This window comes from Somniosus microcephalus, chromosome 15 (assembly GCF_052327205.1).
Source record: "Somniosus microcephalus isolate GS21.2 chromosome 15, FLI_Smic_1.0, whole genome shotgun sequence".
Classification (NCBI taxonomy): Eukaryota; Metazoa; Chordata; class Chondrichthyes; order Squaliformes; family Somniosidae; genus Somniosus; species Somniosus microcephalus.
In genome coordinates this window covers 108973383-109030811 of record NC_141001.1, presented here as the reverse complement: position 1 = coordinate 109030811, position 57429 = coordinate 108973383, and the positions used below count along the sequence as shown (strand labels likewise).

The following is a 57429-nucleotide window of genomic DNA, read 5'->3' as shown; positions in this document are numbered from 1 at the left end:
CCCCACTCCCTCCAAACCTCCTCAATCCCCGCCCCCTCCAAACACTCCCTCAATCCCCGCCCCCTCCAAACACTCGCTCAATCCCCGCCCCCTCCAAACACTCGCTCAATCCCCGCCCCCTCCAAACACTCGCTCAATCCCCGCCCCCTCCAAACACTCGCTCAATCCCCGCCCCCTCCAAACACTCCCTCAATCCCCGCTCCCTCCAAACACTCCCTCAATCCCCGCCCCCTCCAAACACTCCCTCAATCCCCGCTCCCTCCAAACCCTCGTTCAAACCCTCTCCCGGCGCTGATCCAGCCCCTCCCTCTCTCTCTGTGTTGGGCTGGGCTGGGCATCGCGCTGATTTTAAAGCTCCGCCAGCCCCGGGTTGGCTGCTTCCCAAGAGAACCGCAGCCGGAGCCGCTCCTCCGCCAATGGGTTGTCGGACTGGAGCACTCCAACCAGCCGCTGCTGTCGCTGAAAGAAAGGCTCCGTCTGTCAGCCCCGGGGCTCAGTGGCCAGGTGAGTGCAGAGGCGGTGGTACTGGTGGATTGTGTGGGGTGGGGGAGTATGTGTGTGGATTCGGTACTGGCCCTTCCCCCGGGGGGCTGCTGCAGCCTGAGAGCCGGGAGGAGAATGTCCAAGTGTCGCATTTACTGGTTCCTGATTCGAGGTGAAAGCCCTGAGCGAGCAGCGGGAGATTGCTCTCTCCTGCCCCGCCATCTCCTTTGTTCAATCACAGGTCGGTTTATTTTTGGTGTCACGGTGTTGGCGAGAAGTGGCGCAAAAATTTCGAGCGGTTGGAAAACCATCTGCGTGAACAATCGCAGAGTGGAAATGGCGCACAGCTAAACTGCAGTGTGCCTGGTTTCCTTAACAACGCCGTGGAATTGAAAGGTGCCACTTTTCTAAAGTGCTGGCAGCCTGAGTGAGGAATTATTTAGCATTAGCGAACCGTTCTGGCAAAGTCGGGATGGGTGGGAATTTCAGAGAGCATTTGCAGTCAAGAACTTGGCATCCGTGTGAAGTGCTTTTCCATTCACATTGACGTTAAACTTGCAGTGTGCATCCGGTATTCAAAGCAGTGACTTGCCAACAAAGTGGAATGAGACTTTGTTGCAGATGCAAATGTGGGGGGGTACGGTGCCAATAGTGGGTTTGTTTCTGGACTAACGTTCAAATCCCACCACTGCAAGCTGGGGGAGGATTTAAATTCAATTAATTAAATCTGGAATGAAAAGCTAGTAGTAATCAGTAATGGTGACCATGAAACTATCTGAACCCATCTGGTTCACAAATGTCCTTTGGGGAAGGAAATCTGCTGTCCTTACCTGGTCTGGCCTATAAGTGACTCCACACCCACAGCAATGTGGTTGACTGCCCCTCTGAAATGGCGGCTCAACACTGCCTTCTCAAGGGCAACAAATGCCAGCGACCGCCCACATCGATGCTGCAAATGTGAAATTGAAAGAGAAAATGCTGGAAGTACTCAGGAGAGAAACAGAGTTAACGTTTCAGGTCGATGACCTTTCATCAGAACTGGAAAAAGTTAGAGATTTTAAGCAAGGGGGGGGGGGGGAGGGGAGGCAAGAACAAAAGGGAAGGCCTGTGATAGGATGGAAGGCAGGAGAGCAAGGTGAAAGTGGGGTGGTAATGGGACAAATGAAGAAACAAATGATGGGTCTAGAGGAGGTGTAAATGGGAATAGCAGTATCATCAACAGCTGCCGTCCGAAAAAATGGGGGCCGAGGTTGAACTCGATGTTGAGTCCAGAAGGCTGTGAAGTGCCTCATCGAAAGAGGAGGTGCTGTTCCTCGAGCTTCCGTTGAGCTTCACTGGAACAGCATAAGAGGTCGGAGTGGGAGTGGGATGGAGAATTAAAATGAAATACGACCGGAAGCTCGGGGTCACGCTTGCAGACTGAACAGAGGTGTTCTGCAAAGCATTTACCCAATCTGCGTTTGGTCTCCCCAATGTAGAGGAGACCACATCGTGAGCAGCGAATACAGTATACTAAGTTGCAAAAAGTACAAGTAAATCGCGGTTTCACCTGGAAGGAGTGTTTGGGGCCCTGGACGGTGGGAAGGGAGGAGGTAAAAGGGCAGGTGTTTAGTCTCCTGTGCTTGCATGGGATGGGGAGGGGGTGTTGGGGTGATTGAGAAGTGGACCAGGGTGTTGTGGAGAGAATGGTCCCTTCGGAATACTGAAAGGGATGGGGAGGGGAAGACGTGTTTGCTTTTGTATTATCCCCAGCAGTTTCTCCTGGAGATTCCCCATGGGCTGGAATTTTTCTTTTTAATGATCTATAAAATGGCATCAAATACCTTCTCAACCTTCTCTCTCTTTCCCTACCACCGCCCCCCCCCCCCCAAAAAAAAAAGTGGATGGGCTGAGACGGGCGATGTTACAGAGGTGGAAGTAGGCGGTCTTTGTTATGCTGCGGATATGTGGTCAGAAGCTCATTTCAGGTTCAAATACGACACCAAGGTTGCAAACAGTGTGGTTCAGCCTCAGACAGATGTTAGGGAGAGGGATGGAGTCAGTGGCCAGGGAACGGAGTTTGTGGCGGGGACTGAAAACAATGGCTTCGGTTTTCCCAATATTTAATTGGAGAACATTTTTGCTCATCCAGAACTGTATGTTGGACAAGCAGTCTGACAACTTAGACACTGTGGAAGGGTCGAGAGAAGAGGTAATGAGGTAGAGCTGGGTGTTGTCAGCGTACATGTGGAAACTGACACTGTTTTCGGATGATGTCGCCAAGGGGCAACATGTAGATGAGAAATAGGAGGGGCCAAGGATAGATCCTTGGGGGACACCAGAGGTAATGATGCGGGGGTGGGAAGAGAAGCTGTTGCAGGTGATTCTCTGGTTATGATTAGATAAATAAGAATGGAACCAGGAGAGTGCAGTCCCACCCAGCTGGACGATGGTGGCGAGGTGTTGAAGGATGGAGTGGTCAACCGTGTCAAAACCTGCAGACCAGTCAAGAAGGACGAGGAGGGATAGTTTACCTTTGTCACAGTCACAAAGGATGTCATTTGTGACTTTGATGAGAGCCGTTTCGGTACTGTGGCAAGGGCGGAATCCTGATTGGAGGGATTCAAACATGGAATTGCGGGAAAGATGGGCACAGATTTGGGAGGCAACAACATGTTCAAGGACTTTAGAAAGGAAAGGGAGGTTGGAGATGGGGTGGTAGTTTGCAAGGACAGAGGGATCGAGGTTTGGTTTTTTGAGGAGAGGGGTGATGATGGCAGATTTGAGGGAGAGGGGGACAGTACCTGAGTAGAGAGAACTGTTAACAATATCAGCTAACATGGGAGCCAGAAAAGGAAGTTGGGTGGTCAACAGTTTGGTGGGAATAGGGTCGAGGGAGCAGGAGGTGGGTCTCATAGACAAGATGAGCGCGGAGAGGTCATGAGGGGAGATCAGAGAGAAACTGGAGAAAGATTTAAGTTCAGGGCTAGGGCAGGGGGGAACCTTGGAGGAAGTTTGGCCCAGTGGGCTAGGGGAAGGAAGGGAAGTGACAGAGGCAGCTGAACGGATGGTCTCAATCTTAGAGACAAAGAAGTCCATGAGCTCCTCACATTTGTTATCGGAGGTGAGGGTGGAGGAGACAGGGGAGAGGGGTTTAAGAAGATGGTTAGCAGTAGAGAATGAGAGCCGGGGTTTACCTTTGCATTCCAGAATGATTCTGGAATAATGAGCAATTTTGGCAGGTGAGAGCAGGGCTCGATGATGCTTTATGTGGTCCAGCCAGATCTGGATATCCGCGATATCTATGCTGCTCTAATTCTGGCCTCTTGCGTATCCCTGTTTTTTTAATCGCTCTGCCATTGGTGGCCGTACCTCCAGCTGCCGAGCTGGAGTTCCCTTCCTAAACCTCTCCGTGCCTCACTACCTCTCTTTCATCCTTTAAAACGCTCCTTAAAACCTACCTCTTTGGCCAAGCTTTTGGTCGCCTGGGTCCTAATCTCTCCTCATGTGGCTCGGTGTCAAATTTTTGTTTGATAATCGCTCCTGTGAAGCACTTTGGGATGTTTTTACTAATTAAAGCCGCTAGATAAATGTAATTTGTTGTTGTTTCTTAAATCTGCTTCCATGCCAGCCAAAGGTAAATAAAATAAAGGGGGGAATTGGAAACTTAACTCCTCCACTCTCACCTGCACGCACAATAAAATGCTATCTACAGGTCATTGCACTGTAGGTTAAAGAAAGAGAACAGGCATTTATACAGCACTTTTCATAACCTCATGACGTCCCAACGAGCTTTACAGCTAACGCAGTACTTTTTGAAATGTTAGTCGATGTTGTAATCAATGTTCTCGCTAATTTTTTTTTGGGGGGGGGGGGTTATCGCGCACGTGCAGTTTTGTTTTCCATTTTAAAAGCCAGCGAGCGGCTTGCGCAGGACCTTCAGACGGCTCCGCAGCTTAACGGGGAAAAATTGGTTGTAATGTAGGGAAACCTGGCACCCCCGGTGTGTGCACACACAGCAAGCTCCCGCAAGCAGCAGTGAAAATAAATGGCCGGGACATCTGTTTTTAGGTGTTGGTTGAGGGATAAATATTAGCCCCAGGACACCGAGGCAAACACCCCTGTGCACAGAGTCGAGTAGCTAACATCTGGATGTGTTGAAGTACTGGAACTGCAACAGGGAGTTGCAAAAACCAAAGTAAATAGCTCAAAGTGCATGATGAATTGGTATCTCGTCCGAAGAATGGCATCACTGTGTTCTGGTGTGCCTCCCGAGAGGGTCAGTGTCAGGAGCAGCCTGTTGTAAAAGCTCTGCTGTGAGCTTGCATGGTTGGATATCCCTGTATAGTTCACGCTGCGCAAAATCCATCTACTTTATCACAAGATTTTAACACATTTGTCACCGTTTTAAAATTAAAACTACGAATGGGTTTTTAAAAAAAAACTCATGTATGTAAGGGAATTGGATATACACTTAAAGGAGAAAAAAATTGCAGGGCTATGGAGAGAGAGCAGGGGAGTGCGACTAATAGGTACAAGCACAATGAAAGAAAGAAAGGTTTGCATTTCTATAGCACCTTTCACAACCACCGGACATCTCAAAGCGCTTTACAGCAGTGTAGTCACTGTTGTAATGTGGGAAACGTGGCAGCCAAATTGCACACAGCAAAGTCCCACACAGCAATGTGATAATGACCAGAGAATCTGTTTTTTTGTTATGTTGGTTGAGGGATAAATATTGGCCCAGGACACTGGGGAGAACTCCCCATCTCTTCTTCGAAATAGTGGCCATGGGCCGAATGGCCGCCTCCTGTGCTGTATGATATAATGCCTTTAATTTACTAAAACGTCCCATGGAACGGTCGTTGAGCAGCAGAAGAGATGGGGAGGTGTCAGCTGGCATTGTCAGTAGGGTATGTCGTGAGAGGGCTTGTGAAGGTGAGAGGGTTAGTGAGACGGAGGGGTGGTAGGGAGCAAGTTCCAGATGCATTTCGTACATTGGTGATCAGAGAGCGGGTGCAAGGTGTATAAATCTGCTGAACTGTCTGGCAAGCACACTCCCCATAAAGTCACTGTCACAAAAGGATGTTAAAAGAATTTTTGCTCTAACACTAAAATGTGAACTTTCCATATTTAAGAAAAATGTTCTGTACACACTTCTAGTTCTGCTTCCCAATATTTTGCCTTTAAAAATTAACAAAAATATTTTTAGTAGAAACTTTCACTCTGTATGCACCTACAATCCCATCCATGACAGTCTGTTTCTGTTTAATTGGTGAGTTCCCCTGACATCGCTCATGGCCGATCTGTACCGCAACTCCATTTACCCTGCCTTGACTCCATATGCCTTGATACCATTGTTCCCTTAAATTTTTTTTTTGAAGGGGTGGGGTGTGTGGCCCATTCAAAATATCGTGCATGTGCATTTTCTCCTATTTAAAAGCCGGTGACCTAGCTACGCGGGAGCGGCAGAGTGCTGCGCGATCGTGCAGCTTAAAAGGAACATTTTCTTGGTACCCTTACCTTTATTAAAAAATAAAAAAATAAAAAATCTGTCGCTCTCGTACGAATTAGGAGCCGGCGTAGGCCACTCGGCACCTCGAGCCTGCTCCGCCATTCAATAAGATCATGGCTGATCTGATTACTCCACATTCCCGCCTACCCCTGATAACCTTTCACCCCCTTAGAAACATAGAAAAATAGGAGCAGGAGTGGGCCATTCAGCCCTTCGAGCCTGCTCCGCCATTCAGTATGATCATGGCTGATCCTCAACTCAATACCATATTCCCGCTCTCTCCCCATACCCCTTGATGCCTTTTGTGTCTAGAAATCTATCTCCTTCTTAAATATATTCAGTGACTTGGCCTCCACAGCCTTCTGTGGTAGAGAATTCCACAAGTTCACCACCCTCTGAGTGAAGAAATTTCTCCTCATCTCAGTCCTAAATGTCCTACCCCGTATCCTGAGACTGTGACCCCTCGTTCTAGACCCCCCAGCCAGGGGAAACATCCTCCCTGTATCCAGTCTGTCTAGCCCTGTCAGAATTTTATATGTTTCAATGAGATCACCTCTCATTCTTCTAAACTCTCGTGAATACAGGCCTAGTCGACCCATTCTCTCCTCATACGACAGTCCTGCCATCCCAGGAATCAGTCTGGTGAACCTTCGCTGCACTCCCTCTATGGCAAGTATATCCTTTCTTGGGTAAGGAGACCAAAACTGCACACAGTACTCCAGGTGTGGTCTCACCAAGGCCCTGTATAACTGTAGTAAGACATCCTTGCTCCTGTACTCAAATCCTCTTGCAATGAAGGCCAACATATCATTTGCTTTCCTAACTGCTTGCTGCACCTGCATGTTTGCTTTCAGTGACTAGTGTACAAGGACACCCAGGTCCCTTTGTACATCAACATTTCCCAATCTATCACCATTTAAATAATACTCTGCCTTTCTGTTTTTCCTACCGAAGTGGACAACTTCACATTTATCCACGTTATACTGCAACTGCCATGTATTTGCCCACTCACTCAACTTGTCTAAATTGCCTTGAAGCCTCTTTGCATCTTCCTCACAACTCACAATCCCACCTAGTTTTGTGTCGTCAGCAAACTTGGAAATATTACATTTGGTTCCCTCATCCAAATCATTGATATATATTGTGAATAGCTGGGGCCCAAGCACTGATCCCTGCGGTACCCCACTAGTCACCGCCTGCCACCCCGAAAAAGACCCATTTATTCCTACTCTCTGTTTCCTGTCTGTTAACCAATTTTCAATCCATGCCAGTACCCCCAATCCCATGTGCTTTAATTTTGCACATTAACCTCTTATGTGGGACTTTATCAAAGGCCTTCTGAAAATCCAAATACTGTATACCACATCCACTGGTTCTCTTTATCTGTTCTACCAGTTACATCCTCAAAAAATTCCAGTAGGTTTGTCAAACACGATTTCCCTTTCATAAATCCATGTTGACTTTGTCTAATCCCATTGATATTTTCTAAGTGTCCTGTTATCACATCCTTTATAATAGACTCTAGCATTTTCCCTACTACTGATGTTAGGCTAACCGGTCTGTAGTTCCCTGTTTTCTCTCTCCTTTTATAAATAGTGGGGTTACATTTGCCACCCTCCAATCTGCAGGAACTGTTCCATAATCTATAGAATTTTGGAAGATGACAACCAATGCATCCATTATTTCCATGGCTACCTCTTTTAGTACTCTGGGATGCAGATTATCAGGCCCTGGGGATTTATTAGCTTTCAGTCCCTTGCTTATCAAGAATCTATCTACCTCTGCCTTAAAAATATTCAAGGACTCTGCTTCCACCGCCCTCTGAGGAAGAGAGTTCCAAAAACTCACGACCCTCTGAGAAAAAAATTCTCCTCATCTCTGTCTTAAATGGGCGACCCCTTATTTTTAAGCAGTGACCCCTAGTTCTAGGTCCTCTCCCGATCCGCCCTGTCCAGACCCCTCAGGATCTTATATGTTTCAATCAAGTCACCTCTTACTCTTCTAAACTCCAGCGGATACAAGCCTAGCCTGTCCAACCTTTCCTCATAAGACAACCCGCCCATTCCAGGTATTAGTCTAGTAAACCTTCTCTGAACTGCTTCCAACGCATTTTACATCCTTCCTTAAATAAGTAGACCAATACTGTCCACAGTAGTCCAGATGTGGTCTCACCAATGCCCTGTATAACTGAAGCATAACCTCCCTACTTTTGTATTCAATTCCCCTCGCAATAAACGATAACATTCTACTCGCTTTCCTAATTACTTGCTGTACCTTTTGCGATTCATGCATTAGGACACCCAGATCCCTCTGCATCTCAGAGCTCTGCAATCTCTCCCCATTTAGTCTTGAAAGTATCAATTGTCCCAGCATCCACAGCCTTTGAGGTGGGGGGGGGGGGGAAGAGAATTCCAGATTTCCTGGAAAAAATGCTTCCTGATTTCACTCCTAAATGGTCTAGCTCTGATTTTAAGGTTGTGTTGTCTCGTCGTCAGAGGAAATAGTTTCTCTATCTACCCTGTTGAATCCATGATCAGACGCTAACTGAATGATGCAGCAGGGTGGGGGAGGGGGGCTGAATGGCCTACTCCTGTTCTGAAGGTGTGTTTTAAAAAAAAATTATGTAGCTATATCTTCCGAACAATGAGAAAATGATATTGGAATGTAGTTGTTAAAAAAAAAAAAAAGTTTAATATTTGTCAATTTAATTTAAACGTAATATTTTGGTGTTAATGCAGTTCTCTCTGTTAGCAGGAGTACAGTCATGTTCCACCTGCTAATGCTCATCAGTCAGTTGCCTATTCTTGTTAATGGACTATCCGGATGTGCTGACATGTCAGAAGCACAAACCAGTCGTACTCCAAAACCACAAAGAAAAGGTAAATTTTTATTACTAATTGTAATGACCATTCTCCCACTTCCAGTACTGTAGTTGAACTGGTGTAGACTCTTGTCCAATGTAAAAATGTTAAACACCTATAATCCATCCACGACTATCTGTTCCTGTTTAATTGGTGAATTCCCATGACATTGCTCATGGCTGATCTGTGCCTCAGCTCCATTTACCTGCCTTGACTCCACCAACTCCTGTTTATTCAGCAGTAGGTCATGGAACTGTTACCTTAAAATTACCTTAATGTTCTTGTCCTGGTGTTGAAGTCAATTTTGATCAAGCCCGAAAAAGTTAACCGGTCTTTTCACTTTTCGCATCCTGACGGATCTGCTGTGTACTTCCGGCATTTTCTCATTTCAAGTCCCACTCCAGAAACTTGAGCACAATATCTAGACTGACGCTCCCAGTGCAGTGCCTGTCGGAGGGTGCCGTCTTTCGGAGGAGACGTTAAACCGAGGCCACGTCTGCCCTCTCAGGTGGATGTAAAAGATCCCACGGCCACTATTTCGAAGAGGAACAGAGGAGTTCTGCCCGCTGTCTTGGCCAATATTAATCCTTCAGCCAACATCGCTAAAAACAAATTGATTATCCGGTCGTTGTCTCATCACTGTCTGTGGGACCTTGCTGTGTGCAAATTGGCTGCCACGATTCCTACATTACAGCAGTGACTATACTTCCAAAAAAAAATTACTTCATTGGCTGTAAAACGCTTTGGAACGTCCTGAGGTCGTGAAAGGCACGACATATGATAGTGTTTCTTTAATTTTGTTTTAGCTTTGCGGTTTTGATTTCAATCAAAATTGCTGCTGATGGGCTGAACACAGTTCTCTACCCGAGGCAGTGCTTCTTGCCTCGAGTCCCGGCATTGACTATTCCAGTAGGTGGTGTAGTGCTGTATTTTGTAAAATGGCAGATAAATATTAAGCAGTCAAGTGTCTGCTCTTGACACACATATTTTCGTCGGCACACCAGAATTCCATAGAGGTGAGTGGGAGGAAGTGGCTTTGCAAAGCACAGCAAACATTTTGACATTTCCTGCCAAAAGGTTAAGGGATCTGAGTTTAAGTTTAAAATACGATTGCTTTCGGGACCCTGTTTGGGTCAATTATGTGAAAATACTTTTCATTTAAAAAAAGAAGTATGTATGCAGTATCAGACCTAAGTTAAGTGAGCGGCCTTTCTGTGGGATACTGGCAGTGCTGCTTCAGGCGGGAAGCCAATGTAAAATGAATCAAATTCCACTGATAGTGTGTGGGCACCGCTTTACTGTGAACTCTGCCCCCTCCTTTCATCGAGCACCAGATGCAGCTTCGAAACTGGGGGTGGGTGTGTGCCAGGGAAGGAATGCACAGTGCTCTCATTGATTTGAGCCAAGTTACAAATGCGTTTGTGATACAAATCCAACGTGATCCATTTAAGGTGCAAATGTGGTAACATAGAAGATAGGAGCAGGAGTAGGCCATTCAGCCCCTTGAGCCTGCTCTGCCATTTAATGAGATCATGGCTGATCATCTAAATTCAGTACCCTGTCCCTGCTTTCTCCCCATATCCCTTGATCCCTTTAGCCTTAAGAAATATATCTGACTCCTTCTTGAATATATTTAATGAATTGGCCTCCACTGCCTTCTGTGGTAGAGAATTCCACAGGTTCACCACTCTCTGGGTGAAGAAATTACTCCTCATCTCTGTCCTAAATGGCTTACCTCTTTCTTATCTTTAGACTGTTACCCCTGGTTCTGGACTCCCCGGCCATCGGGAACATCTTTCCTGCATCTAGTCTGTCTAGTCCTGTTAGAATTTTATAAGTTTCAATGAGATCCCCTCTCATTCTTCTAAACTCCAGCGAATATAAGCCCAATCGACACAATCTCTCCTCGTACGTCATTCCTGCCATCCCAGGTATCAGTCTGGTGAATCTTCGCTGCACTCCCTCCATGGCAAGAACATCCTTCCTCAGATAAGGCGACCAAAACTGCACACAATACTCAAGGTGTGGTCTCACCAAGGCCCTGTACGACTGCAGCAAGACATCCTTGTTCCTGTACTCGAATCCTCTTGCTATGAAGGCCAACATACCATTTGCCTTCTTAACCGCCTGCTGCACCTGCATGCTTACCTTCAGCAACTGGTGCACAAGGACACCCAGGTCTCATTACACTTCCCCTTCTCCCAATCTATTGCCATTCAGATAATCTGCCTTCCTGTTTTTGCCACCAAAGTGGATAACCTTGCATTTATCCACATTATACTGCATCTGCCACGCATCTGCCCAATCACCCAACCTGTCCAAATCATACTGGAGTTTCTCGGCATCCTCCTCACAGCACACACGCCCACCCAGCTTTGTGTCGTCTGCAAACTTGGAGATATTACATCTAGTTCCCTCGTCTAGATCATTAATATATATTGTGAATAACTGGGGTCCTAGCACCGATCCCTGCGGTACCCCACTAGTCACTGCCTGCCACTCGGAGAAAGACCTGTTTATTCCAACTCTTTGCTTCCTGTCTGCCAACCAGTTCTCTATCCAAGTCAGTACCTTACCCCCAATCCCGTGTGCTTTAACTTTACATGCTAATCTCTTATGCGGGACCTTATCGAAAGCCTTCTGAAAGTCCAAATACACCACATCCACTGGTTCTCTCTTATCTATTCTACCAGTTACATCCTCAAAAAATTCCAGTAGATAAGTCGAGCACGATTTACCTTTTGTAAATCCATGTTGACTTTGTCCGATCCTGTCACTGTTTTCCAAGTGCTCTGCTATTACATCTTTTATAATGAACTCTAGCATTTTCCCCACTACCAATGTCAGACTTACCGGTCTATAATCCCCCGTTTTCTCTCTACCACCTTTTTTAAATAGTGGGATTACATTAGCTACCCTCCAGTCCATGGGTACTGTTCCAGAGTCTATAGAATTTTGGAAGATGACCAGCAATAAACTGTTGTAGTTTGCTCGTAAAGGTTGGCGTTAAAACGGCAGCTGTTTTTATCACTTTTATTACATTGCAGTAGGGCACTAGTAATTCCAAGGGAACTTTTCAACTGCAATACACATTTTTATGACTGTTGCATCACAAGTTGGTTATGAAAGTACTGAAGAGCGTCAGTAACTGGTATGCCAGGCCCGTGTGCTGTTTTCGTCATTTCCTGTGTAAATAATGTTTATAACTTTAAAGATAAATGATTTAAGATCTCTGGCCCACTATTTCCTGGGCGAGGTTTTGGGAAGCCATTCTGTTCCTATGCCTCTAAAAGAAAAAAGACTCAGATTTATACAGCGCCTTTCACTGCTTCAGGATGTCCCAAAGTGTTTTACAGCCAATGAAGTATTTTTGAAGTGTTGTCACTGTTGTAATCTAGGGGTAACATGGCAGCCATTATGCGCACAGCAAGGTCCCAATGAGGTAACAACCAGGTAATTTTTTTTTGTGATGTGGATTAAGGGATAAATTTAGGCCAGGACACTGGGGGAATTCCCCTACTCCTCTTCGAAATAGTGCCGTGGGATCCTTTACGTCCACCTAAGAGGGCAGACGGGGCCTCAGTTTAATGTCTCCTCCAAAAGACGGCACCTCTGACAGTGCAGCGCTCCCTCAGTACTGCACTGGAGTGTCAGCCTAGATTGAACTTCAATGTCTCTGCAAAGTGGGCACTGAAGTTGTAGTCCAAGTACTTGGAGAATTGGTGAAAGGCAACTCGAGCGAATGGCCTCACCATTTTGTTTTGATGTAGTGTGGAGTTTAACTCCAGTGTGGTGTCAAACCAGGTGTGAAAAGTACCACCAGCTACTCTTCCAAACATCTTTGAATCCAGAGGCATGGAAACAGGAGGTCCCTTAAACTTTTAAGACCTACCTACAGTTAGACAATGACAAAACCCCCAGTTATTTAACACAAAAGCAAAATACTGCAGATGCTGGAAATCTGAAATAAAAACAGAAAATGCTGGAAATACTCAACCAGTCAAGCAGCATCTGTGTTAACGTTTCAGGTCGATGACCCTTCGTCAGAATTGGAAAAAGCTGGAGATGTAACAGATTTTAAGCACGTGTAGGGGTGGGGAAAGGGAGGAGGGAAGGAAAGAATAAAAGGGAAGGTCTGTGATAGGATGGAAGGCAGGAGAGATTGAGAGATTAAGGCCCCGATTTTCTGCCAGTCATCGGGCGGGTTTTCACGCAGGCGGGGGCCGAAAATCGCCGAAATAGGGGGTCGCGACCCCCCCCCCCCCCCCCCCGCCTGATTCCTCGCCCCGTCCGACTTTCGGACTGCCGTTTCACCGCGACCCAAATCAGTCCCGCCCGCCGCTGGCGGGACTGGCCGTCGGGACCCTGATCGCCAATTATTGGCGTGTTTAATGCCATTTTAGGGTGCCCTTGTGATTTTCAGGGGTTCCCCACGCTAAACACGCCTGCGGGGAACCCCGCTGATGAAACCTGGCGTGAAGCTTGCCGGCTTGCTTGCTCTCAGCTGCAGGTCATTCGGGAAAGCTGCGATTTAAAGGGACAGCATTTGTATGTTGAAGGACCTTGTTGTTGCAGGCTTGGGGCTACTTCTTCAAGGCTTAGGCACAGCTGTGGAAGGTTGGAGCCTCTCACACTTTCCAATGTGATCTCCTGGGAAGCACCGCTCGGCACCCTCACTCAGCGGAGGCATCTACCAGAAGCATGGGACGCCTTTTTTCCCTTCCCTTCTTGCCATTAGAGGATCTCCAGCAGCAGAACCAGGAACAGCAGGATGAGCACATGGCTGCTGCTCACTCACCTGAAGCTGCACAGGCCAGAAGGGGCCAGCGCTTGGAAGTGGCTTGAGAGCACCTTGCGCTTTAGGGGGCCATGGGGACCCGTATCTGCACTGGTAGTCCTACTCAGAAGGACTTCCATGAAGGTCTGGTTTCTCTGTTCAATAGATGGCCAACGCTCCTCAAGAATGTCATTCTCTTATGAGCACTCACCATGTTTTCCGTACCCTGGCGAGTTATCTCCTCCATGGAGGTTGCCAACCTTTCCATGGTAATGCGTTCCTGCGCCAATGACTTCACAAAGGCTCTGCTCATGGTCGCTATGGACTCCTCCATTCGCTCCACACTCGCAGTGACCCTGGAGACAAAACCTGCCAGAGACTCCTGCATCTGTGCGTGGAGATCCATCACCTTTTCTCTTGCGGATGGAGGCAGAGGGTCGACATGCAGCGCAGCTGAGCTGAGCTGGCAGAGTCTTGCGCCCTCCGACGAGGACTCTCCACTGCTGTCCCTGTCTCCAGAATCTGCTGAGGCTCACTTGTGAGCTGTGAAACACCAGGTGACAATACTCTTATGTCCCGAAGGTCCCCCCGAGGTGTGAGTGTCGGTGCTGGGTGCGCTTACTTCTGCTGACGCTGCGCCCTCAGAGGTTGGAGCTTCCTCTGAGGAGTCTGGCTGCACAGCCTCTTCCTCCTCCACAGTGGGGACGGGGGTGCTGGATGGTCCTGTGTGGGAGTAGAGGAAGGAGTTAGAGATGTGATGCCAAGGTTACATGCACATTCCAGTTGACATCTGCTGACACCTGCATCCATGCAGCCTTGGTCTCAGTGGGAGGTCTCTTCCTGCCTGACCTAGGGAAGAGGACCTCCCTGTGGGCCCTAACCCCATCCAATAATGCCTGCAGTGAAGTTTCGTCGAATTTGGATGCAGCTCGGGGTCTGGCACTGGCCACAGCTGCTGCAGGCTCCTCTGCCATCCTGTATGGTTCATTTGGAAGCCAACAGAGGAAGCAATGCTTGCTGTGGACCTTGAAAGCACCACGAATGATGACATCATACTGTGGGGCTTCCTGACTGGAAATGGACAATTAGCAAGGCTGCCCACACGCTGGAAATTAATTAGCCACTTGAGGGAAAATTGCGTGCAGCTGGCTGACCCATTTTTTTTGTGTGTCAGAACCCCACATTCGGGGGAATCCGACCATTTCCCACACAATCCACAAAATCGGGCCCTAAGAGATGGTGCAAGGCAAAAGGAGATGGTAATGGGACAAGTTAAGAAACAGAAAATGGCTCTGGAGAAGTGTAAATGGCAATTGTGGTGTATGTACCTTTTAAGAGGAACTATGTTTTTTTGAAGCCCTTGTGTACTGTAGTACTGGTAGTGACCACTCGGGTATATAAGCCTGTATAGCGTCTTGTATAGTTTAGTTCACCTCCAGACTTTGTTCAGTAAACACTTGTTAAATCAACTCCTGCATTCCGTGTCTCCATTAACACACGGATACAACAGTGGCGACGAGTTAGAAACGGACTTACCTGCAATTCGGCAGCACCTCAAGGAGATCGATTCCTCAGACGAAGGTCGAAGAAAAAAAAAAAAACTCTGGTTTCACCAGCTAAACGGGCTGGTGGCAGGTAGTGCACTGATCCTTCCTGGGCGGCGGGCTGGGGCTCGATCGGGTGGCTCTGCAGCGGGGCCGGGCAGCGAGTCGGAAGGCAGAAGCAAACAGAGACAGAGGGTGGAGCACTCGAGACGGCCGGCGCTACAAAGCAGGTCAGCGTTCGGACCAAGCAGAGGGAGGGGAAAGTCCCAGAGAGTCCGACGGGAATGATTCTCCAAGTGACGGAGAAACTGTTCAAAATATATGTGTAAATAAAAACCGCGGAGAACAGCGTTGGCAACGGCGGGAAAGCGCGGGAGGCGCCATTTTGACTCGGCAGGGAAGAAGGGAAAGCACGGGAGGTGCCATTTTTGATTTTCAGGATGCCTAAGACTGGCAATATTACTGCTTTCGATAGTGATATAGAGGATTGGACCACATGTGGAAAGAGTGGAGGTATATTGCAAGGCGAATGAAGTAGCGGATGATAAAAAGGCATCGGTACTTCTAAATCTGATGGGCGCAAGGCCATACGGGCTGTTACGAAACTTGATCACTCCAGCCAAACCGATGGACAAGAATTTTAAGGAGATTGTTGATACCCTACAGGAGCACTTAAACCCAACACTGCTGCTGATAGCGGAACGATTCAAATTCTTCAGGAGGAATCAGCACAAGAATGAAAGTAACGCTGATTAACTCACCGAATTTCGAAAGCTGTCAAAGCACTGCCAATTCGGGGCAGGGCTGGCAGATTCTCTACGAGACAAATTCGTCTGCGGTCTCCTAAGCGAAGGAACACAGAAAAGGCTACTTTCTGAGAAAGATTTGATACTGGACAAGGCTTTCAGTGTGGCTGTATCATACGAAGCAGCAGCAAGAGGAGCTGCAGAGATACAGCAAAAGCCACAGGACTTCGGCACCCATGAAATGACACGGGGTTTCGAGAGATGTTATCGCTGCGGCAGATCCACCCATGACCAGAGGGACTGCTGGTTCAAGGACAAAGCATGCAGGCAATGCGGAAAGATGGGACACATTGCACGTGTATGCCGATCTGGAAAAAAATCCACTGACAGTGAAAAGGTCAATAAGGAAAAGTACAGAAAGGTACAAATGATGACGGACAGTAGCTCCGAAGACCAGAAGAGCGATAGCGACTCCGGAAACAAGAGACTAAGCTTTCTCAAATTACATAATGTAATTGCCAAAGAAGATTACCAGACCATTTGGGTTACCCTCATGATAGCGGGGTCCCCAGTCAAAATGGAGCTAGATACAGGATCAGCTCTGACCGTCATAAGTTGACGGGATTACGAGCGGCTATTTCCGCATATACCTTTTGAAAGACACATCCATTATCTTGAAGACATATACGGGGCAGAAAGTATACCCCAGAGGGAAAATAAGGGTGCCTGTTGTATACAACGGCAAGGAAATACAGAAGTTGTATTTATACGTTCTGCAAGATGGTGGTCCACCGTTGTTGGGACGTGAATGGATCAGAAAGATACGTTTAGACTGGCACTCCATTCAGGCACTGACGGTGACCAGTAAGAAAAAAAATGATGATGACGTCATACCTGGACGATTAAAAGACATCTTGGCTAACGCCAAAGAAGTGTTTCAACAGGAACTAGGAACCCTGAAAGGCGCCACCGCCTCAATAAAAGTGGAAGATGCGGCAATTCCCAAGTTTTTTAAGGCAAGGCCGGTGCCATACACAATTCGTCCAGCAGTCGAGGCAGAGCTGGAGAATTTGGAAAAAGCAGGCGTGTTATCCAAGGTAGATTGGAGCGAGTGGGCAACACCCATCGTCCCGGTCATGAAGAAAATGTTGAATAATGATAAATCTGAAGAGCAGAGAAAAATTCGCATCTGTGGGGACTTCAAGGTGACTGTAAACCCGGTTCTTCACACGGTACAGTATCCTCTTCCGAGGATAGAAGATATTTTCGCCTCACTATCCAGAGGGAAACGCTTCACCAAAATTGACTTGGCACAGGCATATCTACAGATGGAGGTTGAGGAGGCCTCTAAAAAGTATCTCACGATAAACACACACAAAGGCCTGTACCAGTACAATCAACTGGTTTTCGGAGTAGCATCAGCTCCAGCTATCTGGCAAAGAGCTATGGAGCAAGTCCTGCAAGGGATTCCGGGGACTCAATGCTACCTAGACGACATCCTTGTAACAGGAGAAAACGACAACGAGCACCTTGCCAACTTGGAGCAGGTGCTCACGAGGCTGAGAGAACGGGGCCTACGAGCAAATCGCCCCAAGTGCGAATTTTTCCAGAAACAAATATCATATTGTGGCCATGTCATTAACGAAGAAGGGTTGCATAAGTCACCTGAAAAAATTGAAGCGGTCGTAAAAGCTCCAGCGCCTGAAAATGTCTCTCAATTAAGGTTGTTCTTGGGATTAATAAATTACTATCATAAATTTTTAACGAACTTGTCAACGGTTCTGCACCCTCTTAACGCACTGCTACAAACGGGATTAATTTGGAAATTGAGCGAAGACTAAACGTGCCTTCCATAAATGCAAAGGCTTGATCACGTCCAAGGAAGTGTTGGCTCATTACAACCCATCACTGCCAATCAGACTGGCGTGCGATGCATCCCCTTACGGCGTGGGAGCAGTATTATCGCATAGATTCCCTGATGGCTCGGAGTGGCCGATAGTTTTTGCGTCACGCTCATTGAACTCAGCTGAGCATAACTATGCCCAAATCGACAGGGAGGCACTCAGCCTGGTGTGGGGAGTGAAGAAATTCAACCATTACCTACATGGACAAAAATTTACCTTGTTGACTGACCATCAACCCCTCGCCTCCATATTCAACCCTAAAAAGGGCGTTCCCATTGTGACAGCGCAAAGGCTACAGAGGTGGTCCCTTTCCCTAGGGGCACACCAATATGACATAGAATACAAAGGAACAAAACAGCATGGGAATGCTGACGGTTTATCGCGCCTACCGTTGCCAACGGTAGAAGAGGCACCTACAGTGGACCCAGTGGAGATGTTCCACTTGACCATAGTGGAATTTCTACCATTGAAAAGGAAACGAGAAATGACCCGACTCTCTCACGAGTCTACGATTTAACGGTGAAGGGATGGCCAGCACATGGCGAACCACTGTTGCCAGCATTCTCGCAAAGAAGAGAACAGCTGTCAGTGTGCCGAGGAACCTTGATGTGTGGATCCAGAGTGGTGATTCCACCCAAACTCCAGGATAAAGTGCTAAAGGAGCTTCACGAGGGGCATCTGGGTGGAGTGAAAATGAAGAACTTAGCCAGAGCGTTTGTGTGGTGGCCAGGTATCGATGGAGACATCGAAGAAATGACCAAGAGCTGTCTAGGATGCCAGAAGGTCCAAAACGCCCCACCACAAGCCCCTCTACATCCATGGGAGTGGCCCTCATCTCCATGGCAAAGGGTACATATCGACTTTGCTGGTCCATTTATGGACTCGATGTTCTTAATCGCGGTTGATGCACACTCCAAGTGGCCGGAGGTAATAAAGATGTCCTCCACCACCACGGAAAAAACCATCACAGTATTAAGGACCATATTTGCCAGGAATGGGCTGCCTGAACAGATCTGTTCTGATAATGGACCGCAATTTGTATCCGAAGAATTCAGGAAGTTCTTAAAAAAACAATGGGGTTAAGCACTACACGTCCGCCCCATACCATCCCGCCACCAATGGATTAGCTGAAAGGTTTGTCCAGACCTTCAAGAAGGCCATAAAGGCCATGGGTAATGAAGACATAAATCTACAACATAAGGTAGATAACTTCTTGTTTGCGTACAGGAATGCAACACGTTACAAACCAAACCCCCGCCATGATGTTTTTCAATAGAAGACTAAGATGCCGGCTGGATTTGATCAAGCCAAACATCAGAAGGGACGTAGAGAACCGGCAATTTCAAGGCATGAATGAAAGGCCAACTAGAACCTTCCAGATAGGTCAACAAGTTTTGGCCCGGGACTACCGTACCGAGAAATGGCAGCCTGGAACTATTTGCACACGACTAGGACCGCTGATGTATACCGTGGACATTGGAGAAAGCATAATAAGGCGCCATGCTGACCAGATCATAGTCATCCGAAAAGGGACAACCTACACCACAACTCTCTACGCCTAATGATGAAGCAGAGATACCCATAGTATCTACCTCCGATCCGGTGATACTGGAACCAGATGAACCCGACACTGGCATTCAAGCCGAATCGACCTTGCCAAAAGAACCTACTACACCACCGAAACCTACTACACCACCGAGGCGTTATCCGGACCGAGTCAGGAAGCCTCCAGAGAGACTGAATTTGTAATTGATTAACTTCAGCAAACGTGTAGCTTATTGTTCTCGTAAACATGTTAATTAATGATTACTTAAAATGTTATGTACTATTTATCTAAAAGGGGAGGAGTTGTGGTGTATGTACCTTTTAAGAGGAACTATGTTTTTTTGAAGCCCTTGTGTACTGTAGTACCGGTAGTGACCACTCGGGTATATAAGCCTGTATAGCGTCTTGTATAGTTTAGTTCACCTCCAGACTTTGTTCAGTAAACACTTGTTAAATCAACTCCTGCATTCCGTGTCTCCATTAACACACGGATACAACAGCAATGGCAGAATGAGAGACCGCTGCCATGTGGGAGAGAGAGAGAAAATGGAAAAAACAAGGATAAGGGCCGAGGTTATGATCTGAAATTGTTGAACTCGATGTTGAGTCCAGAAGGCTGTAAAGTGCCTAATCGAAAGATGAGGTGCTGTTCCTCGAGCTTACGCTGAGCTTCCATGGAACAATGCAAGAGGCCGAGGACGGAGAGGTCTGAGTGGAAATGGAGCGGCGAATTAAAGTGACAGGCGACCGGAAGCTCGGGGTCACCCTTATGGACTGAACGGAGGTGTTCGGCAAAGCGGTCACCCAATCTGCGTTTGGTCTCCCCAGTGTAGAGGAGACCGCATCGTGAGCAGCGAATACAGTATACTAAATTGCAAGAAGTACAAGTAAATCGCTGTTTCACCTGGAAGGAGTGTTTGGGGCCCTGGACAGTGGGAAGGGTGGAGGTAAAAGGGCATATGTTGCACCCAATTATTTAACTATGGGTGGGAACAGTGCAGGGGGGGCGGGGGGCGTTCCAGCATAAACCAGTTGCTGGCCGGCTGGAACCAGCTCTGCAGCTACTGTCCCGAGGCCTGCACTTGCAGGAGATGCAACGTCAAAGAGACCCACCCCCTTGCTCCATCCCATTTCCCCTCGCCTTTCCTGCCACCCCCTCTCCAGTCCCTCCCTCCACCCGCACCCTGTGTGTGACTCTCTCCTTCCTTCCTCTTGCCTACCGCCCCTCCCTTCCTGCCCACCTCTCCTCTCCGCTCCTACCCTACACCTCTGCTCCTTCACCTCCACCTCACCTCTCCTCCCCTGCAGCCCTCCACTTCTTCTGTTGGTATTGATTAATACCTTCAGCCTTGCGCACGCTCACATGTTCCTCAAGACAACAGCTGAAATTTGGAATTCAACGTGTGGGGATTTGGAGGTGTGCACCACAGTCCAGCAGTGCACTGCATAATCAGTTGCTCCATTTTTTGTAAGTAAAAAGAAATCTAGTGGAGACTTTGGATCCAGCTGCAGAAGTATTGTCACGACACATTTTTAGGAACAGAAATAAGCCATTAGTACATCAGTCCCACTTACCTGGCTCTCGCTATGTTTCAGTCCCTCCTCTCTTTAGAATTGTCTCTCTAACGCTTCAATAGCCTATTACCCTTTTTGGGTGAAAAGGTTCTGCGCGTCCTTCTGACTCCTAGCGTCCTAATTTTAACTTGTGGTGTCCACTATTTGAACTCCTAACCAGACTGAGCAACGTGCTTGGATCAACTTTCTCAGCTTCCCTCCAGAATCTTGAAAACTTTAATTGGGTCATTTCAACGTCCCTTTTCCCAGTAAAATGAGCACAAAAATGTTGGGATGAATAGGGGAAAAGACTATTTCCTCCGTTTGGGGAGTCTGCGACCAGGGGGGGTCATCCGTTTAAGATCACGGCTGAGGGGTTAGGAGAAATGTCTTTACATAGAGGGTTGTTGGGAGTATGGAATGCTGTCGGGCAGGGGCTGGCTGAGGCAGAGACTACTGCATCTTGTAAGGGAAAAATTAGATAAATATTTGATGCAGAGGAAGATGCAGTGCCACCAGGGAGGAGAGAGCAGGGCAGTGGGATTCGTTTTCGATTGCTCCAACAAAAAGCCGGCACAGATACGATGGGCCAAATGGCCGCCTCCTGTGCTATAAGCTTCTATAGTTGCTGTGTTTGTATTAGTTGAAGCGCAATATAGTGTCTCTCTTGATGCTGATGGTTTTGCTTTGTTACTTTGGTAGCCTTTATTCGGGGAAATGACGCTCTAAGCTTTCTGGGACGCCGCCTCCTGTACAATCGATGGGATTTTGAAATATTTACTCAAGGAAATCTCGAACGAGAGTGTTACGAAGAAATATGTAGCTTTGAAGAGGCACGAGAAGTTTTTGAAGATGATAGGAAGACAGTTGAGTATTTCATCCTTGTACTTGTATCAGCGGTATAAATTATTTACCATCATACAGAAGGAATAGCACTTAATAATTGATGATCTTTTCAAAATTTGGTTAAAAAAATTATTAATTCAATGCAATCCATCAATATTTTAAAAGTATCTCCCCGCCCACCTCCTGAAGATTACCTGCGCCAGGATACAGCGCTTAAGTTGCTGGCTGTTCTCCGCTGCTCTGCCTAAGTGTTCGCAAGAGAGTCTGGACAGCAGTGTCGGAAGGCCATTTAACCACGCGAGTATCACAGCCAAATCCAATCGCGTCGTCGTCCAACATCCACATTTTTTGCAATTCCCATCAAGGGGCAAAGAATATCGTTTGGAAACTCCAGTATTGACCTGATTTGAGGTCATCCAAACTCAAACGCAGAGCAGGGATCACACCTGGACCTTTCTTGGTCTGTACAGTCGAGTAAAGTAATGCATTTTACTGAATTGTTTTTAATTGTGATTTTAATTGCATTTCCTGTTACAGGAAAACCTATTGCTCTTTTCTTGCTAAAATATAATTTTTTTTTCTCTTAGAATATCTTTTGGAAAGGTTACACAACAAACGGCCCTTATGCCAAACCAGGTAAGACTTTTTTTTAACGAAAGTGATTTATTACAGTATGGGGTTACAAGTAGCTCTTATTGAAACGGAGCTCTGCGGTTTCTCACAAGCCGGTGAAGTCCCAAGTTTGTCGCTATCGGAAACACAATTTTGATGAGCTGATATGAAGCTATTTTGGTGTTGAAATTAAAATCTTGACCTAATTGGATCATGGTGAAGTACACTGTAAATCTGCCCTGTTTAAAGTTAACCATAAGATACATAGGATTACATAGAATGTACAGCACAGAAACAAGCCATTCGGCCCAACTGGTCCATGCCGGCTCCACACGAGCCTCCTCCCACTCTACTTCATCTCACCCTATCAGCATATCCTTCTGTTCCTTTCTCCCTCGTGTTAATCTAGCTTCCCCTTAACTTCCCCTAAAATAATGGGACTCAAGGCGGATAAATCACCTGGACCTGATGGCTTACATCCCAGGGTTTTGAGGGAAGTGGCGGTAGGGATTGTGGATGCATTGGTAATAATCTTCCAAAACTCCCTGGACTCAGCAAAGGTCCCGGCAGACTGGAAAACTGCTAATGTAACACCCTTATTTAAAAAGGGCAGTAGACAGAAGGCTGGAAACTATAGACCGGTTAGCCTAACATCTGTGGTAGGTAAAATTTTGGAGTCCATTATTAAGGAGACAGTAACAGGACATTTGGATAATCATAATTTAATAGGACAAAGTCAGCATGGTTTTATGAAGGGGAAGTCATGTTTGACAAATTTGCTGGAGTTCTTTGAGGAAGTAACATATAGGGTGGATAAAGGTGAACCAGTGGACGTAGTGTATTTAGACTTCCAAAAGGCATTTGACAAGGTGCCACACAAAAGATTATTGCTTAAGATAAAAAATCACGGGATTGGGGGTAATATTCTGGCATGGATAGAGGATTGGCTATCTAACAGAAGGCAGAGAGTTGGGATAAATGGTTCATATTCAGACTGGCAATCAGTAACCAGTGGTGTTCCGCAGGGGTCAGTGCTGGGTCCCCAACTCTTTACAATCTATATTAACGATTTGGAGGAGGGGACCGAGTGTAACACGTCAAAGTTTGCAGATGATACTAAGATGGGAGGGAAAGTAGTGAGTGAGGAGGACATAAAAAACCTGCAAGGGGACATAGACAGGCTAAGTAAGTGGGCAGAGATTTGGCAGATGGAATACAATACTGGAAAGTGTGAGGTTATGCACTTTGGCAGGAAAAATCGTAGAGCAAGTTATTATCTTAATGGCAAGAAACTGGAAAGTACTGAAGTACAAAGGGATCTGGTGGTCCTGGTGCACGAAACTCAAAAGGTTAGTATGCAGGTGCAGCAAGTGATTAAGAAGGCCAATGGAATGTTGGCTTTCATTGCTAGGGGGATAGAATATAAAAATAGGGAGGTATTGCTTCAGTTGTACAAGGTATTGGTGAGACCGCACCTGGAATACTGCATACAGTTTTGGTGTCCATACTTAAGAAAGGACATACTTGCTCTCGAGTCAGTACAAAGAAGGTTCACTCGATTAATCCCGGGGATGAGGGGATGGACATATGAGGAGAGGTTGAGTAGATTGGGACTCTACTCATTGGAGTTCAGAAGAATGAGAGGCGATCTTATTGAAACATATAAGATTATGAAGGGGTTGGATCGGGTGGATGCAGGGAGGATGTTCCAGATGATGGGTGAAACTAGAACTAGGGGGCATAGTCTTAGAATAAGGGGCTGCTCTTTCAAAACTGAGATGAGGAGGAACTACTTCACTCAGAGGGTGGTATGTCCATGGAATATGCTGCCCCAAAAAGCTGTCGAAGCTACATCATTACATAAATTTAAAACAGAAATAGACAGTTTCCTAGTAGAAAAGGGAATTAAGGGTTACGGGGAGCGGGCAGGAATTTGGACATGAGTCTAGGTTCGGATAGGTCATGGCCCTGTGGGTAGCGGAGCGGGCCCAGGGGCCGTGTAGCCTGATCCTGCTTCTGTTTTCGTGTGTCTAATGCTGTTCGATTCAGGAGATAGTCCTGTCATAGTGGATTGGCGGTTAGGATCAGATCAGCCATGATCTTATTGAATGGCGGAGCAGGCTCGAGGGGCCAATTGGCCTACTCCTGCTCCTATTTCTTATGTTCTTATGTTCTAACTGCATCTGTGCTATTCACCTCAACTACTCTCTGTGGTAGCGAGTTCCACATTCTAACCACTCTCTGGGTAAAGAAGTTTCTTCTGAACTCCCTATTGGATTTATTAGTGACTACTGTATCTTGTATTGATGGTTCCTAGTTTTGGTCTCGTGCCTGTGTCCAGCATAACCCAAACGGACGTAATTGTAGAAAAGTGCATTTACACCACTAGATTTGGATGAAGATTTGAGGGTTGCTTGCACGCAAAACAGGAATACTAGAGAGGCTTCGCATCACATGAATGTTAATACACTTAAGTGTTTGAAAAGGAATCAAAGCTTCTCTCTTCATATGTAAAAGTTGTAATTCAGACACTTCAGTGTATAGATTAGGGATGTGGAATTTAGAAGAATGAGAGGTGATCTCATTGAAACATATAAGATTCTGAGGGGGCTTGACAGGGTAGATGCAGGATGGATGTTTCCCCTCGTGGGGGAATCTAGAACTAGGGGGCACAGTTTCAGGATAAGGGGTCGCCCATTTCAATCGGAGATGAGGAGGAATTTCTTCTGAGGGTCATGAATCTTTGGAATTCTCTACCCCAGAGAGCTGTGGAGGCAGAGTCATTTAATATATTCAAGGCGGAGATGGACATGTATTTGAGCTACAGGGAAGTCGAAGGTTATGGGGAGCGGGCGGGAAAGTGGAGTTGAGGCCAAGATCAGATCAGCCATGATCTTATTGAATGGTGGAGCAGGCTCAAGGGGCCGAATGGCCTGCTCCTGCTCCTATTTCTTATGTTCTTATGTTCTACTGTTTTATCATTTCAGTGAATACCAAAACATTTTAACTTTGAAGCTGTATTTCAACCTCTACCCTTTCTCGTGGCTCACTGACTGAGGTCTTGTATCTCATTTTCCCAACTTCCGTTACAGAAGTCACACTGCAGACATCACACTTTATTTTGCCTCTGCAACAATCTTAAATTGGTCTTTGCATTTTCACCTGGAGCCTGAAATTAACATGCACGTTGCAATTTTGAAAAAAAGACAGACAGACAGACAAACTTGCATGTATAAGAACATAAAAACATAAGAAATAGGAGCAGGAGTAGGCCACACGGCCCCTCAAACCTGCTCCGCCATTCAATAAGATCATGGCTGATCTTTGACCTCAACTCCACTTTCCTGCACTATCCCCATATCCCTTGATTCCCCTAGAGTCCAAAAATCTATCGCTCTCAGTCTTGAATATACTCAAATGATTCAGTATCCACAGCCCTTTGGGCAGAGAATTCCAGAGATTCACAACCCTCTGAGTGAAGAAATTCCTCCTCATCAGTCTTAAATGTCCTACCCCTTATCCTGAGACTATGCCCCCTAGTTCTAGACTTTCCAGCCAGGGGAAACAACCTCCCAGCGTCTACCCTGTCAATCCCCCTCAGAATCTTATATGTTTCAATAAGATCACCTCTCATTCTTCTAAACTCCAACAAGTATAGGCCGAATCTACTCAATCTCTCCTCATAGGACAACCCTCTCATCCCAGAAATCAGTCTAGTGAACCTTCGTTGCAGTAAGGAGGGATGATATATTAGCAGGGTCCTCTAATGAGGCCATATGGGTGGAGCTTAAAAACAAAAAGGGGGCAAGCACTTTGCTGGGAGTGTACTATAGGCCTCCAAACAGTCAGGGGGAGATAGAGGAACAGATATGTAGGCAAATCTCAGAGAAATGTGCAAATAATAGGGTAATAATAATGGGGGATTTCAACTTCCCCAATATTAACTGGGATAGTCAGAGTGTGAAAGGCTCAGAGGGTGTAGAATTCTTAAAGTGCATCCAGGAGAGCTTTTTGAGCCAGCATGTAGAAAGTCCTACAAGAGAGGGGGCGGTACTGGACCTAATTCTAGGGAATGTGGCCGGCCAAGTGGAAAAAGTGCTAGTAGGTGAGCACTTTGGTGATAGTGACCATAATATGGTAAGATTTAAGGTGGTCATGGAAAAAGACAGGGATGGGCCGGAAATAAAGGTTCTAAATTGGGGGAAGGCCGATTTTAATAGGATAAGGCAGGATCTGGCCAAAATGGACTGGGATCAGCTACTTGTAGGAAAATCCGCATCGGAGCAATGGGAGGCTTTCAGAAGGGAGATTGAGATCATACAATGGCAACATGTTCCCGTAAAGGTCAAGGGTGGTTCCAAAAACCACAGGGAACCTTGGATGTCAGGGGATATACGAGAATGGATTAGGAAAAAAAGGAGGGCTTTTGGTAGATACAAAAGGCTAAAGACGGAGGAAGCCCTAGAGGAGTACAAAAAGTGCAGGGGGATACTTAAAAAAGAAATTAGGAGATCAAGGAGGGGCCATGAAATAACACTGGCGAGCAAAATAAAGGAAAATCTGAAGATGTTTTATAAGTATATTAAGGGTAAGAGGATAACTAGGGAAAAAATAGGGCCCATTAGGGACAAAAGTGGCAATCTGTGTGTGGAGCCGGAAGATGTAGGAGGGGTTCTAAATGAATTTTTTGCATCTGTTTTCACTATGGAGAAGGACGATGTAGACATAGAAATAGGGCGGGGGGACTGTGATATGATCGAACATATTAACATCGAGAGGGAGGAGGTATTGGCGGTTTTAGCTGGCCTAAAAATGGATAAATCCCCAGGCCCGGATGAAATGTATCCCAGGCTGCTGTGTGAGGCAAAGGAAGAGATTGCGGGGGCTCTAACACATATATTCAGGACCTCTCTGGCCACAGGGGATGTGCCAGAGGACTGGAGAACCGCTAATGTAGTACCATTATTCAAGAAGGGTAGTAGGGAAAAACCGGGGAACTACAGGCCAGTGAGCCTAACATCAGTGGTAGGAAAATTATTGGAAAAAATTCTGAGGGACAAAATTTGTCTCCACTTGGAGAGGCAAGGATTAATCAGGGATAGTCAACATGGCTTTGTCAAGGGAAGATCATGTCTGACTAATTTGATTGAATTTTTTGAGGGGGTGACTAGGTGTGTGGATGAGGGTAATGCAGTGGATGTGGTATACATGGATTTCAGTAAGGCCTTCGATAAAGTCCCGCACAGGAGACTGGTCAAGAAGGTAAGAGCCCATGGAATCCAGGGTGCCTTGGCACATTGGATACAAAACTGGCTTAGTGGCAGAAGGCAGAGGGTGATGGTCGAAGGTTGTTTTTGTGACTGGAAGCCTGTGGCCAGTGGGGTACCACAGGGATCGGTGCTGGGTCCCTTGCTGTTTGTGGTCTACATTAATGACTTGGATATGAATGTAAAAGGTATGATCAGTAAGTTCGCGGATGATACAAAAATTGGTAGGGTGGTAAATAGCGAGGAGGGTAGCCTCAGTCTGCAAGACGATATAGATGGGTTGGTCAGATGGGCGGAACAGTGGCAAATGGAATTTAACCCGGAAAAGTGCGAGGTGATGCACTTTGCGGGGACTAACAAGGCAAGGGAATACACAATGAATGGAAAGACCCTAGGCAAGATGGAGGGTCAGAGGGATCTGGGTGTGCAAGTACACAGATCCCTGAAGGCAGCGGAACAGGTGGATAAGGTGGTAAAAAAGGCATATGGGATACTTGCCTTCATTAGCCGAGGCATTGAATATAAGAGCAAGGAGGTTATGATGGAGCTGTATAAAACACTGGTTAGGCCACAGCTGGAATACTGTGTGCAGTTCTGGTCGCCACACTACAGGAAGGATGTGATCGCGTTAGAGAGGGTGCAGAGGAGGTTCACCAGGATGTTACCAGGGCTGGAGCGCTTCAGCTATGAAGAGAGACTGGGCAGATTGGGTTTGTTTTCCTTGGAGCAGAGGAGGCTGAGGGGGGACATGATTGAGGTGTACAAAATTATGAGGGGCATAGATAGGATGGATGCTGAGGAGCTTTTTCCCTTAGTAGAGGGGTCAATAACTAGGGGGCATAGATTCAAGGTAAAGGGCGGGAGGTTTAGAGGGGATTTGAGAGAGAACTTTTTCACCCAGAGGGTGGTTGGAATCTGGAACTCACTGCCTGAAAGGGTTGTGGAGGCAGAAACCCTCACAACATTTAAGAAGCATTTGGATGAGCACTTGAAATGCCATAGCATACAAGGCTACGGGCCAAATGCTGGAATATGGGATTAGATTAGACAGGGCTTGATGGCCGGCGCGGACACGATGGGCTGAAGGGCCTCTATCCGTGCTGTATTACTCTATGACTCTAAGGAAAGTATATCCTTCCCAGGGTACGGAGACCAAGACTGTACACCGTACTCCAGGTGTGGTCTCACCAAAGCCCTGTACAATTGCAGCAAGACTTCCTTTTGTACTCCTATCCCCTTGCAATAAAGGCCAACATGCCATTTGCCTTCCTAATTGCTTACTGTACCTGTATGCTAACTCTGTGTTTCTTGTACGAGGACACCTAAATCTCTCTGAACATCAACATTTAATAGTTTCTCACCATTTAAAAAATATTGTTTTTCTATTCTTCCTACCAAAGTGAATAACCTCACATTTCCCCACATTATACTCCATCTGCCACCTTATTAACCTGTCTATATTCCTTTGCAGGCTCTGTGTCCTCCTCACAGCTTACTTTCCCACCTAGCTTTGTATTGTCAGCAAACTTGGATCCCTTCATCTAGGTCATTAATATAGATTGTGAATAACTGAGTCCCCAGCACTGATCCTTGCGCCACCCCACTAGTTGCAGCCTGCCAACCTGAAAATGACCCGTTTATCCCTACTCTCAGTTTTTTGTCCGTTAACCAATCCTCTATGCATTACCCCCAACCCCACGAGTTCTTATCTTGCGTAACCACCTTTTATGTGGCACCTTATCGAATGCCTTTTGGAAATCTAAATCTACTACATGCACTGGTTCCCCTTTATCTGCCCTGCTAGTTACAGCCTCAAAAAACCCTAATAAATTTGTCAGGCACGATTTCCCTTTCATAAAACCATGTTGACTCTGCCTAATCATATTATGATTTTCTGAGTGTCCTGATACCACTTCCTTAATAATGGATTCCAGCATTTTCCCGACGACTGATGTCAGGCTAACTGGCCTGGAGTTCCCTGTTTTCTCTCTCCCTCCTTTTTATAGTGGCTTTCACAAACTCGGGACGTCCCAAAGCGCTTTACAACCAAAGAAGTACTTTTAGAAGTGCAGTCGCTGTTGTAATGTAGGAAACGCAGCAGACATTTTTACGCACAGCAAGATCCCACAAACAGCAATGAGATAATGACCAGATTATCTGTTTCAGTATTGGTCAGGACACTGGGGATAACTTCCCTGCTCCTCTTCGAATAGTGGCCATGGGATCTTTTATGTCCACCTGAGAGAGCAGACAGGGCCTCATTTTAACGTCTCATCCGAAAGACGGCACCTCCGACAGTGCAGCACCTACTGAGAAATTGCAGCAGCGTTGATGGCAGCGAGAGATGCCCAAATTCGAGCCCTGTGAGGTTTGATGGGCAGAAAGACCCGGCTCCTTTAACTGTTGACTATATAGTAATGGTTGCAGGTTGAAATATGTGTGGAATGTTAGTCCACCCCCACTATCATAGAATCATAGAATAGTACATGCTGTGCCGGCCGGCTCTTTCGAAGAGCAATCCAGTCAGTCCCACTCCCCCTGCTCTTTCCCCAGATCCCTGCAATTTTTTCCTCTTCAAGTATTTATCCAATGCCCCTTTTGAAGTCTACTGTTGACTCTGAATCCACCGCCCTATCAGGCAGTGCATTCCAAATCCTGACCACTTGTTGCGTAAGAAGGTTTTTCCTCATGCCGCCTCTGGTTCTTTTGCCTGTCACCTTCAATCTGTGCCCTCTGGTTACCGACCCTCCAGCCATTGGAAACAGTTTCTCTTTATTTACTCTCATCTAAATCCTTCCTGATTTTGAACACCTATCAAATTGAGCCCACAATCTAACTATTCTACAGCTTGGTTGAAACTTTGTCGATGTGCTGGACTATATATATTGAGATTGTGTAAGTAATGAAAATACTTACAGAATCAAATGGCTTGCCCCTTAATTCCTGTACCTACATGAAAGAGGCTTGTTATGGAATCATACAGCACAGAAAAAGGCCATTTGGCCCATCATGTCTGTGCCAACTCTTTGAGGAGCTGGTCCCACCCCCTTGCTCTTACCCCGAGCCCAGCAAATTTCTCCTTTTTCAATTCCCTTTTGAAAGTTACTATTGAATCTGCTTCCACCGCCCTTTCAGGTAGTACATTCCAGATCACAACTCGCTGCTTTAAAAAAAAAATCTCATCTCTCCGCTGACTCTTTTGACAATTAATCTTAAATCTGACCTTTGGTCACCGACTCTTCTGCCAGCGGGAACAGTTTCTCCCTATTTGCATCTGTCTTCACTAGAGATCATCGCCCGTCTCCGCCCTTACCTCAGCTCATCCATGCCTTTGTTACCTCTAGACTTGACTATTCCAACGCACTCCTGGCCGACCTCCCACATTCTACCCTACGTAAACTTGAGGTCATCCAAAACTCGGCTGCCCGTGTCCTAACTCGCACCAAGTCCCGTTCGCCCAGCACCCCTGTGCTCGCTGACCTATATTGGCTCCCTGTTTAAGCAACGCCTCGATTTCAAAATTCTCATCCTTGTTTTCAAATCCCTCCATGGTCTCGCCCCTTCCTATCTCTGTAATCACCTCCAGCCCCACAACCCCCCGAGATATCTGCGCTCCTCTAATTCTGCCCTCTTGAGCATCCCTGATTATAATCGCTCAACCATTGGTGGCCGTGCCTTCTGTTGCCTGGGCCCTAAGCTCTGTAATTCTCTGCCTAAACCTCTCCGCCTCGCTACCTCTCTTTCCTCCTTTAAGATGCTCCTTAAAACCTACCTCTTTGACCAAGCTTTTGGTCACCTGACCTAATTTCTCTTGATGTGGCTCGGTGTCAAATTTTTTGTCTTATAATACTTTCTGTGAAGCACCTTGGGACGTTTTACTACGTTAAAGGTGCTATATAAATACAAGTTGTTGTTGTTGTGGAGAAGATGATGCTGCCAATGTAACAGTAAAGGAGGAGGCAGTAGCGATATTGGATAGGATAAAAATAGATAAAGAGGAGGTACTTAAAAGGTTGGCAGTCCTCAAAATTGAAAAGTCATCTGGTCCAGAAGGGATGCATCCTAGGTTACTGAAGGTAGTAAGGGTGGAAATTGCAGAGGCTCTGGCCACAATCTTCCAATCCTCCTTGGATAGGGGGGTGGTGCCAGAGGACTGGAGGATTGCAAATGTTACACCCCCATTTAAAAAGGGGGAGAGGAGTAAACCTGGCAACTACAGACCAGTCAGCTCAACGTGGTGGTGGGGAAACTTTGAGACAATAATGCAGGACAAAATTTGGAAAAGTATAAGCTAATCAATGAAAGTCAGCACTGATTTCATTGAAACTTATAAAATTCTAACAGGAGTAGACAGACTAGATGCAGGAAGGATGTTCCCGATGGCGGGGGGAGTCCAGAACCAGGGCTCACAGTCTAAGGATAAGGGGTAAGCCATTTAGGACTGAGATGAGGAGGAATTTCTTCACCCAGAGAGTGGTGAACCTGTGGAATTCTCTACCACACAAGGCAGTTGAGGCAAATTCATTAAATATATTCAAAAAGGAGTTAGATATATTTCTTACGGCTCGAGCCTGCTCCACCATTCAATGCGATCATGGCTGATCATCCAAATTCAGTACCCGGTCCCTGCTTTCTCCCCCTACCCCTTGATCCCTTTAGCCTTAAGAAATATATCCAACTCCTTCTTGAATATATTTAATGAATTGGCCTCTACTGCCTTCTGTGGTAGAGAATTCCACAGGTTCGCCACTCTCTGGGTGAAGAAATTCCTCCTCATTTCTGTCCTAAATGGCCTACCCCTTATCCTTAGATAGTGACCCCTGGTTCTGGACTCCCCGACCATCGGGAACATCCTTCCTGCATCTAGTCTGTCCAGTCTTGTCAGAATTTTATAAGTTTCAATGAGATCCCCTCTCATTCTTCTAAACTCCAGCAAGTACAAGCCCAATCGTCCCAATCTCTCCTCATACGTCATTCCTGCCATCTCAGGTATCAGTCTGGTGAATCTTCGCTGAACTCCTTCCATGGCAAGAACATCCTTCCTCCGATAAGGTGACCAAAACTGCACACAATACTCAAGGTGTGGTCTCACCAAGGCCCTGTACAACTGGAGCAAGACATCCTTGTTCCTGTACTCAAACCCTCTCGCTACGAAGGCCAACATACCATTTGCCTTCTTAACCACCTGCTGCACCTGCATGCTTACCTTCAGCGACTGGTGCACAAGGACACCCAGGTCTCGTTGCACTTCCCCTTCTCCCAATCTATTGCCATTCAGATGATAATCTGCCTTCCTGTTTTTGCCACCAAAGTGGATAACCTCACATTTATCCACGTTATATTGCATCTGTCATGTTTGTGCCCAATCACCCAACCTGTCCAAATCATCCTAGAGTTTCTCAGCATCCTCCTCACAGCACACACGCCCACCCAGCTTTGTGTCGTCTGCAAATTTGGAGATATTACATCTAGTTCCCTTGTCTAGATCATTAATATATATTGTGAATAGCTGGGGTCCAAGGACCGATCCCTGCGGTACCCCATTAGTCACTGCCTGCCACTTGGAAAAAGACCCGTTTATTCCAACTCTTTGCTTTCTGTCTGCCAACCAGTTCTCTATCCAAGTCAATACCTTGCCTCCAATCCCATGTGCCTTAACTTTACACGCTAATCTCTTACAGTTCCACAGCCACCCTCCCGGTGGCCGGTATTCATGTACGAACCTGGTCAGTGATTGAAAAAGGTCATCAACGCCAAGCCTGACCTTGGTCTTGCCTGACGCTGACTCGTGCTCACTTCCAGCAGGGGCCAGTGGATAGCATATGGATTTCTCTAGAAAAGAGAAGACTGAGCGGTGACCTGATCGAGGTCTTCAAGATTATGAAAGGGTTCGATAGGGGTAGACGCAGAGAAGATGTTTCCACTTGCGGGTGAGGCCAGAACTAGGGGCCATAAATATAAGATAGTCACTAATAAATCCAATAGGGAATTCAGGAGAAACCCAGAGTGTGGTTGGATTGTGGAACTCGCTACCACAGGGAGTGGTTGAGGCGATTAGCATAGATGCATTTAAGGGGAAGCCAGATAAACACATGAGGGAGAAAGGAATAGAAGGATATGTTGATGGGGTTAGAGGAAGAAGGGTAGGGAGGAGGCCCGGGTGGAGCATAAACACCGGCATAGACCAGTCGAGCTGAATGGCCTGTTTCTGTGCTTTTAATACTTTGTAAGATGCTGTCTTGTACATAATATATAAAATATCTGCAAAGTGGAACAGAAATACACAAATTAGAGCTAAACTTTACAGATTTGATATGAATCAAATGTCTTGCCATAAAGTACGAAATTCAATTAAAAGTGCCTCTCAATTAATATTGTGCGTGGGCTATTCATTCAAAATACCTGTTAAATCTCTGTCAAATTCCCCGCCCCCCACCATGGGTGTTGAACTCGCTTGTAGGGCGCTTACTGCTAACCCGACAGATCAGATAACTCGGCGTAGTCCGCAGTTAATCCCTGGTCAGCTGCTGCTTGCTGGGTAAACATGCTGAGCCATCAGGAGGACCCTATCGGTTGATAGCTTTGTGTTCTGAATCTACTGATTCTGCCATTTGCTGATGCATTTGATTTTATAAACGACTGATCATTTGCAGGCCTTTTCTTTTATTTGATCTAATAATTTGAATTAAGCAACATTGCAAATTGGGAATTTAGTGCTTTTGGGCGGGGGGGGGGGAATGAAGTAATTTAAATTTAAATAACTTTTGAGTTTCTAGAAGTAGACAATGTAAGACGGCACCTTCCCAAACCCGCGACCCCCACCATCTGGAAGGACAAGGGCAGCAGGTGCATGGGAACAACACAGCCTCCAAGTCGTACACCATCCCTCTTTGGACATATGTTGGTCGTTCCTTCGTCGTCGCTGGAACTCTACCCAACAGCACTGTGGGAGCACCTTCACCACGCGGACTGCAGCGGTTCAACAAGGCGGCGGCTCACCACCTCCTTCTCCAGGGCAACTAGGGATGGGCGATAAATAGCGGCTTTGCCAGCGAGGCCCGCATCCCGTGAATTTTTTTTTTTTTTAAGTGGCAAAAGTTCTCTACAAAGGGAATGCTTTCAGTACTGCATTGGTCTAATGGGCCAAGACATTGACATCTGATGCCTGTTTTTTGTAAGAATAAAAGAATCACAGCTTGGTACCAACCGCTGGGACACACAACGGGAAGAGCTCAAAACATTCATGATGGAGCTCTGGTACAGTGACTTCGAAAAATAGCGAGCAAAGATGAAACCAGACTTCCTATTGCTAATATTGCCCATCTCTCTCTTTTTTCCAGGCATTACGACTGATATAACTACAATTCTGACAGCCTTCTTTGGCACCGTGATATTTTTGATTGTATTGGGGTTCTTTATCTGGTATTACTGCAAGCGGAGATACAAAGACCGAGGTAGCACGAGGCAAGTTTCCCCACATTGGATTATTCTTTGTGTATGCATGCGGTGACTTTTCGAAAAACAGTAGGAGTAAAGTTTTCAAAATTTACGACAGTCTTGGTGCGGTTGTAATCTATATATAAGTGTTTCAGAATTGTACGAGCATCAGCGGGTTGAAATGTTTCGATGGGCGAATCCATGCACAAGTTTGTACGAAATCTGAAATGTTAGTGCTGAGCGATAAAGGAATGATGGCCAAGCCTTTGCCTTTAATCCTCAATTGCCCAGCTTGTCCTTACTTGGAAGATGCAGCTTCCTTCTCAAATAAGATGTTTGTACATGGAAAACATGGGGGCGCACAATCTAAGCCAACACAAACAGACCTGCCTACGCAGAGTGATCACGCTAAAGTGTTTTCTGCCTGCTTTTCTGTTAACAACATCTTGCATTTGTTTGGCGCCTTTAACGTAATAAAACATCCCAAGGCGGTTTCACAGGAGTGTAAATCAGACAAAAATCGACACCGAGCCAAAGAAGGAGACATTAGGACAGGCGACCCAAACGTTTGGTCAAAGCAGCTTCTTAAAGGAGGAGAGGTTAGAGAGGTGGAGAGGTTTAGGGAGGGAATTCCAGAGCTTGGGGCCCAGGCAGTGGAAGGCACGGCCGCCAATGGCGGAGCGATTAAAATTGGGGATGGACAAGAGGCCAGAGTTGGAGGAGCGCAGAGATCTCGGAGGGTTGTAGGGCTTGAGGAGGTTACAGAGACGGGGAGGGTGGTGGGGGTGAGACCATGGAGGGATTTGAGCACAAAGATGAGAATGTTTAAGTTGGCGTAGTGAAAAGAGTCGCAATATCACAATTACAGGACCTTCCAGCGATCAGATGGGCGAGGCTGAGTTTCAGATTGGTGTGTTTCTCCGAGCAGTAGAATGCTCTACCTGAGCAGCATGCAAGGTTGCTGGTGCCTGAAATACTTAACTACACCTCCTGCTGATCACTGTCAGCTACTTGAAAGTCCGTGGCATGCACAGCCTGAATGAAGGAGGCTGCTTTTCCTGGGCAACTGTGTGCGAGGATATATTTTATTTAACGTCTTTTGTATATGTGTGTGTGTTTATGTGTAGAACTGTCATTGAACTGAAATTCAATTTTAGTAGACGGTGTTGGTAATTGTAAAATTCCTTTTGCCAAGAAGCAAAGATGTAGGATTTTTTTTTTTAATTAATTCCTAAGATATAGACGTCACGAGCATTTATTGCCCACCCCGTGTTGTCCTTTTAGAGAAGGTGGTGGTGGGCCGCTGCAGTCTGTGTGGTGTGTGACTTGAAGGGAATTTGGAGGGGGTGGTGTTCCCATGCACCTGGTGTCCTTGTCCTTCTAGGTGGTAGAAGTTTGGGAGGTGCTGCCGAAGAAGCCTTGGCGAGTTGCTACAGTGCGTCTTGTAGATGGTGTACACTGCATCTTGTAGATGGTATATTCTAAACCAAGGGGCAATTGTCCCTCAACCAACATTACTAAAACTGTAATAACAACAGAGTGTTGGAAACGCTCAGCAGGTCAGGCAGCATCGAGGGGAGAGAGACAGAGTTAAGGTTTCTGGTCGCGGACCCTTCGTCAGAACTGGAAAAGGTTAGGGAGGAGAGATTTTTAAGCAGGGGCAGGAAAGAACAAAGGGAAGGTCTGTGATAGGATGGAAGGCAGGAGAAATTGACTGATAAAAGGGATGATGATGCAAGGCAAAAGGAGATGGTAATGGGACAAGTTAAAAAACAAAAGATGGCTCTAGATGATGTGTGAATGATGATGGCAGCAACATTAACAGCTACCATGTGAGGAAACAAGAGGGAAAAAAATGTATAAAGAAATACAGGGGCCAATTTATAGTCTGAAATTGTTGAACTCGATGTTAAGTCCAGAAGGCTGTAAAGTGCCTAATCGAAAGACGAGGTGCTGTTCCTCGAGCTTACGCTGAGCTTCATTGGAACAGTGTAAGAGACCGAGGACGGAGAGGTCCGAGTGGGAGCGGAGCGGAGAATTAAAGTGACAGGCGACCGGAAGCTCGGGGTCACCCTTACGGACTGAACAGAATCTGCGTTTGGTCTCACCAGTGTAGGAGGAGACCGCATCGTGAGCAGCGAATACAGTATACTAAATTGCAAGAAGTACAAGTAAATCGCTGTTTCACCTGGAAGGAGTGTTTGTGGCCCTGGATCGTGGGAAGGGAGAAGGTAATCGGGCAGGTGTTGCATCTCTTGCACTTGCATAGGAAGGTGCCGTGGGAAGGGGTGTTGGGGGTGACAGAGGAGTGGACCAGTGTGTCACGGAGGGAGTGGTTGCTTCGGAATGCTGAAAGGGTGGGGAGGGGGAGGGAAGATGTGTTTGGTGGTGGGATCACACTGGAGGTGGCAGAAATTTGCTATTGTATTACGCAGCATTTTGCAATTGTATTACTAAAACTGATGTGCTATGCTAAACCTTTATTAATCACTGGTTAGGCCTCCGCTGGAGTATTGTGTCCAATTTCTTCGTTTTTATTTATTAATTCATGAGATGTGGGCGTCACTGGCAAGGCTGGCATTTATTGCCCATCCCTAATAGCCCTCTAGAAGGTGGTGGTGAACTGCCTTAAACCACTGCAGTCCTTGTAGTGTAGCTACTCCCACAGTGCTGTTAGGGAGGGAGTTCCAGGATTTTGACCCAGCGACGATGAAGGAACGGCCGATATACTTCTAAGTCAGGATGGTGTGTGACTTGGAGGGGAACTTGGAGGTGGTGATGTTCCCATGCGCCTGCTGCCCTTGTCCTTCTAGGTGGAAGAGGTCACGGGTTTGGGAGGTGCTGTGTAAGAAGCCTTGGCGAGTTGCTGCAGTGTATCTTGTAGATGGTACACACTGCAGCCACGGTACGCCGGTGGTGGAGGGAGAGTGTTTAAGGTGGTGGATGGGCTGCCGATCAAGCGGGCTGCTTTGTCCTGGATGGTGTTGAGCTTCTTGTGTTGTTGGAGCTGCACTAATCCAGGCAAGTGGAGAGTATTCTATCACACTCCTGACTTGTGTCTTGTAGGTGGTGGAAAGGTTTTCGGGAGTTGGGAGGTGAGCCACTCGCTGCAGAATACCCAGCCTCTGACCTGCTCTCGTAGGTACAACATTTATGTGGCTGGTTCAGTTGAGTTTGTGGTTAGTGGCAACCCGCAGGATATTGATGGTGGGGGGATTTGGCGATGGTACTGCCAGCAGAGTGTCAGCCGTGGCTTAGTGGGTAGCCCTCTCGTCTCTGAGTCAGAAGGTTGTGGGTTCAAGTCAAGAGACTTGAGCACAAAAATCTAGGCTGATACTCCAGTGCAGTACTGAGGGAGTGCTGCACTGTTGGAGGTGTCCACTTCGGATGAGACATTACACTGAGACCCCGTCTGCCCCCTCAGGTGGACATAAAAGGTCCCACGGCACTATTTCGAAGAAGAGCAGGGGAATTCCCCCCAGTGCCCTGGTCAATATTTATCCCTCAATCAACATCACTAAACCAGATTATCTGGTCATTATCACTTTGCTGTTTGTGGGAGCTTGCTGTGCGCAAAATTGGCTGCCACGTTTCCCACATTACAACAGCGCCTACACTTCGAGTACGTCATTGGCTGTAAAGCGCTTTGGGACATCCTGAGGTCATGAAAGGCACTATAGAAATGCAAGTCTTTTCTTTACTGAATGTCGGGGCGGTTGGTTCGATACCCTCTTGTTGGAGATGGTCATTGCTCAGCACTTGTGCGGCGCGAATGTTACTTGCCACTTATCAGCCCAAGCCTGGATGTTGTAACTACAAGCAGCTCTCACCATTGTTTAGGCTATAGAGAAGGAGCCAGTGATTAACTTTGTAAATCTGAATTGGCAATCTAAATCAGATCGAAGGAAAGGATACACTCAATCCAACTTGGGTTGCAAGCAGAAAATGTTGGAAATACACAGCAGGCTGGTCAGCATCTGTCAAAGACAGGTTAACACTTCAGCTGTGAGCTTCATCAGAACGGAAAACTAAAAGATAAAGAGGAATTTTTAAAAAAGGTAGGGAAAATTAGAGAGAGAAAAGGATGAGGAGAGAAATCTCAAATACTTCCAAACAACGGAGGTCTGTGATTTTACCCGTTTGACCACCAGGTGGCGTCGCTGCCCCATCCGTCATAAATTCCCATCTTGGGAGCAAATAAAATGGAATCTAGATTCATGGCCGGTTTTGCTTTTAATTGGCATTTGCTAGTTAATAGAAGCACCCATAAACAGGACTGAATACAGCATCTTCAATCTCGATTCAGCAACTGAAAATTACCCAAACCCAGATTATCCATGTGATAGTGTCTCTTAAATTGGGTCGACCATTTTTCTTTGCAATTTTAACACAACACTGAAAGAAAAAGACTTGCATTTCTATAGCGCCTTTCACGACCACCGGACGTCTCAGCGCTTTACAGCCAATGAAGTACTTTTTTGAAGTGTAGCCACTGTTGTAATGTGGGAATCAGTTTGTGCACAGCAAGCTCCCACAAACAGCGATGCGATAATGACCAGATAATCTGTTTTAGTGATGTTGATTGAGGGATAAATATTGGCCCAGGACACCGGGGAGAACTCCCCTGCTCTTCTTCGAAATAGTGGCCGTGGGATCTTTTACATCCACCTGAAGGAGCAGACGGGACTTCGATTGAACGCCTCATCTGAAAGACGGCACCTCTGACCAGTGCAGTACTGAGGAGATGCTGCACTGAGTGTCAGCCTAGATTTTTGTGCTCAAGTCTCTGGACCTTCTGACTCCGAGGCGAGAGTGCTACCCACTGAGCCACAGCTGACACTAGTCAGACATTTCTGTTCATTGGGTTTGGAGATTATGCTGGAGGCTGCCACAGTACCTGCTGCTGCCTAATTAATTTAACCCTATTTTCCTGGTTAGGGGCTGGCTTTGATATGACCCACCTTAATGTTGGAATTTTTAATGAGAATCGTTGCAACAGTGCTACCTTTTTTTTTCCAGGTTTTTAGTTGACCTGTGAGATTGGGATCTCCATCTTGGTTCCTGGGAAGAACAAATCTGGGACGTTTTTCTCTCCCTTTGCCGCTCCCGCCCCAGGTGACGGTGGTACATTGTGCTGTATTACCTGTGCCACAGGTGACGGGGCCTCCAGTAACTTGCTCCAAGTGGATCTTTGCGCCTGCACTGTCTTGTGTTGGCAGCGATTTCAACTGTTGGGATCACGCTGGCACAGCCGGAATCACTTGATGCACCCGGTTCCAGCCCCTGGGAATCGGGACTCGGAGCCCCACATGTATGCCTCCAAACCCAAACGTCCCCTCCCCTCCCCTCCCCACATTAGGGCATTAGAATTCTATTCATCGTACTTGGTTTTAGTTATATATGATGCTTCTTGCTGAGGTCGTAGAATCATAGAATCGTGCGGCATAGAAGGAGGCTGTTCGGCCCATCGTGCCTGTGCCGGCTCTTTGGTAGCGCTGTCCAATTAGTCCCACTCCCCCTGCCCTTTCCCCACAGCCCTGCAAATGTTTCCCCTTCAAGTATTTGTCCAATTCCCTTTTGAAAGTTATTATTGAATCTGCTTCCACCGCCCTTTCAGGCAGCGCGTTCCAGATCACAACAGCTCGCTGTCTCTGTTTCACTGGGAGGGGGGAGGGGGGAGAAGATGAGAACGAGTTGCTGGCTCTTCTTTTCTGGCTGGCCTGTGAAGAACCTGCCCCTCCCTGTTAGTGGCTCTTCAACATTCCATCGACAGCCAGTCGGCCTGTTTGGTCAGAGAGCAAAAATGTACCTACATTCTGTAGCCTGATGCAGTGGAACAATCCCGTGAGCCGCTTTATACGACAATAGTTGCTGGCAATTTCCCTTCCAGTTATAGCATTCGGGTGATCGATTTACGCCCTTGTGCCTTTCCAATTACTGGAAGATGTAACTCTCGGGTAGTTTGAGGGTGAATAGCCCCTGCCAAAAGGCAATTTTTTTTTTTTTTTTTTTATTTGTATGGTGAGATGCGATGTTGAAAGGAGAGAGATCATTTCCACACACAGACACACCTTCGTAATCTCTCTGGGCCCTTTCTCACCTTTTTTGAATCTGAACCGTCTGTGATTCTGGGGAGTTCAGCAGTTGGGGTCAGGACAGCACAGCTGCCCAGCGTTTGGTGCAAAAGAGTCATTTGCAAAAAGAGCTGAATTTAAAACGTGCGGCTGCAATGGTCCCATCGCTGAAGCACTTTTGGTTAATGGCCATATCTCCACAGGAGGCCGTTCCTGGCTCTCCCACTTCTTGGCTTTAAAAACTTTCCCTGTTTGTGTCATTGAGAGTTTTGCCGTTCTGACTGAGAGCAAAGCCTGTGTACTCTCCTACTCCCGTGGTTTGGTGTGAAGTAATCTTCTGGACCTACCTTTTTCCTGTCGTTTATTAACTTGCATGCTTCTGTAATAATATTACCTCTCAGACACCTCCTTTCAAGGCCGAAAGCCCAGTTACATTAGCAATTCTCACACCATCGTGTTTTTTTCGATTGAGGAACCTTAGTTTAGATTTGAAGATGAGCAGAGAAATAGCAAGAAAAGAGAAGACTGAGGGGTGACCTGATAGAGGTCTTTAAGATTATGAAGGGGTTCGATAGGGTAGGGGTAAGAGAAGATGTTTCCACTTGTGAGGAAAGTCCAAAACTTGGCCATAAATATAAGATAGTCACCAATAAATCCAGTAGGGAATTCAGGAGAAACTACTTTACCCAGAGAGAGTGGTGAGAATGTGGAACTCCCTACCACAGGAAGTGGTTGAGGCGAATGGCATAGATCCATTTAAGCTAGATAAGCACACGAGGGAGAAAGGAATAGAAGGACATGCTGATAAGGGTGAGATGAAGAGGGGTGGGAGGAGGCTCGTGTGGAGCGTAAACACCGCCACTGACCAGTTGGGCCGAATGGCCTGTTTTGTGCCAATCTATCCATCAATCTCTTTCTCTATATTGCAGATTAGTTTAAGAACGGATCATTGGGTTTGCTTTGTGGGTGGAATTTTCAAAAATAAAAATCGTACATAACGACGTAAAATGAGCAGCTTGTGATGGGACACTGAAGGCAGTCGGTAAGAAAGAAGTTCCATTTATCTAGGACCTTCCTGCATCCTCGGGGACGTCTTTGTGCTTTGACTTTGTAATGTTACTGAAGATGTATCGTAGCAGGAGAGAGTCTTGTCAAAAACCCAGCTACTCTTTACAGTGGTGGGGTGGGAAGCAATTTTCCGCATTCGTGCTGCTGCCCGGGAGCCTCGCTTGCCAGCTGTGGGTGCACATCTGGAAATCACAGGTGTGCCGCCTACGATCTTTCATCCATTAAAATTGATTTGTTGTCGAGCCCACTTAAGTACTTCAGCGGTATGAATCCTACTAAATCCTGGCATTCTGTCTTGCTCTAATTGGCCCTTTGCTGAATAATTTATCGGGGACCTTTTTATCTTTATATCTTAAAGCATTTTTTTTTTTTAATCCTGTAAGCCATATTTTACCAGTTTACTTCTAGGAACATTCTTTGCTTTCCTTTACACCTCTCATTCAGTTATACAGGGCTTTGGTGAGACCACATCTGAGTACTGTGTACAGTATTGGTCTCCTTATTTAAGGAAGGATGTAAATGTGCTGGAAGTAGTTCAGAGAAGGTTTACTAGACTAATACCTGAAATGGGCAGGTTGTCTTATGAGGAAAAGTTGGACAGTAGCTAGGCTTGTATCTGCTGGAGTTTAGAAGAGTAAGAGGTGACTTGATTGAAACATATAGGGGGAGAAATTTGGTGGGCTGCGCCACCAGTTAGCGCCTGAAGAGGGCACTCAGTGGCATTAGCGCCACTGGCCACGCCTCCCACGATATTTAGCTGGGGCGCTAATGGCGGCGTTAGCCTGTTGCGCTGCGCCGCCACCGATGATGTCATCGGTGTGCACAGCACCCCGCTACCGCCCCGATTGCGATATTTGCCAGTGACCGCCTCTAGCGCCGCTCGCTAATCGCGCCCGGTTCACGGGGCCTACCTGTGGCAGCAGTGGCGCAAATTAAGGTGGAGGTGCGGGGCGGCCGTTTTTTTTTTGGCGGCCGCCTGCCAGCACCTCCGTCCCCGGCCTCCTGTTCTACCCCCGCGGCAGTGCCGGCTGTTTTCCGAGAGCCTGGCACTTCTCCTCGGTGCCGGGCTCTTTTGCCGGCACTCGCGATCGCTCATCGCGCTGGTGTAGGCCCCTCCCCCTTAAGAATGGGAGGAAGGCCTGCAGTACCGCAGCGCGCCGTGCCGCAGTGTGTGGCGCTGCGGCACGTTGCGCTGCGATACTCAGTTTCAGCGCCCTAAGAGGGAAGCGGAGCGCCTCGAGCCTCGCCCCGTGTCCCTCTTGGGGCGCTCAAGCTGAATTTCCGGCGATCGCTGCTGCTCCAATTGCAGCGCAAAATCTGGCGCCCAGGCGAGCTTGGCGCCCCGTTTGCTGCTTCACCCAATTTCTCCCCCATAAGATCCTGAGGGGTCTGGACAGGGTGGATGTGGAGAGGATGTTTCCTCTTGTGGGAGAATCTAGAACTAGGGGTCACTGTTTAAAAATAAGGGGTCGCCCATTTAAGACAGAGATGAGGAGAAATTTTTTCTCAGAGGGTTATGAGTCTTTGGAACTCTCTTCCTCAGAGGGCGGTGGAAGCAGAGTCTTTGAATATTTTTAAGGCAGAGGTAGATTGATTCTTGCTGAGCAAGGAGGTGAAAGGTTATCGGGGGTAGGCGGGAATGTGGAGTAATTGGATCAGCCATGATCTTATTGAATGGCGGAGCAGGCTGGAGGGGCCGAGTGGCCGACTCCTGCTCCTAATTCGTATGTATGTATGTTTTAGCTATTTTTTCTCCTCTCCCCCTCACACCTCTTTGTACTCTCTCAGATCCTCTGAAAAGATGCTAACTAAACCAACCTGTTTTTTTTTTTTGAAGAAGTTTGAAGGAAGGGTGTGCAGTCTGCAGCTGTTTCTCACAGGCTGCAGCTGGAACTAAAATCATTCACAAGACTTGAGCACAGTGCTTGTAATAGGGAGAAAAAAAACCTGCTGAGCCAGTAACAGATCATTTACAGATTAATAAATACTAAACCTTGACTTGGTTCTTGCAGTGTGTTTTATAAAGTAGGTGATGGGTGTGTAAAACCATTATCTGAAATGCAGCTTCTCCCCCAGCAGAGCTGAGTGAGGCTCGCCGCTCCGCCCAACCCTTAGTCTCTTTTAACAGCAACCATCGGAGTCTGTTGGCTCCTGCATTGCAAGCCCAACGTGTTGGAATGCAAACTTGGTATGCACGTGCAACATGGATTTCAATAGTAAAAGAGCTGGACTTCCTGTGTTGCTGAGTGACGATTCCAAAGGTTTCTGCCAAAATTTGAGTTGCAATCTGGGCCTGTAAAGCCCCTGGAGCCTATTCAATCAGATCGTGGCTGATCTGTACCTCAACACCATCAACTTTGCTCCATATCTCCTGATGGTCTCGCCTAATAAAAATCTATCGCTCTCAGTCTTGAAAATATCAACTGACCCCCAGCATCCATGGCCTTTTGGGGCAAGAGTGTTCCAGATTTCCATTAACCTTTGTGTGTGGAAAAGTGCTTCCTGATTTCACACCGGAACGGCCTGGGTCTAAATTGAAGATTATACCCTCTTGTTCTGGATTCCCCCACCAGAGGAAATAGATTCTCTGTATCTACCCTATTGAATCCTTTTTCTAACGCCTCAATTAGACCACCCCTGAATCTTCGATCCTCAAGGGAATACAAACCAGGTTAATGCAATCTTTCCTTATAATTTAACCCTATTTGAACAGTACCTCCCTGGGCCTTTTTTCCCCCCAGAGTAAACAATCCCAAGCTCCTCAACTTCTCAAACTGCCTTGTGCCCGCTATCAGCTTGGTTGCCCATTTCGCATTATCCTGGCTGCTGTACAGTGACCAGCAGGATACACACTCTTCATCTGTGACCATTCTGGTATCTTGTACAAAGTCATGATCTCTTTTCCCCCCCCCCCCCCCCCCACTCTGGGATTCATCCTTTATCCCTCACTTAAACCTGCAGACAAGCTATTGAGTCACACAAAATAAATTGGGACTGTGAAGGTAAACCTAGGTAGAAGGACAACTGAAAGTTGTAACCCAAGAAAGTCGGCGTTGGTTTCTAATAGAAAGCCCGTTAACTTTAACCACCAGTGGTTACTTCCAGCTTTGATAAACAACTTAAGAGCGTGATTGTTTACCATTGTTGAAGTACGTAACAAGAAAACCACAGGGGAGAGTGAACACTAAAGGGGTGCAGTTATCTTGTTGCCAGGATTACTGTTTTATATCCAATTACTGGCTAGCGCATGTTTCAATTATTTATGGTGAGGAGTAAGTGTAAAAGATTTTGAACTTGCTCCACAAAGGATAAATGCCAACTATGCCTGAATGTGATTTCCCCAGAGGAACTTGTGCTGCTAATGAACTGCGCAAAGGTGTGATGCCTTTGTTCTGTGGATGGGTGCCAGAGTGGCTTTCACCGTATGAACCTAATTATCACCCCCACACGCCTGATTAGCAGCGCAGAGCATGTGTCTTCCCTGATGTTTATCAAGCTGCATGGACTGCCAGTCCCCACTTGGGATCCAGATGTGAAGACTAGGCTTCAATCTCACTGGGCAGCAGACAATACCAGAATTCGGAAGGTACGTCCGCCAGTCATCACTGACTCCTGTGGAAGTTGAGCTATGGTAGTGTAGCGGTTATGGTATTACAACAGTGACTACACTTCAAAAGTACTTCATTGGCTGTAAAGCACTTTGGGACGTCCTGTGGTTGTGACAGGCACTATATAAATGCAAGTCTTTCTTTTACTAGACTAGTAGCCTATCTGTGGTCAATTCAATTCCCACCATGGCAATTAGCAAAATTGAATTCAATAAATCAGGTGATTTGTGGGCTGGCGCTAGAAACAAATGGGCATAAACGTTGTTGGATAGTCATGACAAACCCAACTGGTTTACTTGGAGTGTTGTGTGCTGTTCTGGTTGCTGTATTATGGGGGGGGGGGTGTAGAGACACTGGAGGGGTGCAAAAAAGATTTACAAGGATGATACCAGAAATGTGAGGTTATACCCATCAGGAAAGGATGAACGGGCTGGATCTCCTTTTTGTATTGAAGAGTGAGGACTGAGGGGTGACCTAATAGAGGTCTTTAAAATTATGAAAGATTTTGATAGAGTAGGCACAGAGAGAGTGTTTCTACTTGAGGGGAAGAGCAAAATTGGAGGCCATCAATATAAGATAGTCACCAAGAAATCAAATGGGGAATTCAGAAGAAATTTCTTTACCCAGAGGGTGGTGAGAATTTCAAACAGTGATTGAGGCAAATAGTATAGATGCATTTATGGGGAGGCTAGATAAGCGTATGAGGGAGAAGGGAATACTGATAGGGTTAAATGAGGAAGGATGGGAGGAGGCTGGAAAAAAGAAAGACTTGCGTTTTGCGGAACACCTCTGTTCAGTCCGTAAGCGTGACCCCGAACTTCTGGTCGCCTGTCACTTTAATTCTCCGCCCCACTCCCACCTCTCGGTCCTTGGCCTCTTACACTGTTCCAATGAAGCTCAATGTAAGCTCGAGGAACAGCACCTCATCTTTCAGCCTTCTGGACTCAACATAGAGTTCAACAATTTCAGACCTTAACCTCTACCTCCATTTTTCCAGACGGCAGCTGTTGGTGATTCTGTTGTTCCCATTTACACCTCATCTAGACTCATCTTTTGTTTCTTTACTTGTCCCATTGCCGTGTCCTTTTGCTTTGTACCATCACATACCTTTTGTCATTTAATCTCTCCTGCCTTCCACCCTATCACAGACCTTCCCTTTTGTTCTTTCTTCCCCTCCCCCCTTTCCCCGCCTCTGCATTTGCTTAAAATCTGTCATCTCTAACTTTTTCCAGTTCTGACGAAGGGTCATCGACCTGAAACGTTAACTCTGTTTCTCTCTCCACGGATGCTGCCTGGCCTGCTGAGTATTTCCAGCATTTTCTGTTTGTATTTCAGATTTCTAGCATCCACAGTATTTTGCTTTTGTTTCAATAATTATGTGGCTTTAATCAACTCAGATTTACTAGGTAAATAATTTCTATATTTTTGTGCAGTACCATGCACATATACAGTGTATTTTGCAATAATATTTAGTCAAGCCAAGCTGTTTGTTTGGCATTATTTCATTGTGGTGTACACAGGCCAGTGATGCATATGATTATTTTCCTGAATGTTGGGAAGTGTACTAATACTGCACCTTATAACTGTCCATTCAGTTTTTCTTGTGTGTATATATATTTTTTTTAAGTCCTAGTTTGCTGTGAAAATATGAAGAGTCAGAAATAATGTAGACACAAATTATCGTTCTTTTCTGCTTTGCTAGTGCCTGCTTAGTCAAGGGTTACGTGCAAAATGTAATTATTTTCCACTTAAGTAAATCATGTTTTGGTCTCGGCACCTCCCGCCTTTACAGTATTTGTCCATCCTGAGCTTCCCTCTGGAAACTGCACGTTCCTGTATGTCGGGTGACTGTTCCATTCTTGTACTATTATGAAAACATGACCGGTGAACTGAGAAGCCACTATGTGTGCTTAGGAGTGCTTATTAATGCCCTTGTCTTATCAGGAGGACCGAGGAAACCTCCATGAATCCTGTGCCCTTTACTACAGATGCAGAGTCAGCTCTACCTTCCTACGAACAGGCACTTGTGGCAACTGGGCAATATGATGCCCCTCCGCCCCCTTACCCAGGGTAGGTAATGCCGCTATTGTCTTTTGGAAGACCGCGGAACTAATGTCGTAGTTATTGTAATAGTTACTGCAGTAGCTGTTTTCCTGGTAATCCGCGCACAAGAACCTTATCTCAAATTGGCTGTAAATTGCTTTGGGACGACGTACAGGCGGGTGTGAAAGGCACCATATAAATTGCCAGTCCACTCCTTAGCGACGCAGGTTAATAAGTCCATAAAATAAGCAAACCAAGCACTGGGGTTCATCACCAGAGGGATAGAATTGAAAAACAGAGAAGTTATACTCGCTGGAGTTTAGAAGAATGAGAGGGGATCTCATTGAAACTTATAAAATTCTAACAGGACTAGACAGACTAGATGCAGGAAGGATGTTCCTGATGGCGGGGGAGTCCAGAACCAGGGGTCACAGTCTAAGGATAAGGGGTAAGCCATTTAGGACAGAGATGAGGAGGAATTTCTTCACCCAGAGAGTGATGAACCTGTGGAATTCTCTACCACAAAAGGCAGTTGAGGCCAATTCATTAAATATATTCAAGAAGGAGTTGGATATATTTCTTAAGGCTAAAGGGATCAAGGGATATGGGGAGAAAGCAGGGACAGGGTACTGAATTTGGATGATCAGCCATGATCTCATTGAATGGCGGAGCAGGCTCGAGGGGCCGAATGGCCTACTCCTGCTCCTATCTTCTATGTTTCTATATCGAACCTTGGTTAGACCACACTTGGAGTACTGTGCACAGTTCTGGTCTCCATATTGTAACAAGGATATAGAGTCACTGAAGAAGATGCCAAAAAGGTTCACAAGGATGAAATCCGAACTGAGAGGATATGCTTATCAGGAAAGACTGAACAGGCTTGGGGCTCTTTTTTCTCTAGAAAAGAGAAAGCCAAGGGTTGACCTGATCGAGGTCTTTAAGATTATGAAAGGGATTGATAGGTTAGATGTAGAGAAAATGTTTTCACTTGTGGGGAAGTCCAAAACTGAAGGCCATAAGTATAAGGTAGTCACTAATAAATCTAATCAAGAATTCAGGAGCAATTTCTTTACCCAAAGAGTGGTGAGAATATGGAACGTGCTACCACATGAAGTAGTTGAGGCGAATAGCACGGATGCATTTATGGGGAAGCTAGATAAGCACATGAGGGAGAAAGGAATAGAAGGATATTCCTGCCCAGACTACTGCAGTGGCACCATGTCTCCAGATCCCACCTTTTATTCCTCTGTTTCCTTCTCAAAGTTCAAACACTTCACCCTCTACCATCCACCCACTCACTCCAGGGCTATAGGCTTCCAGGTGCTTCTAGACTGAAATTGCCTCCCTGCAGCCTATCTGCATTGAGTGATTCTCCCCTTGGCGATTTTCAACCTCCCTCCTCACCGCCATTGACTTCCTTCCCCCTTGCCTCTCTCAGCCTTACCCTCCACATCAACATCCTACATACACCATCATTTTACCTTGAAATCTCTCTAGGCACTGGCAACGACCGGCTTCGCTCTAATAATTTCCTCATTACACATGCCCCTCCCAACTCGAACTTTACACTTTTGCCATCCCCTCCCCTCCCCCCCCCCCCCCCCCCACCACCACCCCCGGGGGGGGGAATCCTGCCGAAATTCCCTCACAATGTCCTCTCAAATTCCAATCTACCCGTCTTCTGACTTGCCACCCACACTGACATTGATGCCTCCATCTATCTACTCCAGTATTGCCTCACATGCACCTTTTTAATGTCCTCTTCCACCTCCACCTTCAACACTCTCATCCCTCTCATGATCTCTTAAATTTCTTTGTGTCCAAAATTGAGATCTGCACAGCTTTTTCGCTGCCTTCTGAACTTTACCCTCCTCCCATCTCCCCTCTTCCCCACGGAGCATCCATCCCATGTGCTACAGTTTCCCCCCCCCCCCCCCCCCCCCCACAATTTGCCCAGTGTCCCTCATTACACTAATCTTGTCCCTAAGCTCCCAGCTACTGACCACCCAACTTCCTTCCTCGGCCCCAAGGTTGCTCATATCATCAACCTGTCTGTATTGTTTGGCATTGCCTGATCTCCAACTTTCTTTCTAAATTCCTGAAACGTGATGTTACCTCGCAAGCAGGCTCCTGCCATTTGCTATGCAAGATTTTTCAGTCTGCCTCCCGCCTTATCAAGCTGCTTGGCCAAAGTCACAAATGACATCCTACGTTACCATGGATCATCATTCTCCTTTCCACTGCCTCCGATACTGTTGACCATTCCCCCCTCCTGTAATCCAAAGCACTACTCAATCCTGGTTCCACTCATGCTGTCACAGTGAAGACATTGCATCTCCTCCAATAGTTTCTCCTCCAGTGTTCATATCTAGTGAACCCAAGGGCTCCACATTTGGTTCCCTCCTGCATCATGTAGGTAGACTTCTCAGTGACACCATCCAAGAGCACCGGGTCAGCCTTCCCCATGTAGACTGATGACGCCCAGCTTTACGCTGTCTGCGCTTCACCCTGAAATTACCAGTTAAGACTTGGATGTGACTGTCTGTGTGGAGTTTGCACATTCTCCCCGTGTTTGCGTGGGTTTTCTCCGGGTGCTCCGGTTTCCTCCCACAGTCCAAAGATGTGCGGGTTAGGTCGATTGGCTATGATAAATTGACCCTTAGTGTTAGGGGGATTAAATACGTGGGGTTACGGGGATAGGGTGGGATATGTGTTGGTGTAGGGGTTACGGGGATCGGGTGGGATATGTGTCGGTGCAGGCTCGATGGGCTGAAATGGCCTCTATCTGCACTGTGGGGTTTCTGTGATTCTGTGAGTCGAGCTTTCTCTCCCACATTCATTTAGTTACCATAGCTGCTTTCTTCCATCTCCGTAACATCAACCACCTCCACCCCTGCCTCTCAGCCACTGATGGCAAAACCGTAATCTACGTCCTTATCACCTTTTAAGGCTCGATTTCTGTGATGAGCTTGTCGCCTTCTGCACAAATTGCACCTCACTCAGAATGCTGTGGCCGCATTCTCACCGCTCCTTAGATGCCAGGTTACTTTTTTGTTCCCCACTCCACCACTTGCCTCCATTCCATCAATGGCAACCCTTTTAGCTGCTACATCTCTGTTCTCTGGAGCCCCCCTCCCTAAATCTCTCTGCCTTCACCCCCTCCCCTCCCAACTCTGAAAAACACCTATAGCCCTTTCTTTTTGAGTGTCTTTGCCACTCCCCCTATTTTCTGCTTCATTTTTACCTCTGCTCTGTTTTCCTCTGCTTTTGAAGTGTGTTGAGATTCTTCTCGTACTTGAGTGCTGTTGGGTTGTAAGTTGTTGTTGACTGTCTCGGCACAATGAGTGAGAGCACTTCTTGGTTTAAATTCAGCCAACATAGGTAGAATGAAATCCCCTTGCTCTGCGTTCAGATTCTAAGTGAAGTAATTTTGACCAGTCAGGGAGATCATAAGAGGAAAAATGACTTCAACTTACAATGTACAATTATCAAACTATGTATGTAAGTGATAGTGGAATAAAGATTTTATGTTATATACACAATGGATTTACCTTATTGTAAGTTTATATTTGATTATTCTAATTGCCAGTGCTTAGTTTTATATGTTCTAAGAAGCAAGGAGCTACCTGTTACCATTATCGGTATCAGGAGAAGGAAAAAAAGAACTGGTCTGGACCAAGGACTGCTTAGAATCACTGTCAATACCACTCTGTAGCCAACTGATGTCATCGGTAATAGGACACTTATAAAAGATGGACTGACGATGAAGTTTTCTGCTTTCCAAAGATCTTGCAATCCAAGATAGGTTAGCCAGCCTGACGGCTTGGGCAGGAAAAGTTATTTCCTAAGGAATCATAGGCTACCTTAGGTGAGACTCGAAAGTGTGATTATCCAAGCAATCAACTGTTTATCAAGATGCCAATAAATTGTAAATAACTGAGTGGCTCATTCAGTTTATATGTTAAAAGAAACCTGCTCGTGATTGGTGTGACTATTTCTCCATTGTTAAGTTTTGAATTGAAATCTCTTCCTTTACTGGTTAACATTTAAAGGCAAAGTGTTGACTTGGTAGATTGACTTATTACACCTTCCAGATCCATCATTTTCAATACACATAGAAAGTTTGGGATTTTACTATCAGGCTAACATGGAACAGCATTAAAAAAGACTGACTTTGCATTTACGTAACACTTTTCACAACCTTGGGATGTCCCAAAGCGCTTTACAGCCAATTAAGTACTTTTGTCACTGTTGTAATGTAGGAAACGCGGCAGCCAATTTGCACACAGCAACGTCCCACAAACAGCAATGTGATAATGACCAGATGATCTGTTTTAGTGATGCTGGTTAAGCAATAAATATTGGGCAGGACACCGGGGAGAACTCCCCCGCTCTTCCTGGATTAGTGCGGCGGGATCCTTTACATCCACCTGAGGGGGCAGACCGGGCCTCGGTTTACCGGCTCATCAAAAAGACGACACCTCTGACAGTGCAGTATGGAAGATTATACATTTTGTAATTTTTTTGTAACATTTTTTCACAATTGTATTGTTTGCACAGGTCGTCTTCTGGTTCCTGGAAATCCCATCGCTCCCGAAAATGAACGGACAAATGAGTATTGATAAAATATTGGCACTAACAGTAAACATTTAAATTCAATGTATTTTTAATAATGAAATCTGCACTATACAAATGATATTTAATTAAGTATTCCTTGTTTGTATTTGAATGTGATATTTGTATATAACTTTACATGGACATGCAAAATTATCAGGAAATTATACAAAAATGTTGGCCCTTTTTTTCATATTTTAACCTTTTTCAAACACTTTCTTAATCCATAGTATGAATGAACAACTTTGTAAAACAATGCAAATTTAGATCTCAGTTTGCCTGGAAGTACAAGTCCGAGATTGCCTCCAAGTTGCAGGATCCTTCAGCTTCAAGGATGATTGGAAGATAGTTAAACATTTGTGATATTGGGCCCGGCTTTCGTATCGCTGAGTAATCAGGCATGCATCTTCCCGGATGTTTATCAAACATCAATTATGAATACGGTGGAATTGTAGAATTACCATATTTGCTCAAAAGGTCATCTAAAATTCAAAGTCTATGAAAGTCTAGCAGCTAAGTCAGCCAAATTCAGATCAGACATGAGAAGCATTGCCTTTAAAAAGCTTCATGTTAAAAAGCTACTGACTCTAGGGATCTCCAAGCTCTAAATCAGTGAACTGGCTGGTCAGCTAGCTCATCAGTATCAACTGTCCCTTTCAATTAGTGCAGATCCTCCATTCAATTGGAAGACCGCAAACATGACTACCAAAGTCAAACCCCTGATGATGCTGATCCGTATCCTTCCCGCCAATGAGCCCCGAGCTTACAGTTGCCATTGTGATTGGGAAGCTCTTGCAACATTTCAACCACAACAACCTTAAGAGCTGGCTTTGGAGCAAATCAGTTGATTTTTTTTCTTTCTCTCTCTGCCCATAAATTGAACGATTCTGCCTATTCCCACCACGGAATTCAATCACCAGCACTTGACATTTATAGCATCCTGAGCCAGTTTGAGAAGCTGGCATGTCTGGTTAGCTGCTGTCCTGGATATGTTACTTTCAGAGCATGAAAACATTCAGATTGTGATATAGGTAGTTTGGTTATACTATATGGTACACTTCATGCCATTTATTCAACCCTTTTCATGTTCCAGTGATGTTGGAGGTTTTTTTTTGGGGTGAGATTAAGGTAAGCCTAAGGAAAATTTCAGCTCTTGGCTTTGATTGTAGGATGTACTAATTTGGAATGCAAGAGCTTTCCCTTTAAATGCACGGGTGATGGGATAAAGTATGTAAGCATTCTTTATCAAAACTGCATGGATGAATATTGGAAGATGAATTAAGGGGTCTGACAACTGGTTATTGGGATAGAGAGGGATCTAGCCATGGGAGAAGTTTGATGAAGTTAGAATGATTTCTGTTGAGTAATTTCCATCACCAGTATACTTCAACTGGCAACTTGTGTCCAATACTTCAATAGACTCTGACTTCCTGCGAACTAGGTAACCCAGAGAATTAGTTGTGACATATTAATGAATGTTAGGTATTAGGAATAAGGAAAGTATGTGTGTTCTGGATTACTGATCACTGCCTATATCCAACAACATTTATTAGTTGGTACTGCCATTGATATACCTGGATTTGAACAAGCCTAGTTGATGGAGTGACAACTCCATACCCTACCCAAAATCTTCTGTTTTCTCCCTGTAGAGAGCCAGTGCTATCCTGCTATGAAAGCAACTCGACTTTACTTTAGGACTTTTGAGAAATTATTCATTGAATTGACATTCATATAATGAGAAATAAGCTCCCTGGTTGTTCAGCAAATGTGTCCATTTGAGTAGCTGAACTATTTGGACCAGGATTATTGCAGGTTTACTCCCAGTCTGTGCTGAATTATCTGATCTGTCAGGCTGGTGATGGAGCCGCCATCTCCAGTTGAGTCCGGGAGAAACTAATCCGGTTAGAATTCCTGCTGCTAATCACTATTCAGAGACCACTCCTGGACATTCCATGTGAATTGTTGTGATGTCACCTACAATTGGATAGCCTGTCAACAGTATTTGGCAAGTCTCGTGCATGAATAAGAGCCACTTGGATGAGGATAAGGTAACGGAGGGAGTTTGTGGAACTGTTACCCTGAGAGGGAGACAATGCCTTCAGGAGATGAGAAAATTGAAGTATAAAACCCCTCCAAATTAGCCACGTCACTTTCAATATTTTGGGTTTTGATCCCCAGTTGATTTTTGCCTCTCCTGACTGATTAAATCATGATCGAAGTTAGCTGAGGAAACCATGCTATCTCAGAAAATAAAACTGAAGAGGAATGAAAAGACCTCAAAAGAACAGAACCTGGCAAGTGACGAGGTTTGTGCAAAGGTGTGCAGGTCAGCAAGCCTGACTGGAAGAGAAATCAAAAGAGAAGCTATTTCAATTCAAAACCTTGCACGGGTCTAAACAGACTTGCATACATGTATTTAAGGCAGTAATTACTGGCACACATAGCTGGGGGACCACATTCTGATATGGTTTCCCACATCCTATGGGGTTGTGACAAAGTAAAGCCCTGGGAATAAAATCCAGACGGTAGTCTCTGAGTAATCATTTCTTTTGTGTGTTTTAAGTCCCTAATTGTTGTGAAATCTGAGCAGCTTAAGTTGGTAGGTATTCAGCTAACTATGACTAAAACAATTTTTTTGCTGAATTTTCCAAGTTTTATTTTGGAGTGTACTGTCCAGTGCAATCGTGGTGGTTTGGCTACAGCTTTAGAGGCTTCTGAGGAAATTGAGGCAAATCGGTCTCCCTATGGGAACTGGTGTCTCTGGTACCCCCCAGTATTTCCTCCCCTAACTCTTTTACCCCCACCCAAAATAAACATTTCCCTTAGAGAACAGACACTTTTCCCAAGATTTAGTTTCTTGTCCCTCTGTTCCTTGTCCTTTCCTTCCCCCTTTGGCATTTCTATAACGTTTTTTCAGGCAGTCGCTCGCTAGAATTTTGCTTTTTATCGATCAACTTTCTAGATTCTGTACCCCTGCTGTTAAGTAATTTCTCTCCCTGGCTTTAATTTCTTTTTTATTCAATGCATTATGTATCTTTGTTAGTGTTTGTAAAGTGTTTTGATTCTAAATAAAACTTGTTTTCATCAAAATAAATGTTCAGCCTTGTCAATCTTAGAAACTCAAGTGTTGTCTAAAAATTCTACTACGTACTTGTGGAATATTGTAGCTCTGTTTGGAAGACTGCAAAGAAAACCCAGTACGGCTCGAGTCCAGTGGGTTTAATGACCGTAATCTAGCCACCAACCAGAGTTCGCATACTCCAAAATCAAATATTACAACTGAGGCAGCGTCACGAGAGTTGCTAGTGTCTGAGCTGGACCTCTTGTGGCAGAGACACAAGAATCTATCTACCATATAATGTATTAACTTTGCTATATCATAGAATCGCCCAGCACAGAAGGAGGCCATTCGGCCCATCGTGCCTTTGCCGGCTCTTTGAAAGAGCTGTCCAATTAGTCCCACTCACCTGGCCTTTTCCCCATAGCCCTGCAAATTTTTCCTTTTCAAATATATATTACAATTTCCTTTTGAAAATTACTATTGAATCTGTTTCCACTGCTCTTTAAGGCAGGTAGTGCATTCCAGATCATAATAACTCGCTGCGTAAAAGAATGGCAAAGCCTAAATATGGAGTGCGTGACATACAAAGATGTTCCCAATGCACCTGCTGCCCTTGTCCTAGGTGGTGGCAGTTGTTGGTTTTGGAGGTGCTGCAGTGCATCCTGCAGCTAGTACATGCTGCAGCCACGGTACGCCGGTGGAGGGATTGGATGTTTCTTTCCTTTATAAATTGTTGGCTTCATCTGGACTCAGTTAATAATAACCACTTTATTTTCAAAAAAAACCTTCTAATCATGCCAAGGATCTTTTAACGCCCACTGAGAGTGTAACATTTTACCTGAAAGGTGTTGGCCTAATTTTTGTGCTGAAATCCTGAATTGAGGTTTGTAGCCAGAATCCTGCAGCAATGATCAGTAACATAGCAAAATACTGCAGATGCTGGAAATCCGAAATAACAACAGAAAATGCTGGAAAAACTCAGCAGGCCAGGCAACATCCATGGAGAGAAATTAGAGTCGACGTTTCGGGTCTAACCCTTTTTCAAAACATGATCAGTAAAATGTTACTTCATCTGCGAGTGGCAACGATCCAAATTTCAACTCTCCTTTTAAATAGGGAGTCGCACCATCAAAGTTGTTTATTCTCCTCACCTTGAAATACTCATGTCATGCGCTGTTCCCCAGCTGAGAATGTAATTGAGTGTCTGCTTCCCAAGCCTCTGCTGCTCGAAAGTGCCCTGATATCCACCCCTCCAGTTTCCCCCCCCCTCTTGTGGAAGTATGTTTGATGCTTTGATATGTGTGGTTTCTTTTGGGGTGCGGTGGGGGGAAGTGAGACGATTTGTCACTCAATTGCTTTACACCCAGTGAAGTGCCTTTGAAGTGTAGTCACTGTTGTAATGTGGGAAACGCGGCAGCCAATCTGCGCACAGCAAGCTCCCACAAACAGCAATGTGATGATCTGTTTTTAGTGATGTTGATTGAGGAATAAATATTGGCCCAGGACACCGGGGATAACGCCCCTGCTCTTATAGTGCCATGGGATTTTTTTATCTCCACCTGAGAGAGTGGACGGGGCCTCGGTTTAACGTCTCATCCGAAAGACGGCACCTCCGAAGTGCAGCACTCCCTCAGTCAGCCTATATTTTTGTGCTCAAGTCTCGAGTGGGACTTGAACCCACAACCTTCTGACTCCGATGCAACCACTGAGCCACTGCTGACACGAGCAATAGGCATATACGTCAATGATAAATTACATCAGTACGGTGTAAATTATGTCAGGAACAAAATCAGTATTCAAACATGAAATAAAGCTTTTTTTCCAGACTCTTGCAGGATGCAAATATCTCTGGCAAACCTGGTTAGGTCTTACACCTACAATTTTATATTTC

General features: G+C 46.0%; 1 protein-coding gene across 2 annotated transcripts; it reads left to right on the top strand.

Moving 5' to 3' along the window:
- The first annotated feature begins 208 nt into the window (after nt 1-208).
- On the top strand, nt 209-55571 carry prrg4 (proline rich Gla (G-carboxyglutamic acid) 4 (transmembrane)). Of its 2 annotated transcripts, none has more exons than XM_086008256.1 (7): nt 209-504; nt 8732-8856; nt 21611-21774; nt 22342-22390; nt 34974-35097; nt 47765-47890; nt 52424-55571. In XM_086008256.1, the coding sequence occupies exons 2-7, from the start codon at nt 8742-8744 to the stop codon at nt 52464-52466; spliced, it is 621 nt and encodes a 206-aa protein (XP_085864382.1). In that variant the 5' UTR covers nt 209-504; nt 8732-8741; the 3' UTR covers nt 52467-55571. The 2 variants fall into 2 exon arrangements, with proteins under 2 accessions (XP_085864382.1, XP_085864384.1); XM_086008258.1 differs by lacking the exon at nt 209-504 and adding an exon at nt 548-724.
- Nucleotides 55572-57429: the final 1858 nt, after the last annotated feature.

Bases quoted from the DNA above. Each gene is read 5' to 3' on its own strand.
- prrg4 (XM_086008256.1), top strand. From the start codon at position 8,742: ATGTTCCACCTGCTAATGCTCATCAGTCAGTTGCCTATTCTTGTTAAT. The intron at 21,775-22,341 runs GTTGAGTATTTC...TTTTTCTCTTAG, and splicing joins TTGAAGATGATAGGAAGACA to AATATCTTTTGGAAAGGTTA. The intron at 35,098-47,764 runs GCAAGTTTCCCC...TTGTCTTATCAG, and splicing joins AAAGACCGAGGTAGCACGAG to GAGGACCGAGGAAACCTCCA.